The sequence below is a fragment of the Podarcis melisellensis genome (assembly GCF_964234715.1).
Source record: "Podarcis melisellensis genome assembly, chromosome: 5".
Taxonomy (NCBI): Eukaryota; Metazoa; Chordata; class Lepidosauria; order Squamata; family Lacertidae; genus Podarcis; species Podarcis melisellensis.
Window position 1 is genome coordinate 37,837,604 of NC_138537.1, and position 72,089 is coordinate 37,909,692.

The window sequence follows — 72,089 nt, forward strand, 5'->3', positions numbered from 1 at the left end:
CTGTGTATTGGAAAAGTGTTATATCCCAGGTGTTAGAGGGTTCTCAAGAGTGAAGAAGATTTTACGATCTCCAACCATAAAACTTGATGGTGGTCCAGCAACACTACCTTGCGTGTATGCTAGCTCCCTTGCACAGCAGAGTGACAATCGCTCAGCTTCACGTTGAAAGGATCGAATTGTGCACAGCCAATGGCAATTAAACACTCATGGAAGCAGGAAAGTTCAGTAGGAATCATGCATGTCCACAGATAAGTGCTCTGCAACTATTCATAGCTGCTGTAGACAATCTTGTACCTCAATGCTCCAAGAATCTTCAAGAATCTTCTCACAGTTTCTGGAAATGAATGGCTCTTTCTCTGTTACTCTAAAAGACAGTGTTGCCCTCAGTGGGCCCGCCTTTGCTTTGCTGCCATCGCAGCTGCCTATTTACTTACCTTTGGTCTCAAATCAGCAAAGCTACCCAGAAGGAAAGGTGATCAGAGGTGGCTCTTCTCCTTCCTCCTATCACTGCTCACTTCCTTAGAAGGGGGAGATGGACAGGAAGGAGTGGGAGCAGCTAGTGGCACCACCAAGGCAGAACTTTAGGGCAGATGTTCGGAGGACTCCACACAGCCAAATGGGCAGGAGGACTGCCAGATGCATACCCTGCAACATTTCCCCAATGAAAATAGGGACATCCTTTTTCCAAAATACAATTTTTTATTATTATAAAAAAATTGTGGTATAACCCCACCCATCTGACTGGGTTGGCCCAGCCACTCTGGGAGGCTTCCAACATATATAAAAACATAACAAAACATTTAAAAAAAACCTTCCCTCTACAGGGCTGCCTTCAGATGTCCTTTAACGGTTGTACAGAGGTACCTCAGGTTACATACACTTCAGGTTACAGACGCTTCAGGTTACAGACTCCGCTAACCCAGAAATAGTACCTCGGGTTAAGAAATTTGCTTCAGGATGAGAACAGAAATCGTGCAGCGGCAGCAGGAGGCCCCATTAGCTAACATGGTGCTTCAGGTTAAGAACAGTTTCAGGTTAAGAACAGACCTCCGAAACGAATTAAGCACGTAACCAGAGGTACCACTGTATAGTAGGTTATCTCCTTGGCTCATGGGTTGCATAATTCCATACTCATCAACATTTCTTCGATGAAAATAGAGATATCTTACCATACCTGTCAACGTTTCTCTGCTGAAAATAGGGATGTCCTAAAGAAAAGCAGAACATTCTGGAATCAAACCAGAAACTGGGACAACTTCTGTAAATCTGGGACTGTTCCTAGAAAAATAGGGACACTTGGGGCAGCTGGAGATTCAGCAGGGTTGGCTTGCCGCATTTCGGTTAGCGTGGTAATATGCGCTGTTAACTAAAAAGCAAGGGCCCCTCTAAGACGATTTACTGCACCACTGTGAGTAGATAGGCACTAGGGCTCCAGGATAGCCTCCTGCTGAGGGATAGGCCTCAGCAAACACCCAACAAGGCCTATCCTGATGCTGTCCTCACCGCCTTTGAGACGAAGAGCGGGCCAAGGACGGTGCACTAGTCAAGGCACTACAACAGGTTTGGCTGGGCAAGCTCGATTCAGGAAGGAAAAGGTGGTATTTTTTAGGATGCTGATTTAGAGGACTATTAAAAATGCTGCCCACATAGCCTTTTAACCCTCAAAGATATCAGATAAGTTTTTTTTTCCCCTACTGCGAGATGAAGTGGCTGTCATTATCTGAGAAGGTCTGTATCATATTGGAATCTGTCAGTGCAGGTCAGGGAGTCCATGGTGCTCTGGTCCCGGCTCCAGCACTGAATTACATTTCCGAGGCACAATGGCCGCAGAATGGGTGGGTGCTTTGTCATTTAAACTGCATAAAGAGGCAGAAATTGATTTTTATTGTGGATCTTCATATCTAATAAAGCTCTGAGGGGCTCTTTTCTTCTCCGATTGAATGGCCATTGAATGCTTTCAATCTAGTTCTGTGTTTCATGCCTAAACTGAATAGTGGCAGGAGGGAAATAGATGGCGGGAGAAGAGGCCAAGTCACTTTCCAGATTGAAAAGGATACAGCAGAGAAAGAAATAAATAAAAAAAATAAAGTAAAATGAATCAGAAAAGCATTTAAGTGGAAAGGGGAACTTTTTTGATGCCGAGGAAAAATTGCTTTTTCGAGGTTGCTGCGAGTGAGCCTGTTATGTGGCTGCGTCAGAAGGGCACATGTGCATTAGTGCCTCTATGTGCCCGTGTGCTGATGGGGAAAAGATGCATCACATCTTGAAATGTGACCATAGGAACCTCAGATGATCCGGCTACATCCGACTGTGTTTGGATTTTTAAGTTCTCATTTCCAGCACACACAAAAAAGATGAAATAGTAATAGCCGACGTGAAACAGCTGCTGCCTTGTATAGCCACCTCGCAAAGGCTGGATGTTTCCTTAGATTAACTAGCATTAAGTCACCTTTCATTTAAATAAATACCCAACTAATATTAGGCGGCTTTACTTTCCAGTGAGAGGATTGCAGGGATGATATGGCTGGCTCAGATAATTGGGTGAAGAAGGGACACGGGTTTTTTTAGATTCGTTGACACATCCCAAACACTGAAAGAGGAACTGTTTTTGCGTTTGTGTTTCTGTGTGTGTGTGTGTGTGTGTGTGTGTGTGTGTGTTTTCATCACCAGCACTCCACTGGGCAAGATACATACTTCATGGCACAATCCTGTGCATGTTGATTCAGAGGTTAGTCCCCTTGTGCTTTATGTGGTTTATTCCCCAGTAACTGGTTTTAGAACTGCAAGAACTGCACACGTTCAAAAATAGGAACGTATATGTTGTCACTTTCAAAAGAAATGCACACACAGGACCTTTGTTAGTAGTTCCGAAGCAGAACTACTCCATTGCATGGATTTTTTTTTTAGGAATACCAAAATACCATTCCTCTTTCCAGCAATTCTTTATATTTCCTTGTTTGTTAAATGTGCCCTTTGTGGCATCTGATAATGCCATACACTAGTATTGTGACATGGTCGGATTGGGACTAATTTGGGACCAGGTTAACTAAGCAACCACCTCATCCCATATATCTTGCCAAAGGAACTGTGCTCTTCAGATGGGCCACAAGCCACAGGGGCGCACTTAGTTTGTACTAGAAACTGGGCTTTTAGTGTTGCATCTCCAGCCCTCTAGAATCAATTCCTAACTAAATTAGGCAGGTGCCCAGCATTATGATGGATAGGCGCTTATAATAAAAATAATAATGTTTGTTTCAGAAGGCTTTTCCAGAATGTGTGACCCAGTCATTTGAGAAATATTAACTGTCCTCATGTAAAAATGCTATTAAATTGTTTTCTTTTTAGAACTTGTATAAGGTTTTTTGTAGGATTTGTATTATTATTACTATTATTAATAATATTTTATTTTTATCTTGTATCCCACTTTGATGGCCTCAGGCTGTGAAGCAGTTCATACATTTGTAAAAAAATAATTAAAGACACAGTCCAACAAAGAGGAATAAACAGCCAAAAGTGGGATATGGTGCAGAAACAGGAGGCAAGGAAGAAACAATTGAACTGAAAAGAACTGGGGAGAGGAATCCCTATTTATTGCATTTATATCCTACTGTTTCTTCAAGGAGCTCCAGGTGGCATACATAGTTATTGCCCTCCTCCTTTAATCCTCACAAGAATCTTGTGACAGGTCATAACTACCCCAAGGTCACCCAGTAAGCTTCATGGCCCAATGGGGTTTTGAGTCCTTGTCTTCCAGGTCCTAGTCAGACACTCTAACCACTATTTCACACTGCCTCTGAGGCATACATTCTAAGTGGTTTGTGAGTATGTAGATGTACTGAAGTTCATGACACAAGGGCACTTAGGCTATGTTGCTCCATACGCTAATTTTGCTTCAGATGCAGAGGTGCAGGGGAGTCTAATTACAGGCTAATTAGTAGTGTTGTGTTAATTTCTTATCCAAGATCCTGAGGATAAAAATCAAGTATGAAAACAGGGGGCTAAGCCCTACAAGATTTGAAGTATGAGTCATTATTCTGAGCATGTTTCCTGACTGAAAAGAAGCAGGCTCGGAGGAATGGCTTGTGGAGATGCACAACAGGAGGTTTCACAGAAACCCCTTCCATTTAGAGAAAAAGTGGCTGGAGGAAATCAAGAGGCCATGCGGGCTAGCCTTGTCCTAGCCTGCAATCTCTGTGTTTGGTGTCTATCAGAAGTGGTTCAAGGTGGATCAGTAATTGATTAAAGAAGGGGAAACAGATCAGGAATAAGGAAGAGGAAACAGAGCAGGAATAAATGGACAGTTCTCACAATGGAAGGATGCAAAAAAAAAATGGGAGCCCTCAAGGATCAGTAATGGCAATTACCTGAACTACCTGAGTTTTTAAATTTGTTCATAAATGATCCTAAGTAAGGGGTGAGCAGTGAGATGGACATGCTTGCTGATGACACCCAGTTGTTCTGGGTGGGAAGAACATAAAGGGATTAAGGGGGGCTCCAAAAAGTTTTCTCCATACTGGACGAATAGGCATTAAAATGACAAATGCAATTCAGCGCGATGCATACTGGTGCAAAAAGTTGCTAGCTTCACATATACACTAATAGGGTCTGAACTGGAGAGGACTGGCCAGAAAAGAGATCTTGGGCCCCCAGTTGGTGGCAGCTGTGAAAACGGCAAATTACATTTTAGGTATTATTAGGAAAGGGGATTGAAAATAAAACTGCCAATATCATAATGCCTTTATACAAATCTATAGTGTGACCACGCTTGGAATACTTTGTACAGTTCTGGTTGGTGCACCTCAAAGAGGATATTGTAAAACTGGAAAGGTTCAGAAAATGGCAACCATAATTATTATGAGGCCGGAACAACTCCCCTCTGAGGAATTGTTGCAACATATGAGGCTTTTTTGTTTAGGAAAAAAGTGAGCAAGCGGGGACATGATAGAGGTGTATAAAATTATGCTATTTGTGGGGGGAAATGGTTGAATAAAGGTTTTTCTCCCTTTCTCAAAATACTAGGACCTGGGTCTTTCACTGAAGGTGAATATTGAGACAAAAGGCTACCAGTGGCTACTAGCCACAATGTCTGTCCAGGATCGGAGGACACATTAAGATGGTCTTTCCTCTGAGCAGAGGTACTAGTTGATTGAGGGGGTCCAACACAATGTTGCGCAATGTCACAAGGAGCCAGGGGGGTAATGAAGTGGACCAGAAAATGGCTAGAGCATTCTCGTTATGAATGTCTGCCTGTGGGACATCTGTGATCTGATTTCCTCCAGGGTTGTTGTTTTTTAATTGATTAGCAGTTGTGGGAGGAGGTACCAAATGGAGTTAACCCTTGCCTCCAAAATCGTTCTCCCAATGAAAAATTTCCACCCTCCCCCAAAGCTGCTATTTGCCCTACTAGGCCATACAGATACTTATAAATTCTCCTCATCCAGAGCAAACAGCAGCTTCTATGTCTGTGTATTTTAATCAAGAAATTGCTCCGATCCTTCAAAATCATGGTCCTAATGACCCCCTACACCCCAGGGCTGCTAATCATTAAAAAATGAAGGATAACCTTGTATGGACCTCCCACAGGCAAATCTAATTGTTCCCTAAGCCAGACAAGGTGCAACTGACTAATCATTGTAAGAAGAGACTGCTTAAGACAAATGAAATGTAATATTATCTGTTTATACACCTACCAACTATGAGCAACTGGCTTTGCAGGCTGAGGCCTCACAATCTAGCAACCGTCCAGCACTCTGAAGGACATAGAAAACAAAACAGAGTTTTGTACTTTTTTAAAAAATGGCACCTGTCATTTCCGTACAACCCCCATGATTTGGGACATCACTACCCATCACTGACGATCACGGTCAAATTGTGACACTGCAAGATAACCTTATGGTGAGTGTCCGGACTTCAAGTTGCACTAAATCATTTGCTGCCTGTCAACACATTTGCTTGCAAGCAAATCCCACTGAAGTCAAATTGCTGAAGTCACAGAATGTGCATGGATGAATTGCATCAACAGGCAATAGTCACAGAGGATGTGAAAGGACACATTGTAATTGGTTAGCATTTTACCCTCCATGAAGACACACACACATTAAAAAAAAAAATCAGGATGATTGAAGTGTAGCACAAATGCATTGTGAGGTAGGAAGAATGTAAGCAAAAGCTTGCAGTGTAGGTCTAATCAAAGAATTGCATTTATATAAATACCTCAGATATATACTTTGCAAAGGAGGACTTCAATTCTGTATCCATTTAAATGGAAATAAACCTCACTGAATTCAACTGATTCTTCCTTCTTAGTAGATACATATAGGATCCGACAGACTGTCAATGGAAGGGGCTGAAATTCTAGTGTTAAAGGCCAGAAAACACACAGTGACATTAATTACACGGATAGTAAGCTAGGTGGCACTAAAGCATACTTGCAAGTTGATGCTATGTAGCAGGAGTGCCATTCCCCTTGCTTTACATTTCCTAGAATTAGGGCGCTCAGTGACTCTTCAGTGCTCCTTGTGGTATTACATAAAAGCAAGAACAAAAGATTGCCTGCTAAGAAACCAAAAGCAGAAAAGAGATTTTCCAGAGAATCAACTTCCACTTCCATTGTGATTGTTGTTTCACCGATACAGCACCTAGCACAAAACTGGGTGCTAAATAAAGAAATTCTATCCCTGGTGCTATACGATGAGGACTGTCCTTGGCGACTCCTTCTCCAGTGCAACTATATGTCATGCATCCAATTACTGCTTCTTTCAAATCAATACTTCCTTCCAATCTGAAGGAGACAAGAATGTTATCCTTTAGAGAAGGAGAGAGAATTTGGAAGGCAAAACTGAACTCATTTGCTGCCAGAATAAGAGCTGAGTTTGGAAATACACTGCAGCTCACTGTGGATGTTAAGTGAGTCACTTTGATTCTGGTAAGAATGGCAATGAAGTCCCTCTCCATAGCATGTTTACCTAGAGAAGCACCTGCCTGCAAACTCTGAATGGAAACAATATAGTTGGATGTTGTTATCACCTATGGGTTGAAGGAGAGCAATCTCTGCTTTAAACCCACCTAAAGGGTGAAACTGAGTGATCCATTTGGGGTAAGTAATGGTATCAAAGGATGCCAAATTGTGCTCAAGAACATGGAGTAGTTCCAGCAACAGGCATCCAGTGAAAAAGAGAGATGCATAATCAGAGGAGGTTGGCCAGAGATTGAGACCTGCCACAAGCAATTAATTTTGTCAGATTCAGAGCTGCACAGCTTTCCTCTGTGGTACGACTTTGTTTGGGATATTGTTGATGTGCGTCACTCAGGATGGATGGATTTGTCTGACTTTCTGTCAGATTGAGATTTCTCTTCCCGTTCCATAGAAATCTATTTTGCTAAAGAAAAGTGTGCTGTTTTACTCATGGGGGTTTGACTCACTCCTCGTCAGAGGCCCATGCTCTGTCAGCTGTTGTTGGAACAATAACCCCAATAAAGGGCACAATTCCCAGCCTATATTAGTTAGGGGCAATTTATACCATGCATAGGTTACTCAGCACTGTACTGGGTTGTCTCCTTGTCTAACACAACAGCATCCTGGGGCTGCCAGGTAAAATTCAAGGGGCTGCTTTTGATGCTTAAAAGCACCATCCATTTGTGTCTTTTCCCTTACGACCTCGTCTTTTTGGACTGCAAGCCTGTGGGGTGGGGGTTTGTTCAGTCAATGTACAGAAGTACTTAGTCCTTGCAGGGGGTTATACAATTTATTTATTATTTCATTCAAAACAGATTGGACCAAACGTCACTTACGTTGTGAGCAATTATTAGAGTCACCATTGGGGAGGGGGGTTCCATTGAAAAGGCTTACTCCACGGTGAGTGATCATTCCCCAGGCTGATCAATCTCCAAGTTCAGAAATGGTTACGGTAAGGGTGGAGAACCTCTTTTTAGCCCAAGAAGAAGAAGAGTTTGGATTTGATATCCCACTTTATCACTACCCGAAGGAGTCTCCAAGCGGCTAACATTCTCCTTTCCCTTCCTCCCCCACAACAAACACTCTGTGAGGTGAGTGGGGCTGAGAGACTTCAGAGAAGTGTGACTGGCCCAAGGTCACCCAGCAGCTGCATGTGGAGGAGCGGAGACCCAAACCCGGTTCACCAGATTACGAATCTATCGCTCTTAACCATTACACCACACTGGTTCTCCAAGGGTTGTATTGCCTTATGTATTGCCTTCCGGGGCCACTGCCAGGAGCGGGTCAGCAATAAATCGTACAGAGTAAGTGAAGTTAACTCTTTAGTAGAAGAAACAAGGTCTAGCTCAGGAGGGCCAGGCCTAATGAGCACAGCAACTCTCTACAGCAGGTCTTGCCCCTATGAGGCAAATGTGAAGACTAAAGCTCCCTGCCTCTCCACAGCTGCCTCAGTCTCTTTCTCTTCCAGGTCCTTCTCAAGCAATCTGATACATCTGTCTCTGTGCCTCTCCTCTTCTGGAAGACCAGGGGGGACAGGAGCTGAGTGCAGCAAGAGGGGAAGTCTCCTTGGATTCTTCAGCAGCCTGCTTCATCTCTGTCTCCTGGCCCTCCTCTCCACCCTCGGAGTCAGAATTGCTCTCTGTCACAGACTCTCCCTGCTCACTAAACCCTGTTACCTGCTTCTGCTTCTTCTCCTCCTCTTCTTCCTCCCAGCCTTCTCCTTCTGACCACTCAACCTTGTCCCACCATCAATCCTCTGGCTCCGAGCTTTTGTCCCTTGAGGTTCCCCAGCTGGTGCCTCCTACCATTCCTCTGCATTTCATATCCCCTTCACTAGCAGACACAGCATTTATTTACTGTGAGCATGCTCACTTCACACTGGGCTGCTGTGGGATCGCTCCCTCCATAGGTTGTCTCCTCACCCCCACCCCAAAGTTGTTTTGTACTCCCCCCACCATCATACAACAAAATAAATTATACAAATAAGAATTACATAAACACAAAAGCTGCTCTGTTGTTTGGTACTTCTACAAACCTTCAGGTTCCTCCAAGCCTGCTGGTAATTTCCATCTGGTGCCATTTTGGTTGCATAAATACATTCTGCTCCATGTTCACTGTTCATGTATGCGATTATCTACTCCCTCTTAACAGACTAGATCTCAGGATTATCCAATGAAGGTGACTGGCAATAGATAAAGGGCAAAATAAAAGAGCAACATTTTCATGCATTGTCGACTTATGGAATTCATCACTATAGGAAATTAAAATGGCCACTAGCATAGATAGCTTTGAAAATAGATTTGTCAAATTCAAAAAACTGGATAAACCAACCAATGATTGTCAGCCAAGCCAGGCTAAAAATAGAACCTCCAAGTTCAGAAACTGTCTATCTCTGATTCCTATATATTCTAGCAAAAGAGCAATCAATAGCGTAACACTGTTATTCCCCAGTCTATCATGCTGATGAGTTTCTGCAGAACTGGGTGGCCACAACCGGAGTCAGACACCTGGACTAGGCATGTGTGTGGTTGTCGAGAGCCAGTGTGGTGTAGTGGTTAAGAGCGGTAGTCTTGTAATCTGGGAAACTGGGTTCGAGTCTCCGCTCCTCCACATGCAGCTGCTGGGTGACCTTGGGCCAGTCACACTTCTCTGAAGTCTCTCAGCCCCACTTACCTCACAGAGTGTTTGTTGTGGGGGAGGAAGGGAAAGGAGAATGTTAGCCGCTTTGAGACTCCTGAAGGGGAGTGAAAGGCGGGATATCAAATCCAAACTCTTCTTCTTGTTGTTGTTGTTGGTTTCCTGCATGTACCTAACTCCTTAGCGATCTTGTTTGCACAGGATGCCTGGCTACATCGCCTTCCCTTCCCCTCATTTCTGGCAAGAGTTCCATGGGGTTGTGCAAGGATTAGGCAGGATGTCGAGCTGGATGACTCCGCATTGTGCTCTGCATGTCTCTGTGCCTATAAAGACTTCAGATCAGAGGAGTATCTCGTAAGAAATCCCATGTATGCAAAGCATGATCTCTTAATGCCGTTGAGCAGGTAGCAACATTAATGCCATAATTCTAAACCTACTGTAGTGGGTACGATAAGTAGTTTTCATATTGTTCTCATTATATTTGCCTGTGACAATACTTTGCCTGTTGGTACATGCGCTTTGAAATAAACTGCCATATCCATTCGGGATTATGCTCTGCTAATATCAAAGAGCACTTCTCAAAGCCCCTAAAAGGCAGCCTGGTCATTATGCCATTCCTGTATGGAACTGCTCCTGTGCCTGCTGCAGCCTCAGTCGCCAGCTCAGCCAAACAGACATCGATTCCAAAGGTCTCATCTCTGTGCCAGAGATCCCTTCTTGCTGCAGGAGTGTGCAGCATCTAAAGCGATTCCTCCTTTCTATTTAAAAATATTCAAAAAAAGAGAGGGAGAGAATCATGCTAGGAGTGGAAGTTTGAGTTAATTACAATTTATTCTCATTTTCACCAGCATTTTTATTAACAAATCCACATTAATCCAGTATTAAAGCAGAGTGGGATTATAGGATTTCTATCATCTGGAGCTTGGAGCAAGGGAATGTATATAATACAACCGCCCTATTCATGTGACACAAAGCTCTTCTATCAAATCTCCCACCCTATGTAGCACACCCCCATCTTGCCCTTTCTTATGACATGCATATGCCATCAGGTACAATAGAGCTTGCAATCATGATCAAAATGTATGGAAACATGGACACACATTAAATATACAAGGTGACAAGAAGCCTGAGCTTAGCAGCTGTCTGTCATTGCTAAGCAAGCAAGCAAATATACTCCTATGCAAAATACATTAGCCATTCTACATAACATGCTCGTCTTCTCCAACCTGGTGCTCCCCAGATGTTTTGGACTACAAGTCCCATCAGCCAGGTGACTGGAGCTGATGGGAGTTGTAGTTCAAAGCATGAAGACCGCACCTGGGAAAAGCTGGTCTAAAGCCAGTGGGTGGGTGTCAATTTCAGTGAGCTGGAAACCTAGACAGACCACATTTTATCCAATTGGTTTAATAGAATGTTTAAGATGCTATTTATGGTACAACAGCAAAATCTCCATCATCCCCCCACCTCCAAAAAAAGGAATAACAACAAAAGTCAAGGAGAAAAAACTGTTACGCATTTGAGATATACTTGTACGTAGATCATTTTCCTATTGAGTGAATTTAAAAGAAAGGCATTCACTGTTACGTCGCACTCAGTAAAAGAACTGGGTTGCATAACCGTACCACTTGTTTTTAAGAAACAAGGCTTTTTAAAAAGAATATCATTTCCAAATTATGTGTGAATGGCAACTTTATTTCCAGTAAAGGAAAGGGGTACTTTGGTTTTCCGTCCATCCAGGTTCACCACACTTCTAGACCAGCTCCAGGAGGTGGGAATTTGGGGCACTGTATTACCTTTGGGGTCATTTCCGCAAAGCAGTTGTGGGGTGCTATTGTACGGGACCATGGGAATTGTCCCATGGTACTCACATGGTTCCATTTTGTCACCCATGCTACTTACCATCAGGGGCAGACTTTATTATCTTTCATAATATGGCGCCCTATGTGAGGCTAAAATGTGAGTGCCCCCATATGGATCTTCTCAATTATGGCTCTTTTCATTTTTGCATCCCATCAGCTCAACCCCAGGTGCTGAGGAACTGCCAACACCACCCTAAATCCGGTGCTGTTAACATCTACCTGAAGCTACTGGAAGCTGTCATCAGGAGAAGTGGAGTGAGGTGTCATCAGTATGTAGATTTTGTTGCATCAGAAGAGGAGGCAGGATAGATGTGGGCCAGTAAACTACAGATGAACCCTGAGTGTGTCAGAGGTGTTACAAGTTCTTGGTATCTGTCTGAATCATTATTAATTTTCAGGAGAAATCTGAAAGCATTCCTGTTTATACAGTCATTAGATGGTTGAAGAATTTTGTTCTTGACAATCCTGAGATCGCTTGATAGAAGAATGGTGTTTTTTAAAGCTCTAGCTGTTTTTAGCTGTTTTTAGCTGCAGTTGTTTTGGGAATGTCGAAACGGTTTTAGAATGTTTTCACTTCCTTTTTGTTTTTAAATTGTGGATCTGTTTGCTACCCTGGGCTCCTTCATGAGAGAGGATGGGATATAAATGCAATAAATAAATAAATACCAGTGACAGCAGGATAGGAAATAGAAGTTGCATCCAAATAGTAATAATTCTACTCATTCTAATGCTGCCTTTCTTTAAAGAGTGGCTACATGCTTTACTGTCGGGACGCGGGTGGCGCTGTGGGTTAAACCACTGAGCCTAGGACTTGCCGATCAGAAGGTCGGCGGTTCAAATCCCTGCGATGGGGTGAGCTCCCGGTGCTCAGTCCCAGCTCCTGCCAACCTAGCAGTTTGAAAGCACGTCAAAGTGCAAGTAGATAAATAGGTACTGCTCTGGTGGGAAGGTAAACGGCGTTTCCATGCGCTGCTCTGGTTCGCCAGAAACAGCTTAGTCATGCTAGCCACATGACCCGGAAGCTGTACACTGGCTCCCTCAGTCAATAAAGCAAGATGATTGCCGCAACCCCAGAGTCGGCCACAACTCCCAAAGAAGAATACCCACGGCTTATTTATTTTATTCAACCCTTCTGCCAAGGAACCTAGGGTAGATTACAAGGTCTTCCCCACTACCACCACATCACAGCAACCCTATAAGGTAGTTTAGGCTGAGAAAGAAAGCCATTCAGTGAGAGTTTCCTGGATGATCTGTGATTTGAACCTGATTCTTCTTGGTCGTAGTCTGCCATGCCAGCTCAGAGCAGAGATAAAAGAAAAGAAAAACATTGCACAACAATGTGAAAATATAAACAATTGTAAAAAAGAGACCACAATCAAGCATATCTAATTTGGAATTGCTATGATCAGTCTACTAAGATAATAACAATGGGATTAATTGCACAATAAACATAATAGTTTTAGCGGCCTTTATTTATTTTTATTTTGGCCTTGTAGAAAGTGGCATTTTTTAATTCTCCGAATTGTGCATCCAGACCTACATTGGTGGCACAAAATGAGAGACAACAAAAAGCACAGTGTTTTGTTTTAGATCCTGCCCTATTCCAGGAATTGTTCAGAAGTGCTGCTGACAGCTATGACCACCAACAGATCTACTTGGACATGTAAGAATATATTCCTTCTCATTTTATTTCACCACTTCTGCATTTCTCATTCAGTACAACCCATGTGGCACCATTACCCCCAAGACCAGCAGTTGAAGGAATTAGGCTTGCCATTTTCCCCAACAATGGCACGCATTGTTTTGACTTATCTGTTTTGTACCTTACAAGGGGACTGTGTGGCCAGAATGGAACAGGAGATAAAGGCTCCTGTAATTCAAATCTGTTTCTTCTTTTGCCATTTCAATTTTTTAATGACTTGAAATTTGAGGCACTTGGCTATCTCATCTGGACAGGGCCAAGTGAACTATAAATGAATCAATACAGGCTATGTTTTGTTCTCTGAGCACCACGGGTGGTGACCAGCAAACTAAACTGCAGTTGCAAGAATGTATTCCATCTTTATGGTCCATCTTACATTTATTTATTTTATCCTGAACACTGAATGCATGCAGAAAAGTATCTATAAAGTTTTTGATATTTGTAAAACAATAATACATTTTTTTAAAAAAAAATCTTACGTATTTTCTGCCTTTCCCTGTTCCCTTGATCAGTCTACTCAAAAAGTGAGCATGCCTCCTTAACCTGTAGACCTTACATTTGCTTTAAAAAAGAGTTGGGGTGGCATATTTCACAATATGCAACTTCAAAATGAGCTACCAGATTCTTTGACCATGTTTTCAAGCTATCAGAAATGCAACTCAGATTGAAGTAAACCTAATACATGCGAATATTTCAGTGCGCATGAGTTTTAAGTTGATTTCATTATGATGAAGGTAGCTGATACATCATCTTCAGCATCTGGACTTAGAAATGTCAAAAATCCTTGGTGGTCTTAGACAGGTGAGAGAGAACTTGATACAATTTGCCTTCTCCCTTTCTGCTTTAGAAACTTCTTTTTGATACCGATCTCTGACTAGCAACTGTCCCATCTTCAATCTTCTGCTTGGGTGAAGCTTCTTAAGAAAGTTATTGCTCTGTGTTTACAGATGTACATGAATCTCTGCAGTTCAGCTTCTGTCCTGCTTATGGTGCTGACAGTACTCTTGTCTCTCTCATCTGCAGTTTACAATCAACAATAGGCTCTGCCTATTGACAGGCTCAAAGTTCTCCAGAATTCAGGATACAGAATTCAGGATACAGAATTCAGGAGAAATTATTGCTGCTGCTGCTGCTGCTGCTACTACTACTACTACTACTACTACTACTACTACTATTAATATCCCACCTTTCTCCCAGAATGGGGACTAGATTAAAATAAATATGGATAAAACACAGAAAGCTAGAAAGTAATTAAACTATAGTAAAAATTGCAACTATAGAAAAACTAATATATTAAAATACAGAGAGTAAAAACATTGCAGTGCTATTAAAAGCCATTTCAACCCAGATTATGAAATAGTTGGTCCAATCGGAACCCAAAATAGCACTACAGTGGTACCTCGGTTCTCAAACGAAATCTGTTCCAGAAGCCTATTCAAAAATTGAGGCATGGCTTCCCATTGGTTGCAAGAACTTCTTTCACTCAGTGGAAGCTGCATTGCAAGTTTGGGTTCTGAAAAATGTTCGAAAACAGAAGCATTTACTTCTGGGTTTTCGGCGTTTGGGAACCGAAATATACAACAACGGAGGCATTTGGGAACTGATGTTCCACTGTATTATCTTATTTTCCTTTAGCAGTCAAGGGAATGCCTAATAAATAACTTCTTATCCATTTGTTAACTGTTGCCAGATTAATAATTGGCCGTTGTGAGAGGACTCTTCATGTAAATCTCTTTGAAGCTTGGCTGTCTCAGGTATGGTACATTATACTTAAGGACAATGAGAGCACTGTACTGGAAAGAAAAACACAAACTTTTATGCAACATGATATGCTCTTATTGAATACCTATTGGACACAGCTTCCATCCACCAGCAACACTTGTGAAATGGCAGTTTCAACTGACTACTATACATCCAATGAAGCACAGCTGGGATTGCTTCTGTTATAGTTTCCCTTTGTTTGTGATGACTCTGTACTCCAACCTGTTGCCATTATTGGTAATATTATTTTTAATTTTCTCCTTTTTATATCTAATTCATTTATATGAAAATCAATAAAATTCATTTTTAAAAAAGCCATTCACTTCACAACACAACACAACACAACACAATATTATTTAATATCATATAATAATATAATACATAGATTGGTGACTCCTTATTTAATTTGTCCACAAGCCTAACCCTGAGTGAACTTCCTCAGAGAGCAAGTGTGTGTGTGGCAGCATTAAAAAAACACAAAATAACACCAAAACTATGATGATCTGGGAGCCAGACCTGCTGTGTCTGCCCTCTGCCCGCCTTCATTTTGGCCTAACTGGCAGTGCCTCAGGCTGATGGCAAAGAAGGTCTCTACATCTCTCTGAGATGGCTGGCAATTCAAAGTAAACAAGGCTTTTGTGTCGGTTACTTAAGGAGCCCTCTGATAAACAGGGCTGGTGATGAATGCTGACATAAATAGATGAAGCTCCTTATGTCCACAGCCAGTGCCAACACGCTGGGCAAAATGTGCCATCTGCAGCAGGGTGCTATTAAGCAAATTAATGTTGTGGAATTTTTTTTGGTCAATAATTATTGTGGAAAATAAACAAGGAATCCATTTCCCATTCAGTAACAATTGGCAAGAAAAATGGCGGCAATCAAATGGAGTCCTAGCCATACATCACCTAGGCCATTTGTATTAGCAACTTTCCCCTCTCCCCACTTTTGCTCAAAGAGCCGTGTGCACAGAGTGAGATATTCCTCTATGTAAGCAGATGCTTGTGAGTTGATTGAGTTCCTTGTTCTGTGCCTAGAGGAACAAAAGAAGTGCACCCAAGGTGTGGTTGGCATAAGTCGTGCTGCGGTTGTTCCCTGCTTTTCTGGCAATGGTCTCTCTGTCTCTGTAGACTCTCCTATGAGGAGCTCCCCAGTTACCACTTGTGAGGGACACAGTGCTGTGATCTGGAGATGCTTTGGAGTCCACAGGGAGCATTGCTCAAAGATCTTTCCCCCACTACTGGCCTCCCAGTTTCCACCAGCACTCACACCCACCTGCATATTCATGGAAGCTACAAATTACACCTCCAGTGGACCAAAGATATGATCTGATTTGTTGTATATCAATGCCGCTTTCCATTCAAATGAACCCCAAAGTGGCTCACAAACAATAAATAGCAATAAACTAACAGAATATCACAAGTGCAGCAGAAATCATATAATATAATAAACAGACCATCAGTAAAGGGCTTACAAGTTGCAAAACAGTATTAATAAACCAGCAACTTTTTAAAAAGCCAAATATAAGAATTACAGCATAAGTCATATCACAATGAGGCTTTTATAATCTGCAAAACAATATTAACAAAATAGCAACTAAAGAAATAAGAAGTTCTTACACACACACACTCCCCCCCCCCAACAACTCACAATCTTCACCCTACACAGTTCATTAAAGCACACATACACAGCCGTCATAGAGGAGGACCCTGATCTAATACCTCCAACAGGGCTGTGCTTTAACCCAATAGGTGAACAAACAAACTCCTAATAGGATCTGCTTCACAGGGCTCGATTCAGCAGAATCTCCACTCTTGTGACACACACCCCTCTGCCTCTGCACCCCAAGGGTTTATGAGATTCTGGTAATGCCTCTATTTGACTGAATGGAGGCTAGAGAAGGGTGGGTAGAAACAAGCTTGCATCTGCCCAGTTTTGACCCTGGCCCCACCCAGGCTCTGGGAAGGTTGTCCAGAAGTGAATGCAGCCCTTGGGCTGAAGAAGGTTCCTCACTGCTGGATCCACCACCACCAAAAAGACCAACGATGGCTGTTCTAGCAATATGGACTGCCAGAATGAGGGAGAGGTGGCTCCTGTATTCACTCACACCACAACATGTAATAAACACAGATTTAATAGTTGAGCTAGCGGGAGCCAGTACAATGAGTCCTGCTAGTGCAACAGGGCTTTGCCCCTCTCCTCCTGCCCCATGCCCTCATCAAATCAGCTCTGGAGGGTTGGGGGAACCCTTGGAATAGACGTATGGGGCATGCGGCGAAGGACAGGGGGTAAGTCCCATTGCACAAGCATAAATCTTTGCACCGATGGGGCTGTAACTTAATGCTCTTTTGGATATTACCTTGCCCTCCAATCTTTCATTCAGCAATGGAAACCATGCTCACCCTTAGGTGTGGGTCTCCCTCCCTCTGCCTGAGTATTCTTCTCCCTGAGACAACTTTCCACTTGTGCAGAGAGAGAAGCAGCTGGGCAATCTATATCCAGTAATCTGTGTTTGCACATGGGTTGCCTGTGCTGGATCAAGGCAACAGCCTCCCAAATAGCTTGCGCTCGAATGCATGGCACAGGCAAACTCTCAGAGAAGCACAGAAACAGCCACCCTTTATTGCAGACGCTTTATTACAGAATATTCCCTTTTTGAAGTGTGTTGATTTTATTTTTATCATATTTTAGCACAAACCCTTTTCATGTTATAAATTAAGTAACTGCAACAGAAGGGGTATTGGGGGCTTTCTCCTTGATGCATTTCCTTTAAAGAGATTTTTAAAGTTTACAGTGGGAAAAAAATATTGTGAAAAGCTGTGTTGAATTATATGATACACTGAAATTAAAATGAAATCCCAAATTATCATGCAGTCATGGGCTGATGTGGACTGAGTGATAATAAATAAAGGTTAAAAGGACACTGGCAAGTCTTTTTTCATGGTTTTCCTTTTTTTCTCTCCTTGTTTGTAAAAAAAAATCACTTAGAAGATTAAAAATAATATTTCTTTCTCTATTGATTTTTCTTTTCCACATTGGAAAAGAAATATTAATATATTTTTTGTGTTTACAATGGCACTAGAATGAATACGAGTCTGCTTCCTCTTTCCTTTGCTTTTCCATTTTTGCATCAATATTGTTGAGAGTTCTGTAATGAGGTGCCTCTGTAGAAGGATTGGAGCTGCTGCAGGAACCTTTTCATAGATGAGGGATGGGGAACCTGTATCCCTCTAGAAGTTGTTGGACTCCAACTCCCATCATCCCCCAGTCACCATGGCCATGGCCAATGTAAGATTGCTCTATACCATGTGCATCAGTAGAGGTGCTCAATCTTACACGCATTGCACATGAATCAATGCGCACTGAAATGAAATCACAAATGAGTTACTTCTGGACTATGGTCTTTGTGAAGGAAGTCGTGGCTCTCTAAAAGGGGTGCAGATTCAATAAAAGAACCAGCTACGCCCAAATCAAAGGCTCTCTAGCAGTAATTCTACTTACAAGCCTCAGTCTTGAGTTTCAGAGACACAAACAGTGGCATAGCCAAACATTAGAGCCAAATGGTGTGCCTACAGAACAGGCTGTCACTAACTTGGCGCCTTCCGAATGTTGTAGGACTTCAGCTCCCACCATGGCCAAAGGAAAAGGATGACGGGAGATTAGCATCAGGAGGACCACATCTTTTCTGATGTTATTTCTATAATCAAAACAGGCAGAAACTCAAGCAGCTGGTAGTGAGGGGAAAGGTCAGTAACTGGTATTTTTTTCTTTTTTGGCAAGGGAGAGCATTTGGTCCTCTAAGGCAACTCCACTAGTTTTGCACCTATTTGGGATTCTTTTTCTATGGACTTGGATACACTTAGCCATGCTTAAAGGAAAAGGGACCCCTGACCATTAGGTCCAGTCGTCACTCTGGGGTTGCGGCGCTCATCTCGCTTTATTGGCCAAGGGAGCCGGCATACAGTTTCTGGGTCATGTGGCCAGCATGACTAAGCCGCTTCTGGTGAACAAGAGCAGCGCACAGAAATGCCATTTACCTTCCCGCCGGAGCGGTACCTATTTATCTACTTGCACTTTGACATCCTTTCGAACTGCTAGGTTGGCAGGAGCTGGGACTGAGCAACAGGAGCTCACCCCGTTGTGAGGATTCAAACTGCCAACCTTCTGATCGGCAAGTCCTAGGCTCTATGGTTTAACCCACTGTGCCACCCGCGTCCCAGCAATGCTTAAGCTACCTATTTATATCTATAGTCACATGCAGAGGGAATCCAGAGTTCATGAGCTGAGTGTAGAGTCCCAGATTCAAGAGCTGCATGTGTAGAGTCCCAGATTTGATTCAATTCCTGGCATTTCAGTTGGTAGGATGCTTAGGCGCAAGGCAAGGAAAGTCCTATGCCTAAGACTCTGGGGTGTCGTATTCAGTCTGAGAGGACAATAAGGCCTTAAGAACATAGGAAGAGACCTACTAGATCAGATCAAAAGCCTATCTGCTCCAGCAATTTGTTTCCACAGTGGCCAATCAGATGACTATGGGGAGGCTGCAAGCAGGATATGAAGATCACAGCACTTGCCTAGCAAGTGGTATTCAGAGGCATAGTGCCTCTGGGACTGGGCTTAGCATATAGCCATCATGACTAGAAGCCACTGGTAACCTTATCTTCCATAAAATTGACTTATCCCTTTTAATGCAGTCCCAAGTTGGTGATCATCATCATCACTGTACCTTGTGGGAGCAAATTCCCTAGTTTAATTATGCACTATGTGAAGAAGTACATCCCTTCTTTGTGTCCATCCTGAATCTCCCAGCATTCTGCTTCATTGGAAAACTTTGGGTTCTAGTATTGTATGAAAAAGGGAGGAAAATGGCCCTGCTACCTTTCCCAACACCTTTCCTAATTCTTATACACATCTACAATATCCCCATTACTTACTTTGTTTTATCTAATTTGGAAAGCCCAAAGGTTGTTACCTCTCCTCATAGTGGAGTCGCTCTAGCCCATTTTATGCACCTTTTCCAGCTCTACAATATCTGTTTAGTGTTGCAGTAACCAGGACACTACACCCAATTCAAAATGTAGCCAAGCCATCAATTGGTATAAATGCAATACCAATGTTAGATGCACCGACTCGATAAATGTGTGACTCGTTAGATGTGTGACTCGATAAACAGCAGAATCACACCAGAGGAGCGAGCAACTTAACTGTATTATACAAAGGCTTGTGAAACACCACACTATCCTCCAATCCACTCTACAACACCATTGTGAAAAATCAACCATATGACTCCAGGTGCATAATATCTTTCTGTTTTTCACACTCACAACCCAGGGATGGGGGAGAAATCTGATTCGGTTCACATTTAAAGGCAAACGTAACAATATTCTTGCTTTGAGAAACACGACACAAACCAAAATCTAGAGATCCACTGCCACGCCTCCAAATTTTGCAATGCAGTTAGCCAAGCAAGTAAGATGTACCAAAATGCATATACCAGGGCAAAGTGTGCTTATAATTTTACATTTTAGTAAAAATAACATATAAAGATTCATTGCAATAAGAGAAATGGATTTGCAAAAACATGTATATGAAAAATGGATATATAAAGAGAAATTCACACATATTTGCTGGTGAATTTTCAAAAAAAATATCATAACTGACACATTTGCTTGTCATGCTCACAACTTTCTATGGCATCTGTTTTCGATGTAAAATGGGTGTTTTAGAAATGTGAGTTAATTTTTGTTTTTCATTGTGAAAACTTAACTGTGGAAAATTAATTAAAAAATATTTACAAAAAAATTGGTGTTTTAAAAGCACACATACGTAGAGGCTTCAGTGACCAATGGGATTTCCTCTCATTTAAGCCCACTTAAGACTGCCATCAGCATGTATCATCCTTTTATCATGTTTACAGTAATTATCTAATATTAGAAGCATTATTAATGTGACTGTAATGAGTCATGATAAAAAGAGTTTGTTTGTTTGTTGATTTTGGCAAGAAAAGTTTGCAAGTCAGCAATGTTTTAAAATCTTCAGCCTGAGTGTTTCACCTTGAAAAATCAAAGGCACACTCTGGCTAAAGTGAAGTATTTTGAAATGCTACTACCTTCCATGGGGAGAGAATGCAGCTTCCATTCATATTCATGGAGTCATCACAAAAACTCCCCCCTGTATTATACTCTTAAAGGAAAAGGAACCCCTGACCATTAGGTCCAGTCGTGACTGACTCTGGGGTTGCGGCGCTCATCTCGCTTGGTTGGCCGAGGGAGCTGGTGTACAGCTTCCGGGTCATGTAGCCAGCATGACTAAGCCGCTTCTGGCGAACCAGAGCAACACACGGAAACACCGTTTGCCTTCCCACCAGAGCAATACCTATTTATCTACTTGAACTTTGAGGTGCTTTCGAACTGCTAGGTTGGCAGGAGCAGGGACTGAGCAACGGGAGCTCACCCCGTCGTGGGGATTCGAACCGCCAACCTTCTGATCAACAAATCCTAGGCTCTGTGGTTTAACCCATAGCGCCACCTGCGTCCCAATTATCCTATTGAAATCAATAGGTGCTCCAGTTTGGCTGGATTCTTTCCCAAAATGGTAATGCCAGGGACATAGAAAATCCAAATGTGAGCATAAGGAACCGGCGTTCCTTCTGTACTTATATAGCGGTGGTGAAGCATTTTTAAAACATTAAGTTAGCTGGGTGGGGGGGGGGGGGCGTCACCTGATATCAGGTGACTCAACTTCAAAACAACGAATTGGGGGTGCATTCTAAGTGCACTCCCAATTATTTCCTTCCTTTCAAACTATGCCTGAAAAGGATCACTTTTCCTTAGCAACCCTGCTGGAATGTAAGCTAGGTTGCAAAAGAAGATGCTTGCCTGGAAAAGTGGAAAAGCCCAGCAGGACCTGCCAACAGTGTCAACTGATCAGCACTGATGGCAAGCACATCACCTCTATTCTGGAGCTCCATTTAAAAGGTACCAAATGCAAGAAACAACCAGGAGGGCAATTTAAGGGGGGCAATTGTTCTTTAGTCATCTTTATCTGCCCCACATTTGATTTCATTCAATAATCAGGTGAGGGACTGGAAAAGATTTCTGACATGGCTTGGAGAAAACAGCTTCATGGGCCAAATTAAGACCCCCGCTGGGTCTAATCTGGCTCCTGAGCCATAGGTTCTCCATGCCTGGTTTATGCAGACAGGCAGCAGATGTCAAAGGCTGCACTCAGAAATCTTTTCCAGTCTTGCCTAGAGGTGTCAAGGGAGTAAATCATGAGTGTTGCACAACTGAACTACCGCTCTTTCCCTAGGAGAACATAGAAGGTAAGGTAGCGGAGGTTATGGAAAGCTTGTGCATTTTTCATTCAGAGACAGCGGAAGCTGAAAGGAGGTGTGCATTTGTTTTAAAGGAATTAGCTATTTTGCTCATGTCAACATTTTGGACCAAAAATTCTCGAAGTAAATTTAGGCTTTAGTCCTCCATTTGCAGTTGACACTACAGATGGTTTGCAGATTTCAGCCTAAATTTGTTGCAATGTTGATTATAATTTGTACAAATGGGTTCTCAGACTTTGCCTCCATAAAACAGTTATTTTATAAAATAGTTATTTGGCTGAATTTTTGCTGCCTGAAAGTTTTATAAAAGCGGAGTTTGTTAGCTAACACCTGTGCTGCATTAGGAATAGACCACTGAAGACATGAAATGCATTTTTTTCAGCACATGAAAAGCTTTCCATAACCTCCGCTTCACATTTCTGCACCCCTCCACACACACACTTATATACAATTTACTGTCATAAGTAGCATCCTATATTGTGGAACGGAAGGAAAATTTGGGACTGTGAGTGGAGCTGCCCTTTGTAAATGAGGGCCAGGCAAGAGCAATATCCATAGGACTATTTGCGCATGTGATTAGCTTACTTGTGACTCGCATAGCTCCTGATCAGGCAAGTGCATGAAACACTCTGGTGTGGGATTTGGGAAGAAGGGAACACAGAAATAAAACACTGGGATCTTTCAAATTCATAGTGGGAAATGAAGGCGCAACAAGTACATGCCTGGATTGCTGAAAACTTCAAAGTTTGATGCAAAGAGACTTTCTTATCTCTCTGCCTACACAATGTATGCAATACTTTATTAGCATCTTCTACAGTAATCCCAGCAAAACTGAAGTGGGGGGAAGTGTCAGATCAAAAGGGGGAGTTTGAAAGAAGGCGGTTAAGCAGGTTGCTGGGATTCTAATGATTGCTTCCTTCTTTCTCTGGGTGTCACACGCAACATCTCTAAGCCCGGCGGAGAGCATAAGCCACACAAATAGCCATATTTGTTAACATTCATATGACTCTTTCGTCTGAGCTGTATTTCCTTGAGTACATTACAATGAAGAGTTTCTTTTAATGGGGATCAACAGGGGAAAAACAACTGTGAGGGACTTCTCTCTCTCTCTCTTTTTCTCTCTTACTCTCGTTCGCTTACTCCCTCTCCCTCTCTCACTCTAAACCTTTTACACTGCAGTTGAACAAGCCTCTGGATAAAGACTTTATCCAAAAAACCCCTCTTTAAAGTTATTTCAAATTTCTCTGCAAGGCTTTCAGAAATCTGTTTGTTTGAGGGCAGAATTAGATGTGACCGGCGTTTTATTGTGACATAAAACCATATTTCTTCCCCGGAAGATTAAAAAATAAAATCGGTTAATAAGAAAAGCTGTCAGCAACAGAAAATGGCTGACATAATCCGTTTATCCTCCGAGCAATAAAGATATTGGTCCTTGGGAGTCTATCCTCTCTCTCATGTTATTTCGCCCAAAACATTATCTTCCCAGCATTCTGATGGATTAAGAAGTCATATGGGAGATAGCAGGGAAATGACAGATACAAAAAAATAATATCCTTTCATTTCCCCTCCTCCCTGCTCTCTCTCTTTCTCTCTCCAACCCCTCCTTCTCCTCACCTCTCTCTCTCTCTCTCTCTCTCTCTCTCTCTCTCTCTCTCTCTCTCTCTCTCTCTCTCTCTCTTTCTGTGTCCCCTTGGAAAAGTGGTGGATCTGTTTATTCCCAGAATTCCAAAGCTCTGTGATAATCCTTATAGTTTAAACCCAAAGTGGTGGTGTTAAGTACCATAGCAACTGTGTGCTCTTTGTACACAGTCACAGACCTACACAATCCAGGCTGAAATATGTACAACTCTATGACACACACTGCACAAACATCCAAAACAAGGAATAGGAATAATAATGGTCTTTCCCCACCCCCTTCAAAACTTCATTTTCTTCCCAGCCAGAGGAATGGTAGGTAAAGCTTGCTTAGTATTAAATTTATTGGTGCTTGTGGGCAGCATGAAAAGATAAAGGGTAAGTTAACAAAGGAAGTTTTGCCTTTTGTTCTGACAACAGTGGGCTCATTGTGCAGATGTTTATTTGTGGAGATGCATTTCTGAGTCCATGCCTGCTTCATAGAAATTTCTTGAGTTAACAAGCCTCCTCAGCTCCTTTATAATTTGGTTCATGTGGGAGGGTTATGATTTCAGAATCTTTCTTTTTAACTTGTTTTACTTGGTTTAATAAAAAGGAAGTCCATGAAGGGATTGAATGAACAGGATGGAGATCTTGAAACAGGTCTTTTTAGGACCACTCGCAACCACCAAAGAAAAGAAGCAAGTAGACTGGCCATTGTACCACAGTAGGGGTTTGCCATCAATCTTCCTACCTTATTTAGGAAGCACATACAATTACTAAGCTTTAAAATTATTTAAAATAATTCAGAGGCTTTGCAATAATTGTTAGATATGCTACTCTGTAGTAATCATTGTGACCAAAGAATAAAACAATTTTAGCTACTTTTGAGCCTAATGGCTCCCACTTCCAGACATTTCTGCATTGGCTCAGTTAATTGTTCTAAATAGAATAATTACTTTTGGTTCTGTTGATCTTTACATCCCAGGCAAACTATATTGATGTTAAAGAATTTATTCCAGATTATAATTATTGGTATACTATTTAATTAATTCAGGAATTTTACAGGGTTCTCTACTATGCAATCCTATAAAGGTTTCATCAGAAGAAAATACCACCGCACTCAGTGGGACTTACTTCCAGGTAACTGCAAACAAGATTGCAGTCTCAGGTTGTTAGCCCTCCACAATGAAGCCTCCAAGCTGCTATTTTGCCACTGATTCCAGTCAGTGGAGGAACAACAACAACAGAATTACTATCCTACTGTTCAAAGGAACCTTTAGGGTTCTAATACTGTGGTTTATAATAAAAATAGGAGCAGATCAGTAAAAACATAAGACACCATCAGATCAGGAATGGTTCTATCAGAGGCTCAAGAAGACCAAACAATAGGTTTTGAGCAGTTGGAGAAAGCACATTACCGTTGGTGCCTGTAGTACCAGTAATTTAGAGGGGAGATTGCTGGGTGCCACCATGGAGAAGGACCTCTTCTGAGTCACCATTAAATAGATATCCACAGGCCTATTAAAAGGGCTTGTTTCAAATATCTTAGTGAACATGGAGGCCCAAGTTGTCCCAAGTTGTTCAGGGCTTTAAAAGTCAGTAGCAAAATGGCAACCCATTCAACTCCTTTAGCACAGATGTGTTGGGTAGGATGCTCCACTTAGCATCTCAGACTTTGCATTCTTCATCAGCTGCAACTTTGGAACCAGGCCTCAGGGAGTGTACTATAACTGTCCCTTTCTGACATTACCAATACATGAGATCACTGTTCTGTGCCTACTGTTGCTGCAATCCCTAATAACTTCCCAAGGGCAGCTAATTGGCTACTGTGAGCTCAGAGTGCTGGACTAGATGGGTCCTTGGCCTGATCCAGCAGGACACATTTTATGTTCTTATGTTAAGTGACTTGTTCCCTCCATTCCCTGCTGCAATGTTTTGCCTCCACTTTCCAGTTCTTTGCTTAGGGATATGGATAATATAACTGTTCTTGCATCAATAAAAGTTCATTCATACTGATAATGGTGTTGTTTCAGAGGTCAATACATCATTTCTACATATCTTTGAAGTTCTCTTTCTCTTAGGCTTTTTAAAAGAAGCTTGTTTTGATCTTAAACCCATGAAGTTGGGTTGTTTGTAAGCTGTGAAGCCATCTAGTGTATATAATTCCACACTTTAAAATCAAGTTTATTATATATACTCAACTTTATTATATAACACACATAGAAATACATCTACATGTTCTTGCTTTAAAAAATCCACCCTCAAACACTGTCATAATCTGTCAATCATGACATATTATGACAGAACAAGAGTCCACCTTTAGACTTTTCTTTCTAGTTTCTTCAGTGATAGACAGTCTACAAATAAAGTGATTCGGGGCTCACCTTTGGGGCCAGTGGGGCACATTTATTTTTAATTTATTTAACAGGTTTTATATACTGCTTGATCATAAAAACCTGTGGGTTCCAGTCACAAAATGGCTGCCATGGGGGTGTGACCTAATGGCTGCCATATATCAAAGAACACAAAAAAAGACAGGGCCACAAAATGGCATGGAAATGCCTCTCCCGTCTGCCACCCCATCAGTGAGGTGGGGGAGAGAGAAGGCATCTACATCAGCTACCAATGTGCTCACTCATAGAGAGAAGCTCTTTTCCTTCCCCATTCAGAAAAGATGATAAGGTGTCTATCCCAAGAAATATGGGCATGTTTGAGGGGCCCTCTTTAATGTAGAAGACCCTGGGAGTGAGATGGAGGAGCAAACAGTCTGGCAACCCCTGAGTTAGAGTTCTATATTGGAAGGTGTCCCCAAGCAAACCATGCAAAAACTTAAGTTAATATTTTAAAAACACTGAACAAGCTCAGCAAATATATACATCTATTTAAAAAAATCCACCTAAACAACGGTGGGAACAGAAATATGATTTTAAACTTAAAATCTCAAAACTCATGGAATAAAAACAGGGAAGACAAGCTGTTCCTTAAATGGCACTTTTAGCCATAAGACTCTACAGCTCTAGGGAATATATTTCGCACTCCATGTCACCTGCCTGCAATTAGTAATACAGATTACCAACTTCCTAAGAGGTAAATGTGAAGGTGCCTTATCATTTGGTAAGTTGGTTGAGTTTATTGGACCTATAACTGTGGTGACGGTGAGATGCAGTGTGTTTAGTTACCTTCATTTAGTACCTTGTGTTTTGTTTTGTTTTTGCTTTTATGTAGGTAAACAGGTTTGCTCTGAAAGTGATGATTCTTAAGATTTTAGCCTTTAAGTTGGCAGTAATCATGCCTTGAATATGTCAGTTTATACTAATGATTCTATGGTTTTAAGTGAAATTTCAAGGGTGGAAATCAATGTCATGCTAATGTGATCATTCCATCAGAACAAGCATTTCGGCTTGCCAGGCGGAACAATGTCCGCTCCTCTCTTCCCACCTCACAGCTCTTGGTATTCTCCCCAGAGTGGATTTGGCGGATGCTCAGGGGGTGTGCTGAGGAGGAGAGGGGGGAAGCCTCATTTGACAGGAGTCCTTGTGCTGGCTTCCATTAGAACACAGGGTTAGTTGAATCCGGATGCTAGTCATTTTCTGATTATTCTAAGAAATGAAGACTTTACGGATATTCATTCTAAGATTAGCTGTGTAGGGCAAGGGTCTTTGTACGTTGTTGTTTCCCCGTCCCCTCCAGCTGAGCAAATAGCAGCTGAGAGGTGAGATTTAGGTCAGGAAAATGGTGTGGAGGGAGGGTCAACTCTCCCTTGATGATGAGATGGAGGAAACAGGAAATGCTGGGTAAACCAATCACAGATTTCTCCCATCTTAACTCACACAATATTCTGGATTGTGACCTGGATCATAGTCCCTAGGAGACAAATCAGAAGACACAGTGCTGTCTACTCTGAGTAGCAGTGAGTCTCCAGCAGAGACTTTCCCCCATCACCTGGTGATTTTTAACTAGAGATACCAGGGAGTGAACCTGCACTGTCTACATGTATGCTGCCACTAGTCCTTCCTTTGATTGAATCTGACATTTCCAGAGACATTGTCTTAAAATCAGATTTAGATTTCGAGAGCATGTTGTGGTTTTAGAGACCTGCAGCTCTGTCCACACAAGGCTTCTTCATGATCTAAATTAATTCTTTTAACTGATAGATCAGGCATATTGATGTAAACTCAATTTCACTTTCAAGTTAAATTAGCTGATCTAGACTGATTTTGCAGTCCTTTCTCTCCTTCTCCTCCTCCTCCTCGTCCCTACATACATGGTGGATTTTCAGCTCCAGGATATACATACTCTAAACCTATATTCTAATTCATTTATAAAAGCAAATATATTAATTTTAGAAGTTTATTTTTAACCCTTTCCTATATGTTTAGGGCAGATAGTAATATTTTGAAAGAATGGGATTATGTCAATTATTCCAAATTAAAATGTAACATACTGCTTAAAGAGCCAAGCTGCCGATCACAGCCTCTGCAATTTTGTAAAGGTCACTTCAGCATGTGGTGGAAAGGCCAGTTGTAGGGACTCGAGCCTCCAATGAGGTGGTGAAATGTTTGTGGACACCCACCAGTATGCATTCACCGAACTCTTATTTTGACACCCCAGTACAAGCCAGCCTTCTGCAGGCATCCCATGTGGAACTCAGTCACAAAGCCAACCCTGTAGGATCAGCCCATCTATTGATATGCTGTGATTTCAACCCTGCTTTCTGCAGGGATCACTCATGTGGGGAACTTGATCATACAACCAATCCAGCGATGTCTCTACCTGCCCCATACCCGATATCACATATGACATCAGATGTGGGTCATGCTTGGGTGGAAAACCCTAATGGGCCAAATTGGGACCTGTGTCAGGCCATATCTGGCCCAGGGACCAAAGGTTCTCTACTCCTAGTCTAGCAGAAAATGCAGGAAGAGAGCCCTCCTTGACCCAACCCATAAGACTCATTGTTAACAAGCTTTGGACCTTGTTTGGGCATAGCACTATACTGTAGATTAGCATTACATGAACAAGTCTTGGGTTTGTCTAGCATAGCCATGAAGAGGAGATCCCTGTCATCGTCTGAACCCAGGGAAACTATGGCTAGTCTTAACTATGAATCAGGGAAGCAAGTCAAGATTACGATCCTAACTAGCTCCCCTAAACCATGGTAAAGTTTAATAACAATCTGAGTTCTGGATGTAACAACATATTAAGCCTGATAATGGAAGAAAAAGCTTCCGATCTCCTTGTGGCAAGAAAAGGAGAGCGAAGTGGGAATCACACGAGCCAGAGGCCCAGGAACATAACACTAAACCAAGTATCCTTGTGTATGTCTGTGTCATCCACAGACATTTGAGTGTTAATTTTTGTTAGCAGCTGATGGTATCTCCTTCTTCGGGGGCTTTTTTTGGCGGTCAGACCTATGGTTGGAGGGATTGTTTTGTGGTTTAATTACCTTGTAATGGTTTTAGATGTTTTGCATTTTATTGTATACTATTATTTCAAGTCGCTTTGAGACATTTGTGTAAAGCGACTAATAAGTTCAATAAACTGTAGTGGTAGTGGTAGTAAATGAATAATAATAATATGCTTCACAGTGAGTTTGCACTCTAAAGCCTTGATTCTTCTATCCTTCGGATATATTGGCACACTCCACTTTGCTTCAGTGTTCTGAGTCCAGCTGACCCCCACCCATCCAGTAGCCTCCCATACCTGCTGTCTTCCAGCCCTGCGAGTAGACGTAAAGAAGGGGGGGGGTAGAAAGAAAGAGAAACAAGCAAGTGCACAGAGGAAAGACAGAAACAGAGGGATAAAAAGGATAACAGGAGCCATGAAAATACGCCAACTACTGCTGTTGTTGGCCTAAATGCAGATAAGTATTGTACTGAAAACAAAGATTGCTTGTACTTTGTAGATAGAGACGTGTTTTGTTACAAAATGCTTTGTATGGAATTGGGTCACAGCAGAATATGAGCCAACTCCTCCTCCCTCCTTTCCTCCCTCTCTCCCCGCCTGCCTATCCTTTGAATCTGGAGCCAAATCTCAAGAGTAACTGAGAAGAAATTGCTACAGCTTTGCCAGTTTCCCTGGGTGGCGCCTGCTCTTCATTACTGGGGTGACATTTGCATCGTTCTGGGATTCTGCTATTAATTAACGGGATGGGTTATTATTAACCGCTCTCTCAGCATTGTGTTTAATCCAGTCCACGCTGAAGATGGAGAAGTCCCCAAATGGGCACACATTTCAGATGCCTTGTGTGGAGGCCATCTTCTGTCCCCAAAGGCTCAACCCTCCTGTTTTATATTGTGGTTTGGTTTGTTTATTTATTGCTGAATGGCTTTGCATTTCTTTCTGTTGTTGAAAGTAGTACGTGGGGGCAAATGGGCTATTCGGGAACTGAATTGAGGGGTTCTCCATTTTTACTTTGAAGAATATACTGCACGGCGAGCCATCTCCCTTTGGAAGGAAAATACTAACATTATAGGACAGCTGCTCACAACCATTTGCACATGCTAATTTGCTTGTCTGTATTGTATGCCGGAAGCTACCTTATATTTATCACTATACCTACTTTGCCAAAATATGCCTTTGTGGTATTCCAAGATCATGCAACACTCACACAGGTATATGTTCACAGGTATGTGTGTGTGTATATACATATAATTTATGTATTTAAAGCATTTCCATACCACTTAATGGTTAGCATTTCTATGCAGTAACACATGTTAGCGCTACTGTTCCTTGTGCTGCCCTTTCTATACATTGCCTACATTTCTGATGAACTATTGGTCAGGCAGATAGATGCAAAAAATAAAAATAAAAAAATCAGGTGAAATGAACATCTTGCTGAACAATGGCAGAAAATAGTCACTTAGAGAGTGGCTATGGTTGCAATAAAAAGAAAAATGCTTTTCACCAGGTAAACTGGAAAAAATTGCCAGGCTACAATATTGACTTGATATATCTAGTAAAGTGATATTTTTTATATTAAATGGGTTTGACATGGTTTCAAATGAAATCCTGCATATTGTTTTACTTTGATGGTGATGTCGTTTGGCCGAACGGTAATTGCTTTGATTGATTGGTGATTGGCATCTCTTCCTCCCAGCTCCCAAAACAGTATTTAATTATATGTGCGCTGCCCTCTCCTTGGGAAGCGCAAACCTGCTGGAGGAAATATGCTAATGCCAATACCTGTTATACGAGGTGTGACATGCTGATTCTTTTTATTTAAGTTAACCAATTTTCCAAACAGACAACGGATCTGGCAGCTGTTTTCACTATGGCTGTCTGCATTCATTCAAGGGCTGTCCAGTAAGCATGCACACATGTGCTATTTCACACCCACAGGCACACATATGCATGTATACACATGTGTGGGCACCCAGCCTTATTAACAGAATGCCTTCCTGTCTCTGGCGGGATTTCCTGTTTCTGAACAATCAGCAGAAATGTGACAGCTGCAGCTTTCCCCAGTGTGGCTATGCAGTGATGGGGAAAAACAACACCTGTTACATTCCGGCTTCTCATGCAGCATTTAAAGGTACAGTGGCCCTGTCTCAAGATAGGTAGCCATCTTCCCGCTTAAAAAAGGAAAATTGCATCAGTTGCAGTTCATTGATTTAATTAATAATTATATTTGGAGGGAGGGGAACCCACACCATGTACATGCATATAAAAAACCTTTCAAAAACATAGTTCCCTCATGTTTATGTTATGCTTCAGTATGAGGCTGAGAAAAAATAAATTTTGGTTTTTGGAGATGTGCTGGTAGTTAAATGCAGACTTTTGGAATGTTGGAGATCTAAGGGACAAACTAGACGTGCTTTTTTAAAGTTTGCCTTTGTACCATTGATTTTTCTTTAAGAAATAGCCAAGGGGAGGGAGCCATGTTAAGACTTGGGCATGGAGGGTAGGAGAGCAGCTTTAACCCTTTGCCCCTCCATGATCTCCATTAGAATCACCTCACCCCACCTCAGGCCTACTGCTTGCAATGGGAGGAAATCTCTCGTTGACACTTTACTAAATATTTTACTTAGTAAGTGGTGCTCGAGCACCATTAGGTGAAATTTCACAAAGCAAAAAAAATCAGGTGAGCTTCACTTTTGTACTTCCTCCAGAGTAATTGTTTTGTCCTCAGCCCCAAGCAGTGACTTGGATACTGACCCAGAGGAGGCCACACCAGGAAACTCACATTTTGCAAGGAAAATTGTAGCTCCATCAGAAGAGGAGCAGAGCATGGTGGAGGAAAGAAGCCTCCACTTTTGTAACCAGACAGAGGGCCTTCTTGGTAGTGGCGCCCGCCCTGTGGAACGCCCTCCCATCAAATGTCAAGGAAGTAAACAACTATCTGACTTTTAGAAGACATCTGTTTAGGGAAGTTTTTAATGTCTGATGTTTTATTTTATTTTTAATATTTTTTTGGAAGCTGTGAACATCCCATGTCTGAGTAGGCAAGAGCTCGGAAGTACAGACTGGCGAAAGCATTTGAGGAGGGTGTGGAGAAGAGTTGGTGAGAGATGTGCTTCAAGGCGGGGTGCAGCTTGAACAAAGTCCCATGGACCAGAGAAAGAGCCCCCGAGGGCTGCATTTAGGCCCAGGGCCTGAAGTCATAAAAAAAACCTACATAGTGGTCAGGACTAGCCTTACCATTAGGCAGAATGAGGCTGCTACCTCAGGTGGCAGATACTGGAGAGTGCTGGGTTGTTCCTTCTGAGCCCCTTGGCCATTCTGCTCTGTTGGAGGGGACAGCTGTGTGTACCACATGACCTGCCCTGTGCTGCCAAGGTTAGCATGCTGCTCCCAGGTGTGGTAGGGGATGCTGCTGCCAGTGTTGAGGGAAGATTCAAGCTCCTTCAAGTCAGAATTCTGCATGAAGAACTGGAGGAAGGGCATCATCTTGTCCTTTGCCACTGGCATCCATTTGTTGGAAGGCTGGGTTTATCCCTATCATCAATCAAAGCAAGTCTATTTTCCACGGCATCTAGCACCCATTGCTGTCCAGAACAAATTCTGATACCATCTTCCTTTTATTGGAGGGAAGTTCTGTTGAGCCACGCATGATTATACATAACACTTCGTGAGATAGCTTTTTTACCTCAACAAAAGTATTTTGGATACAATCCAAAACAGGCAAGGCTTAAGGATGACCCATCATCCACAATCCAAGGAAGACGGGTCTTGAAGGAATTGGTTTCCATTCTCACCTGCAACCATGGATCATATGAAAATTGCTTTGAGTCCTGGCAGACCGTTTGATGATTTTTCTATTGTAGCAATTGTAATGTGCTGTGATGCTGTATGATTTCTAATTGCATTTTTTATTGGTTCTTTTGTTTCTCATATTGCATTTTTTGGATGACAGTAGAATGCAGTAGAATATTCCGTAAGATACAGTGTGAAGTCCAAGAATAACTAATAAAATACAATATAAGAAATAAAGGAAGCATTAAAATACAATTAAAAATCAATATGACTATTTAATGTGCGTCGACTACCGCTCACAGCTGCTGTGCCCACTGCCCTTCAGAGACACAGTGTGGGCCACCTGAAAGAAGCTAGTAGGCCACTGGTGGTCTATGGACCACAGTTTGGGCACCCCTTGGTTTAGTGAGGATGTCTGCCTAACAATTGAATTGTATGGCTATAGAATTATTTGAAGGTGTTTGTGGGCAGGGGGCAATCAGTTCGGGCAAACTAAAAGCTTAACTGTTGACCTCAGCAAGCATAATTCAATCAAGAGGCACGCCAAAACTGATGTACAGAATGGGCATGTGTCTCTCCCAGAAATCTGGTACTACCCACAAGACAAAGCTGCCGCTACCAGAATTCCCCATTAGGAAAGCACGATAGTGATAAGTCATGTCACAGTACCTATTGCACAGAGACGCATGCGCACGGACAACAGGCATCACATCACACACTGCTTCACTGGTGCTTTATTTCCAAAGCTCAGGGAACCCACTCTATCGATATTCTGTACAAGGTCTTCACTCGGGAAGAGAGGGGGGGAAACACCAGAGTGAGCGGCATAATTTTAAAATCAAAGAAATTCATTTCAGTAGTAAAAGGTTAACAGCCTTTAGGAGGAACACTTTTTAATCACTCTCGTCTAGACTCTATCACTCGAATCACCCACAGCAGGAGTGAAATATGGCTAAACCCCCATCACCAAACAGCACCTAAAGACTGTTGTATTTAATCATGTCTGTGCACTAGTTATGGATTTTCATTATGATTCCCGATGCTGTTGCGCTGCGTAAAATATTAATATCCATAGTAATGATGCATGAAGCTTGGAGTGTAATTTCTTCACTCTTCTTGTCTGATATTAAATTGTTACCACTTTATCATTTGTGTAGAACTGCACGTTTCAATTAATCTTTCTGTATCAGCAGCCCTGATTAATATAGATCATGATTCATAAGCTTATCGTCACTATAGTTTTAACAGATCATTTATAAAGATCTTAAATTTCAGGGCCTGGGAGGCAAAGCCATTCTGTCCGAGGTTTTTCTTCCTTCCTGTTCCAGCAGGTTGCTCTATTCTCTTTCATTCACACAATTAATTTCGGGAAAGAAAATTAGCCAGATAAAAATGGGGCTCTGGCTTTTATGGCTTTATTCAAAGGGCCTGCCTGAAGTTTTATCCCATTTGCACAGAAGGAGTCGGCGTTTTAGTGAAAAGGGCAGAGCTGGGGGAAAAACCTCTGGGCTCAAGTGAGTTCACTTGGCTTGTGGCTATTTTTAGACATTTGAACGTTCTTCTGAATATTGCCCAGTTCGCTCCCTGCTTAAGCGCACATTAGATCATTCACTGCGGTGCTCATCTGTTCTCTGATCTGCAACATATGTTGGTTTGGCTTATGCAGCATAATCTGTTGAGATGCAGATGGCCAAATGGCCTTATATACTCCCATATGAACTTCTCAGACACTCAGATCTTTACCACAGACCCTTCCATGAGCACCTTCACCTGCATAGATGATGCAGGTGGCAAATGAAGAGAGAGCCTTTTCAGTAGTGGTATTGGCACCTCCTTTATGGAATTCCATCTCAGAGAGCTTCTTAAGTTGTAGTCATCAAGTTAGGACTTTTTCATGGAATCCTGGAGCTGGAGGGGGTCTTGTTGGCCCACTATTCCAGATGTGGGGAACCGTTGGCCTTCCAGATGTTGCTGAACTACAACTCCCATCATCCCTGGCAATTGGTCAAGCTTTCTGGGGATGATGGGAATTGTAGTTCAGCAACCTTTGGAACATAGCTGTCAACTTTTCCCTTTTCTTGAGAGGAATCCTATTCAGAATAAGGGAATTTCCCTTTAAAAAAGAGATACGTTGACAGCTATGCTTTGGAAGGCCCAAGTTTCCCTATGCCTGATCTAATAAAACTCTTTACCTGATGCAGAATTTTGAGGGTAGTATAAAGATACGTTTTACTCAAAGTAAACCCATTAAAACCTAGCCTAGTCAGGTTCATTAATTTCAGTGGGTTATACTCTGAGTAACACTTAGTTGATGCCCACCCCCAGAGCTAGCACACCCTGAAAAAGTGGCTGTCCAACCTCTGCTCAAAGACACTCCATGAGTGGGAGTCTACCATCCCTCACGGTAATAGGCTCCATTCTTGAACTGATCTTCCCATTGAGACATTTTTCCTCAAGCTCATTTCATTCACTGTCAATGGCCTGGGGTTTTGATTTAACCTGCTGAGAACTTTAGCTGTTTTCTCGGATGTTCTATTACTTTTCTTGCTCGGTGCTGCTTTTATTTTCCAGTTCTTCTGCTCTTTCCAGTGCCGGATTTACGTATAAGCTAAACAAGCTACAGCCCCCCCCCCAATATACATCTTCTTAATTGTATTTCACTATTAATATACTTCTTCTCAGTTGTATTTCAGTTCAACAATTACTTGGATAAAGTACATATTTGGCCATGTGCAAATAATAATAATAATAATAATAATAATAATTATTATTATTATTATTATTATTTATTTATTTATACCCCACCCATCTGGCTGGGTTTCGCCAGCCACTCTGGGTGCCTTTCAACAGAGCATAAAAAAACAGAATAAAACTTCAAACATTAAAAACTTCCCTAAAGAGGGAATGGCTTTAGATACCCATTAGGTCCATCAATTACCATATAGCATATATTCAACATAAAAAAAGTGACAATTTGTTGTTGACAACGGACAGCTGGACATATAAAGGGCCCCATTACCTTCAGTAGCTCAGGGCCTGGCTATTTCTTACAGTTTTTAAAATCTGTTGTATTTTTACAGGTGTTTTTCTTTTATTCATTTAAACTGTGCACTGCTTTAGAAATCTGATTAAAACTTAGAAGTGGGATACAAGTTTTTGAAGTAAATAAACAAATACATCTCATTTTGAAGTGGGACCTAAATTGCACTAGTGTTTAAGCCCTAACGACTCTCTGACGGTCCATCTTTAAAATTTCTCTGGAGCCGTTTTTTTCCAAGAATCAAAGCAAATGTCACAGAGAGAAAAACCAAGTCATGCCTGGAAGGAAAGCTGAAGAGCTTGTGATGAATGTGTATGGTTCCTCTGCCACCCTCCTACAGGTTGGCTTGGCCCTGCAAATATCACAGGTACTTGTTAGTTGACACCTTTTTTCTGGTAAGCGTAGAACTATGCCTGAAATCTATATAGTAAGGTAAAGCAGCTGTTAGGCTGTATTCCCACACACATTACAGAGCAGCGGTGAAATACAGCCTGGAATTTGTCTTCAAAGATGAGATAACGTAGCTGCCTTAACAGCTGCACCTGTCACTTCCAAATGACGTATGGAGCATTGTGTCGGGTACATTTGCAGGGCAATTTTCCGGTTGGAATAAAAGGCTTTCCGAGGCGAATTTTCCTTGGTTTTTATCCCACTCTCTAAGCTTATTTATACATATATATTCTGCAAATATTGACTGTCGGCATACTCAATAGCAATAAAATATTAGAAAGGAGGAAAAAGAGTTCTCTGGGCACCACAGGTTGCCCTCAGTTATAGGCTGGATGCTACAGGCTAGACACCCGAGACAGAAACTGGTTTTCCTCTTACAGCACAGAAGTTAACTCTTCTAAGTAGGGATGGAAGAGATTTTTGTTTGGTCTACATTTTGAAATGAACCGGCCTAATTTGCAATCCCTGGGCATATAAATGGATTGGGTGCAGTTATCCATCTGATTGCACACTTTTCCAAATTTTGCAATGCAGTTTTGGTTCAGAAACACATATTTTACGAGGTAAAGTCATACCAAAATGCATACAATAGAGAACGATGCATAGAAAAGCATACAAAAAAAATGTTATTTTAGGGGACAATGCATACAAACTATGTATTTTAGTAGGAAGTGTACGTAACACTGCATGTAACAGAGGGAAATGTATACAGTAGTACCTCGGGTTAAGTACTTAATTCATTCCGGAGGTCCATTCTTAACCTGAAACTGTTCTTAACCTGAAGCACCACTTTAGCTAATGAGGCCTCCTGCTGCCCAGAAATAGTACTTCAGGTTAAGAACTTTGCTTCAGGATGAGAACAGAAATCATGCTCCGGCGGTGTGACAGCAGCGGGAGGCCCCATTAGCTAAAGTGGTGCTTCAGGTTAAGAAGAGTTTCAGGTTAAGTAGGGACCTCCAGAACGAATTAAGTACTTAACCTGAGGCACCACTGTATTAAGTAACGTGTGAGCAGAATGCCAGTGAATTATGCTGGGTATGGGACACTCACTGCAAGAATGAAAGGAGTGAAGTCCTCTTTGTGCATTAATCCCATGAAGAGATTTGCAGAAGTGCAAGGGACCCATGGATGTCTGCTGCAGGGAAGCCCTCTATCAAAAGGGTTGTTAGCTCAGAGGTGGAGTCCATGGTTTTGCATGCAAAGGATCCCCGGTTCTGACACCTCTAGGTAGTCCTATCTGAAACCCTGGAGCTCCACTGCCAATCATTATAGCTATGGCCCGGCTCGGTATAAAAAAACTTCTTGTGTTCTTAACACATGGCATTCATTTGCATCTGACAAATGTCCTGGAGAAGAGCTGTGTAATAATGGGGACAAGAATTCCGCCTGTCTTTGATGTTCCCCTGAATTAGACGCAAATACACCAGAACCATGTTGCCACCCTGTTGCGTGCGCAGCCTTTTGGCCAAGATCAAGTGTAAGAACCATGTTACTCTCCTATACATGTTACTCTCGTAAAGAACAGCGGAGAGATCAGGACAGGAAATCACACATCAAACAAATGCTTAACAGGGAAAGGTAAGCCTAATCTTATGGTCTTGCCTGGCAGACTTTCAAATCCCATATCGACAGTCTTGTCACCTGCAAAATTCTCCCTGAAGCCACTGCTTTATTTATTTATCCCAGTGCATACAATCAAATCTGAAAGATGCCTATCCATGGTTCTAGGCACCTTTGACATGCATTATAAAATATAACTACATCCAAGACTACCCATAAATCCATCTGCCAAGCCTTGATGCCCTAGCATGACTGACCTTAAAGATGATAAATGCACAAGCTGCTGCTGTTTGGTGACACTGCTGAGGGTTAGGTGGGGTTTCTTAAAGGAGGGAACTGCAAGTGATGTATGTGCATCAAGGGAGAGCAGCTAGGGTGGTGCTTGCTAATGCACTGTGTGCATTGAGCTGACGCAGAAAAGGAAGTAGGGCAGAGCACAGACATAAGCCTGTTGTGCTGGTCAGGAGAAGCGGAGTGCATTGCCTCTGCACTTCCTCACCTTTGGGCATCAAAATGGTTGTAATTTGCTGCCTTATCTTAACTCATTGCTGCACTGAGTTTCTTACAAGCTCACGCTGCATTGGTAAAGTGAAAGCTCCCGCAAGTACCAGTGTCAATTATTAACAGCCGGTTTTGCCTTCAATAAAAGTAACGTATTTATGACATTTTATAATATTTATTCATCGGTACCTAATCCATCTTGTGGCATCTGACAGCTACCAACGCAGCAAATGCAAAGAAAATCCCACCCTTCTTAACATAATTAGCTCTCTGACCACCAGATATCTGCTTTATCCATATTCTCGCTTCACTTATTGGATTTTATTTATTTTTACTGTCATATTCTTTCTAGTCTTCTTAGATGGTGTTTTATTTACCACCTTTTTACCTTTTTTCCACTCTCTGCTGTTGCATTTGCCCTGACATGAAGACTGCCCAATCCACTAGGCAGTAGTGTGCGACCTTGTGGTGACTTTATAAGGAGATAGTTCAAGTGTGTTTAGAAACCGCTAGTTATTCTCTGGAGCTAAACCTTTCATTGGCTGTCTCCACTCTTGCTCAGTACTGAAGGGGGAGGTCAAGAGAGTGGTGAAAACTCCATTCAGTGCTTTCTAGCTTTAATCTTCTCGTGCATTGGTGTGTCTGACTTATGGCGATAGGTAAATAGTGACAGTAGCAGGATTATACTTTAAGCTGCTAGCTATGGATCCACACATATGCTGTGCCAATAATACGGTCTTTTGTGTGTAAGTTTGGTCTTCCCTTTCTGTCCATCTGGCAAGATTGAGCCTCACTTGCTCACGATAACCTGCTTGCCTCAAGAAGAAGCCTGGAAAAGAGGCCTTAACAAACTTGGTCCCATTTTACATTTATCAGCCTGTTATGATTCGTCAGCCTTCTCTTTCCAGTTGACCTCAGAAGAAATATTTGGCCAGTCATGTTCAAGCTGGATAGAGCAGCTTAAATCTATTTGATGATGCTCCCTGTCAGCTTTGACACTACACTGCCCTTGTACTGGTACGATGTGGCGCTGACATTATGGTACAAAGTGAAATAAGAAAGGTTGTCAAATGCAGATTCATACCAAACATTTGTTTCAGAAGAAATTCAACCTGATGCATTTGGTAAGTATGGCAACATCTTCAATGTCCCATGCAACCAGGAGGCAATAAGCTTCTGTGAAGCCAAGGATCTGGAGAATGCTACTTAATTTGAGTCATAAGACCAAATCCCATATCCACCTTCATCGAAGTGCAGCAGCACATTTCCACATGCAGATATTTTGTACTGGTTGCATAGAACAACACTTCACACAGCAGTGCTGCTGTGTATATGTCAGGGTTTCCCAAACTTGGGTCTCCAGCTGTTTTTAGACTACAACTCCCATCATCCCTCACTAGCAAGACCAGGGACCATGGGAATTGTAATCAAAAAACAGTTGGAGACTCAAATCTGGAAAACTCTGGTATATGTAATGTCATGTTTTGCACTAGGCATTGTCCACCTGCAGCCTTCTGCGGCTTCTTTTGTTCTCTGCGCCAGAGCCAGTGTTTAAAGTCTGGTTGGTTGATACCTTCTGCCCAGATAAATACGTGTTACTGTGTTTACCCACTGCACAAATACCTGGGTGCCCTGATATTGAGAAACAGACTATCACTGGCATCTTTATATTATCTGTGAGCTAGGAGCAATGCCTGCTAGCCTTTGTAGCCCTAGCCCATTAGGCCATCTTATTGCAACTAGAGTGTTGCACTTTTCCTGCAGTAATATTGTTGACAGCTATTCAGACTTAGTGAAGGGTTGGAAGAGACACATTACAGGAGGATCAGCCTCGTTGCTTGAGTAAAGAAGGGAAGTGCTGATTTGAAGAATGGGGAAAACAATGGGAGAAGGAATGGAAAGAATGAAAACTTATATAAAGGGAAATAATTCCTAAATAGTCTTGTAGGGAGGAGGGAGAATTGAAATTCAGTTTGCGTTTAAAGATAAACCTACCTAATTCACACTTTTGAAAACTATACCTGAACTTAAACATAGCCATCCTTGGAAATTCATAGCTCTCTGAATTTTGCAATGAAGTTCTCCAGTGATGTCCATACAAACATTTATATGTTCTGGAAAATAATGTACAAAATTACATTATATTAGGAGAAACCGCTTAGGAAAAATGTGTTTATTGTGTAAAATGTCTCCCAAAATGTGTTGTGTTTGGAGAAATTTACAGCAAAATCTCATGAGGACCTTTGAAAAATAAAAATGATATAATAATTGCAAACTAATGTCGAAATGTGGGGAACTGAACTTAAGATAGGAAAAAAGAGAAACAGAAACTGACAGATTTGCCCATAGTGTTACCTATAATGTTGTCTTGCTGGAGGAGGAGAGGACTATTCAAGTTCTCCAAAGTCCCAAAGTTATTTTTTGGCATTCACTACAACAGATAGGCACTTGCGCTATAAAGTACTGTCAAGTCCCAGCAGAAGTCAAGCTCAGGGTGGCTGGATGCAAAAGACGACTGGGCTCCTGCACCTTTAACAGCTTAATCCCTGCTGAATCAAAGACCCATCTTAGTCCAGCATCCTGTTCTCAGAGTAGCCAGCCAGATGCCACAAGCAGGACCTGAGCTCAACACCACTCTCCCTCCTTGTGACTCCCAGCACCAGGGAAGTAGAAGCATGATGCCTCTGACAGTGGAGTTAGGACCATGGATGCCAACTTATGAGGGTCCAGCTGTTTTGGGGGCCCCAATATCATTTCGGGTGGGCACCCCAATGCCGAGGAGGCAGAGGACGCCATGCATGGAGCCAAGCACAGTACAGCTCCTCCTGCTGCTGCCATGGAAGGAGGCCGAGCGCAAGAGAGGAGAAGCCGGCAGCCAATGAAGCCACTCTGCACTCAACTCTGTGCTTGGCCTCTTCCCAATGATGAGATGTTGCACTCACACAACACTGTGCCTCCTCAGTCTTTGGCACTAGTCTGATAGCTATCCTAGTTAGTAGCCATTGATACAAATGCTCTGTCCCATGAGACCAGGGCCCTGCAGGATTTAACTTCCTTCCACAGGGCCTATAAGCATAGCTGTCAACTTTTCCCTTTTCTTGCAAGGAATCCTATTCAGAATAAGGGAATTTCCCTTTTAAAAAAGGGAAACGTTGACAGCTATGGCTATAAGACAGAGCTATTCCACCTGGCTTTCAATTTGAACTTAGCCTGATCTTTTATTCCCCTTCCTTCCCCCCTCCCCTTTTTATGAAGATTACCTGCTCTGGGATCCCACAGCTAATTCTCCCCTGGTCTCCTCGCTGGCCCAAACAGGACTAATTTAGTCAGCTAGCCCTGATGATCATCTAATGTTTATCGAATGGATTTCCCCCCTAAATTGATTTTTGAATTATGAATTTATTGTTATTCACGTTTTATACTGTATTTTATGTTGTTTTTTGTTGCATCAATTAAGTGCTTTAAATTTGTTATTAGCAACCATGAGCCCAGTTTTCTGAACTGGGAAGGGCGGGGTGTAAATAAAAATTTAGTTAGTTAGTTAGTTAGTAGCCATTGATACAAATTTGATGGTTTGTGTACTCCTCTGTTGTAATCATCTGGATTGGTGGCCATCACTAAACTTTGTGGGAGCAAATTACATGGTTTAGCTACATGATTGTGTGAAGAAATACCGTATTTTTTGCTCTATAAGACTCCCTTTTCCCCTCCTTAAAGAGTAAGGGGAAATGTGTGTGCGTCTTATGGAGCGAATGCAGGCTGCGCAGCTATCCCAGAAGCCAGAACAGCAAGAGGGATTGCTGCTTTCACTGTGCAGCAATCCCTCTTGCTGTTCTGGCTTCTGAGATTCAGAAAAAAAATTTCTTGTTTTCCTCCTTCAAAAACTGGGTGCGTCTTGTGGCCTGCTGCATCTTATAGAGCGAAAAATATGGTACTTCATTTTGTCTGTCCTAAATGCTCCAACATTCAGCTTCATTGGATGGCCCCAAGTTCCAGTATTATGAGAGAAAGAGGCAAACTTTTCCCTATCCACTGTTTCTGTACCATACCTTGCAAACCCCACTCTGCATTTGGACTGCTGCAGGAGACCATAAGAGTCTCAGACTGCCCCCCATGTAACAGCCTGTCCCCAGGGCCAGTGTCTTGCGTAATCAACCCACACACCCACCCCTGTTTCTGAAATGCTACAAGGGGTTCCTTCTTCTTGAATTCACAACACTTTGAGCTCCAAGACCAACCAAGCCCGAACCGTTCCTGCCTCTTATACTCCAGCAATGCTGTTTCCTTACATCTTTATTAAACTCTATAGCCACTTTGATAGGGAAATTGAAAAGCAAAAGATATGAGGGACAACAAAAAGCCATAATTATGAAGATTCAATTTAATTTTAAAGGTTGCAGAAGGAGAAAAAATGAAGCAGGAGAAGAAGAAACCAAATTAATTTAGCAAGGAAGCATTGCATGAAATATTGTTGGCGCTTAATAACCATGCAAAGACAGATGATATGTGTGGAAAAATTAGTTGTAGGACCTCATAATAGTCTATTAATATTTTCTACAGGCACAGAAACCCTTTGCTGAATTATTGTGACAAAGTAATTTTTTAAAAGAGAGTTTGAAAATCTTCAAAAGGAAAGGACAGCAAGGATGTAAGCAAAAAAGAGACAGAGACAGAGAGCCCCAGTCAAGCGTTCGGCTCTGAGCTAGACTTCACACCATTTTATCACTGTCCTCAGTTTCACAAAGAGGCAGCAAACTCTTTGAGGCCCTGTGCTGAGGCTGTGTCGTGCATTATGCTTAAGATTTTGTTGTTGTTGTTGTTAGGCACACACCTACAAATACATTGTGTGAACCAGACACACTTGAGTTTGGAAATGAATGTATCATACACACATGGGTTGCCAATGGGATTTTTCCCCAGCTTGCAACCCACTCACAAAAAGGACACAGGTTTACATTGTGTCATATGCAAATCTTTGTCCGCTTTGTGTCATATGCAAATCTGTGTCCACTTTTGCAGGTGGAGTGAAGGGCCCAAAAGTAAATCACCGACAAATGCAATAAAATGTCTGATGGACAAAATAGGAACAAGTACAGGCGGCGGAGGGAGGTGGAACAACTCCAAGGTGTTTTGCAGCCTCAGGCCTTCCACATACAGACGTTTATAAGACAGGTAGTTGGCTCTTACTTCAAGAATCGTTATGGGACAATGTCCTCCATCACACCCGAGGATAGTAAGTCACGGGTGTGTATCTGTGTGGGATAAGACTAAGTGTGGGACTGTCCTCCACTTGAAGGAACTGACCATGGAGCTCAGGAGGAATGGCCAGGGGGCTGCAACTATTACTCCCCCATCCTCAGCATCCAGCTCCTGCAGCAGATATCTCACTCTGCCTAATGGTAGGGACAGCTCTGGCCATAGTGTTGTTACTGGCTTTCTCTAGAGAGAAAAATGTTGGCTGTCAGATGAAGCACCTCCAAAATCCAAACTTTCACCCCCTTTCTTCCCTCTTCTATATTCTTCTTCTTCTATAGTCTTCTTCTTCTGTTGTTGTTGTTGTTGTTGTTGTTGTTACTTTCTATACCACCCTTTATCCAAGGATCCCAGAACTGTTTAGAATATAAAAACACAAAAATCCATAACATAGTAACAATCAAAACCAATAATGCCCCCCTCACAAACAGTTTAAAAGGCCACAGATAATTTAATTAGTCAAAGGCCTGGGAGAGAGAAAAATTGTCTGGCACCTAAAGGTATGTAATGAAGGCGCCAAGGAGCCACCGCAGAAAAGACCCTCATCTTGCTGCCTTATGGACCACTCATGGAAGAGGCACATGAAGAAGGGCCTCAGATGATGGTCACTGGGTTCATATGGGGAAAGGCGGTCCTTGAGATATTGTGGTCCTGTCCGTCCATCCCCGCCTCCTGCCAAGTACCAAAATGACCCACTTTCAGCAAATGGAGCTGTGAAAGTATGGAGGCATTTTGGCAGAGTTCTAGTTGAAGGCAAAAGAGTAGAAGCATCCTTGGTTAAAAGGAAGCAAGAAAGTCCTGTAGCATCTTAAAAACGAACAAATGTATTTACAACATAAACTTTCATGGGCTATAGTGATGAAGTAGGCTCTACTTCACAACACCATATGCCATAATAAATGTGTTTGTCTTGAACATGCTACAGTCATCTCTGTTTTTCCTTGCAACAGGCTGGCACAATTTCCTCACTTGGTTAAGAGGAGTCAATCATATTAGACTGAATGAACCTCAGTTCCTCATTGGAACACTCTGGCATGAGGGTATGCGGAGCAACTGCGTCAATTTCATCGAAAGGTGCTAGGGTGTCCTCTTTGCCCAAAGATCTGCAAATCTTTAGGGTTAAATATCAACCAAAGGTAAGAAGCTGCATTGATTCATGGAGGTACAAGATGCCAGACCATATTTCAAACCTAGTGAAGCCTAATGACTATTTTTGCCGGCCAGGCTTTACTGTGTTTGTGATGAACAGATCCTGTGAATCTGCTTCTGTTGTTCACCAGAAGTAAAAGCTACCAGCACACCCGTGATGAACTATGCCACACAGTTCATCATGGCAGCAACAGCTTCTGCTGACCATGAGAGGGCAGGTGGCAGATTCACTCCAATTATTTGTCACCTCTTCATATGAGAGAAGGGAAACAGTAAACAGGAAGTACAATTCAGTCACACTTCCTGTCTCTTCTATGCTTTTTCTCACATAAAAAACAGGGGAAAGGGGATAAAGATGGGAATTGAGTCCAAGGAACTGGTTATGTACCATCTTGCCCTGTGTCCTATTTCACATCTATATATAGTTTAATCACAAGAGTGCCTTACTGTAGCCAAGTTACATCAATTTTAAAAGAATTGGGCTGGCTACCAAGTCAAGTTCAAGCTTTTGGTCTCGACCTACAGCACTAAACAGCTTGGGAGCAGCATAATTATGGATTCACTTTCTCCCATGTTACCTGTTTCAGTCGCTACAATTCGAGTTCAGGGCCCTCCTTGTGGTGCTATATGATTGATGTCCACTAGGCGGCATCCCTTTTCTGTTATTGCCTTCCTCCTGAATTTAGGCAGGTGCCATCTTTGGCTTTATTTTAGTTCCTCTGTGAAACCCTGTTATTAGCCCTTTGCAGACATGTGGTTGCATTTTTCATTCTTATTTTTCCATCTTAATAACAATAGTAATAATTGTATTATCTGTACTTCACCCACCTGACTGGGTTGTTCCAGCCACTCTGGGCAGCTTCCAACAAAATATAAAAACACTGTACATCACACATCAAACATTAAAAAATCTCCCTATATAGGGCTGCATTCAGATGTCTTTTAAAAGTCATGCAGTTGTTTATTTCCTTGACATCTGATGGGAGGGTGCTCCGCAGGGTGGGTGCCACTACCAAGAAGGCCCTTTGCCTGGTCCCCTGTGCCAGAAGGCCCTCAGAGCTGGACCTCAGTGTCTAGGCTGCAGGTGCATTTGATTTTGCATTTTGTTGTCTTTATAATATTTTTTAAAAAATAATAATTGTATATTGCTGTATATTTTTAAACGTATACCACCATTAGATGTTGTTGAAGAGGAAGCATAGACATGCACCTGTCAGATAAATCACTGAGGGTACACTTTATATCATTGGCTCATTCTCATCTTCGCCATGGGATGAGAGCATTACAGACCTTCCAAATGTCCTTATTTTCCAGGGACAGTCCTGGATTTACAGAAGCTGTCCTGGTTTCTGATTTGATCCCAGAATGTCCCACTTTTCCTTAGGACGTCCCTATTTTCATCAGAAAAATGTTGGAGGGTATGGAGTTATGCGATCCCCAAGCCAAGGCGATAAGATACAACCTTTAGAAGACATCTGTAGGCAGACCTGTACATGGAAGTTTTTTTAAAAGTTTAATGTTTTATTATGGTTTTATACATGTTGGAAACCACCCAGAGTGGCTGGGGCAACCCAGTCAGATGAGTGGGGTATAAATAATAGCATTATTATTATTATTATTATTATTATTATTATTATTATTATTATTGAGTGGACTTCCCTGTTTTCATTAGAGAAATGTTGGAGGGTATGATGTTAATTAAGTAGCTTAAAGATGCATCTAACAAATGTTATGCCATGGCAAACCAACAGCAGGAAGTGGTAGCAAAAGCAATGGCCTCTTACTGCCCTCTGTGGCAAATTATCAGCTGTTGTTCAGCATAAATACCTGTTTATAAGGAGGAGCTGATTTCACCTCAACTATGGGGCTACATATGACCCTGGTAGTAAATCGGTGGCCTGTCCATCCTCCTGTTATACGGTGCTCCTCACAGCATCCTTTATAAAGAAAGGGCAAGGTGACATTTCTGCTTTTCCAAGCCAGTGACTTTGCTTGAACCTCAGGGGGAAACCTCTATGTAAGCAAAGCTAAGGAAGACAAATCCCAGGGCCAGGCAGGAAAAGACAGAGAAGTCCTAATTCATTGAGATTTTAATTTCATTTGTAAGCGATGAGTTATTCTTACTGATTTATATCTGCCGCCTGACACCCAAACAGAATTTGATTTAGGCTGAGACAAGCAGAAAAAAACACCCACCACATCAATGCCCGGGAAACCTGGTTTTGTCAACTCCTTCAAGGTAAATAAAGTAAGAGACAATAAAATAAGCCTGAGCAAAAACAAGCACGAAACCCTCCATTTTCCTCTTCCGTGCCCTATTTTAATCTTTGTTGCTCCATCCATTCCCAGACTCATCCCTCCCCCACATTTCTGCTTTCTTTTTTCTTTCTTTAAATATAGTCTAATCCCGAGTGTGAACTGATGTAGTTTGTCTATTGGGGTTGGGGGGGGAGGCGAAATCCCTCTCTCTTTCTCTCTCTCTCTCTCTTTCTGCCTTTTTCCTTCTTCTTTCCTTGGCCCAGTTCATTATTTTTCTTTCTTGTCACTCAGTGTGATAGGTTGAACAGAAGTGCAGAGATGAGCACTGAAAACGGTGTCACAAGGCCTTAATCTAGTCTTTAATGCCTGACTTCAGAGATGTCATTTATCTTCTAACTGCAGCAGGCATCCACCAACTTTATCTCTAATAATATATTGATGGATTAAAAGGGTCGGGCAGGAGACCGGGCTGGAAAAATTGCTTATTGACATCAAAATACAGTGCCCTCAACCTGATAAACATGGAGGGGCTCGTGTATCTCCCAGAATAGTTGGTGTTGCTATAATTTTTTTCTCGCTCGCGTGTTTCTCGCAGGTTCATGGGGTGGTCCAGCAAAATAAACAAATGGAACAAATAAAGAGGAAATACAAGGGTTTTTTTCCCTGCCTTGACACAAGCTTGTGGAGGCAAAGATATTTCACTCAAGGTTCCCCCCCTTTCATATTACTGTATCTGTGCACCAGTCATTAGTGGTTATTTATCATATTATCTGTCAGATTTCATAGCAGTGTAAAAAAGGGGGAGAAATAGCTACTCTGTTTTAGTAGGCTAGAAAAACAGGACAGTGGAACGTGCTATGTGATATATGGCATTGTGTCTTAATAGTGACTCATTATGCTTTTACAAACTGTTCTTTCTCAAAGGCTGTAAGCCCGGCACTGTCTAGTAATCTCAAAGGCTGAAATTCATCCCACAGCACACACTACTCAAGGAAAGGCTTTATTTTGATAATTAAAGAAGGGTAGGAAGAGAATTCAACAGAGTCCTTTAGCCGGAAGGGTAGTCCAGCCTCTCTTTTTGTGATAAATTATGACTATTGTGCACCAACAGAAATGTGTAGCCACTGAGCCTCTCCTCTCCCTTGATGTGCCTATTTTCAGATGGTGCAAAGTCATTCAGATATGTATGCAAGAGGAAGGAAGGAAGTCCTCTGGATTATCATCATTTTCTTGGGGGAGAGTAAACTAAAGAGCCTCTACCTTCCTCATTCTTTCTTAATTCTAATCTCATCTGTCCCTTCAAAATAATTCTGCTTCTTCTCCCTCATTCTTTACGGATCACCCAATGCTTAGGGACCAGCCAAGGCCTCTTATCCACCCCTGAGTCCATCTTAAGCATTCTTGCTTGACCAGGAGATGTGGGTAAGAGTAGTCTCAGTAGGGTAAGTAGGACACACTACAAAAGGACACAATATTGCTCCTATTGATAAAATCCACCCTACTTCTCCAGACTCCAGCTCACAGCCAAGTATGCAGGGGTGCCAACTTGAATAAAATATTGCGGGGGCCCAGGTAAGCCCCAGCCCACATAATTAATCACATGACACAGTACACACACACACACCATTTGAATGGGAATGCCCACCAATTTTGTGGGGGCTTGCCCCCCTCAAATATTGTGGGGGGCCAAAGTGCCCATGTCCCCTAGCATGAAAAGCAATAAGCAACATCTGTAATGAGAAAACAATTAATAAATGGCACAGCTGTATGAAACCATCCAGAAATGGAGGGCAAAACCAAGGGAACAAAGGCAGATCAATGATCAGTTAGGTTACCGTCTTTTTCGCTCTATAAGACGCACCAGACCACAAGACGCACCTAGTTTTTGGAGGAGGAAAACAAGAAAAAAAATATTCTGAATCTCAGAAGCCAGAACAGCAAGAGGGATCACTGCACAGTGAAAGCAGCGATCCCTCTTGCTGTTCTGGCTTCTGGGATAGCTGCGCAGCCTGCATTCGCTCCATAAGACGCACACACATTTCCCCTTACTTTTTAAGAGGGGGGAAAGTGAGTCTTATAGAGCAAAAAATACGGTATATGCCAACTGGGCTAAGAGGCTTTGAGGCAGCGTTGAAATAGCACCAGTTTATGAATTGAGTTTATTTCCTGGAGCAGGGAGTTCCATAACCCACACAATCCTACACAGGAGGCCCTCTCTCTCATTGCCACCAGCTGTGAACAAGCACAAAGGAGAGGGGGCCCAAATACACAAGAGCCACTGACAGTCCTTGAGACCTGGGAACAATATAAGAGATAGTGGTTGTTATTAACTGAAATGGCAATGCAGTATGTAGTCAGAGTACATGAATCAGTGCATAAGAACACACGTAAAAAAGATAAAAATAGAGAATTCCCCAATGAAGTTGGATCTTAGAAGAGAATATTATGGATTAGTTGGCAAAAATTCAGAATATATTGCAGTTTACTGCATTGTCAAAACCAACTTTGAAATTAGATACAAAGCCAAAATCGCTTAGAGTCAAAACCAGTGCTTTTTTCTGGGGGTACGCAGGGTTTACGCATGCCCCTAAACATTTTTTGAATCTTTGTATTTTTGTCCATTTACTGTATTGATTTCCCCTGATTTGAACTATAAAATGGTGGTTTTCTTGAGTAAAAATTAGAGTACGATACCTCGGGTTACATACACTTCAGGTTACAGACTCCATCAACCCAGAAATAGTACCTTGGGTTAAGAACTTTGCTTCAGGATGAGAACAGAAATCGTGTTCCGGTGGTGCGGCAGCAGCGGGAGGCCCCATTAGCTAAAGTGGTGCTTCAGGTTAAGAACAGTTTCAGGTTAAGAATGGACCTCCGGAACAAATTAAGTACTTAACCCGAGGTACCACTGTACACCTAAAAAAAAAAAAAAATAGAAAAAAAAATTGTTTAGAAATTCCTAGATGCTCACCCCCTTTCTGTCCCCTTTTAATTTTTTTTAATTTTTAATTTTTTTGCCAAGCATGTAAACCTGAATGCACACAAGTTAAATGCGCACAAGAGGCAGGCTACCTGTATTTTACATGGTTGGCAGCTGAAAATAACACACAGCTCTGCCCTCTCACAACTCAGCACTGTTCCTTGTTCATCAGCATTTGCTGCCTGAGGCAGCCAAATCACTCTGCCTAATGGTAGGACTGGTTCTGCTGCATATATTATTATTGATAATATTTCTCCTGTCATATTAACTGGCAAAGCTTGCTTTGACTCCTCCACTTTCCATTTCGCTCTTCCATCCAGGTGTCTGCCAATTCCTGCTTCTTCTCCCTGTTCACCATCTCCAAAGTGCATCCTTCCCTCTCTGTCATTTTCAAATTTCAGGGACTCCTTTTTGTGTGAGAGACAAAGCATGACAAAAGGCATTAGAATATTTTTCCCAAATGCAACTCCTGCCTTTCCCCTCTCTTTGCTGTGTTGCCTTTGTTCGCAGAATGTAATTTCCAAAACATTTGGTGGCATATATCACCTCCAAACAACCCCTAAGAATCATTGCTTGCTGGTAGGTGACAAAGAACATTTGAATAGCAAGCTTCCAGCTCCAGGAAAGAGAAAAAAAGACTGTGTGAAAATAATCTAATATTGTCTCGTTTCCAGCTCTTGCATATTACAAAGACTAGGAAGCCAGGGATGGTTACGCTGCAGAAGCTATGTTGCTCTAATCTGAAAGTTGCCAAAGAAGAAATTGCACAATGTATATGCTTTTACATTATGCTGTGCTATATCTTGCCTGCTATATATAATGTACCCAGAGCACTGCAAGTTTCCTGGAAAGAACTACACTTCCCATAATACACAGTATCCTGTCATTTAGCTAGGATGAAAGGGAATAGGAGGTAAAAGAGGATGTGGACCTCATCTGCTGCTGCCAGTGGCATAGCGTGGGGGGTGCAGGGGGGGCCGGCCGCACCGGGCGCAACATCTGGGGGTTAGGGTTAGGGGCGCAAATCCACGGGTTAGGGGGCGCAAATCCACGGGTTAGGGGGTGCAAATCCACGGGTTAGGGGGCGCAAATCCACGGGTTAGGGGGCGCAAATTACTTGCCTTGCCCCGGGTGCTGACAACCCATGCTACGCCACTGGCTGCTGCTGCTAATTGTAGAAAAGGAAAGGGGAATTGTTGAGGGGAGGAGTTGAGTTAGCTTGAAGGAGGTGAGAAGATGGTGTTTCATCTAAGCTAGCTAGATGGATGCAATATTTTTCTCATTCGGATTCCTGACTCCACAATTTGTGTATGGAGGGACACCCTGGAAAATACTAAGCCAACCTAAATGGAGTCTCTGAGGAGCCACCTATCTTTTGACCTACAAAGCCACATGCAGCTTGGGACTAGCTGAGGATCACCTTCTCCAATATAAGCCCATCAGGGTATTAAGATCATGAAAAGAGAACCTGCTATATGTTCCAGAGTCATGCTGTACCCAAGCACTGGAAGCCCCTGCCAGAAAGACCCACCTCACCCTTTCCATGGCAACCTTCTGCTACAATGTGAAGATGTTTCTCTTTCGGAATGCCTTCAGTGTGTAGTTCATTAAAACCTGCATGGTTGGTTTTAACTGCTTTTCCTTTTATCTGCCAGCTTTCTTCTGCCCCTTTCTTTTCACCACAATGCTTTTAGCTATTGTTTTAATTTGTTTTGGGATGCGCGTGTGTGTGTGTGTGTGTGTTGAATTTTTGCTCTTTTTGCATTTTTCCTTTTTGTCAGCCACCTTAAGCCTTTTAGGAAAGGTGCAGTTTAAATATTTTACTTATTTGTAAATATTTGGCGATTTGTACTTATTATTGTACTTATTTGGCAATTTGAAAGCCACATGGGTTTCATATGTACTCCATACATTTAAAACACATGGTTTCCCCCAAAGAATCCTGAGAAATGACCGGCTTGCTCCACCACTGCATTTATGAGCACTTTAGATTGAAGGAGGGGAGGGAGTGTGTGTGTGTGCGCGCGCACACACCATTACATGTAGTAATGTTTCTCCCATTCAGTAGTTCAAGTGTGCAACATATTAAGACCATAAGAAGAGCCCTGGTGGATCAGGTCAAAGGCCACCTAAGTGCAGCATCCCATTCTCACAGTGGCCAATCAGATGTTCATGGGAAATCCAAAACTTTTGAAATAAGAACTACATGAAATTAAATAAAACTCCTCAAAGGCAAGGTATTAATAACTGTAATAATTATGGTCCTCTGGATCTTGTTGGTCTACAATCCCCATCATCCCTTAGCATTGGACATGTGGCCTGGGACTAATGGGAACTTGAGTCCCACAGTGTCTGGAGGGCAAAAGCTTCCTCAGCACTGAAGTAAACAAATGGAAGGTGTCTCGCCAGCAGACACCTGCCCAGCCTTCCCTTGAAAACCTGCAAGGAAAGGAATGCTTCAGCCTTCCTTGTCCATTTGCTGTTAGTAACCTGACTCTTGAGAGTCCCATGGACTGCAAGAAGATCAAACCTATCCATTCTTAAGGAAATCGGCCTGAGTGCTCACTGGAAGGACAGATCCTGAAGCTGAGGCTCCAATACTTTGGCCACCTCATGAGAAGAGAAGACATCCTAGAAAAGACCCTGATGCTGGGAAAGATGGAGGGCACAAGAAGAAGGGGATGACAGAGGACAAGATGGTTGGACAGTGTTCTCGAAGCTACCAGCATGAGTTTGACCAAACTGTGGGAGGCAGTAGAAAACAGCAGTGCCTAGTGTGCTCTGGTTCATGGGGTCATGAAGAGTCGGACACGACTAAACAACTAAACAACAACAACAACCTGTTTCTTATTTGATGAGCTTTCTCTCCTCAATTTTACCAGTTATGTTCTTCTTCTGGAGCTAGGGCTCCTATGCTCAGTTGTCTGAGTTGACCAATTTCTTTTCTGCATGTACATTCCCAAGTAAAATAAAACTATAAGCATTCTCCAGCCCCCGGCTCTCAACAAGCACACCTCAAACACAAACTCATTTGGTAAACCATGCAATCTCTTCCTCATAAAACTAGCCAAGTTAGGATGGGGGGGGCTATGGGTAGGTACCACATGATGAATTCAAAACAGCTTGGTTTGCTGTTGTTGAACTGCATTCCTGTCACCCACTGGGCAATGCTAAAGGATGGATATTGTTTTTATTGTTAGTTGGCTACACCAGCATGGTGTCCAGAGTTGCACATGTCCCCACAGAAGCTTTCCCAGATGCCCACAGGATGCCCTGCCCCACCTTTCTGAAAGTAGGATTCAAAAAAGCATTCTTCTGTAATGTGTTGTGGTGCTGATATGGTACCCACAACTGTTTCTCCAGTTTGCAAATATCCCCCCCCCAAAGCTTGGTGGCCCCTGATACACCCATAATCAGTGGACATTTGTACAATTGAGCATCAGCTGCTTCCTGCTGCAGATGAATATCCTTGGATCAGGACCAACAAATACAGCTCCTTAAAAAAACAAAGGAGATGTTGTGGTTGACTTGAGTGGGGGCATGGATTGTCCCTCTGTTGGCTTGTGTCAATTTTGTTCACACATTTGTGTGGCTTCCAACCACCACCACCCCACCGCCCCTTTTCCTTTTCTTTTGGAAAAGGAAGAGCAGGAGATAAAGAGAATTTGGGGGAGAAGAGCAGGAGATAAAGAGAATGAAGGAGAATCTCGGGTTCCATGCCAATCTGCACCCGTGCCAGATACAACCAGCCTCCAAAGGTGCCATCTTCTCCTCTGATCTCTTTATTTTCCCACCCAGACCTTTTTCTCGTTCTGCCTTTGCTTGCATTTCAAGGTTAAAAAAAGTCAGGATACAATAGTAAATATGTAAGATTAGCGCCTAAAATATGTTAGCAAGTGAAAGCTAAAGAAAGCCAAATGATTTTAGAAAGGCTTTCTTGAAGCTTAGAACACAGACAGTCTTTTTGATCCTTTATCTCGCTGCAACAAAAAAGCTCTAAACGCAATATATATATACACACAGACAGACAGACATATATATTAATATACATATGAGATATATGTGTCAGTGTGTGTGTATTTATATAGATTCTGTGTCTGCATGAGTGAGTGTATATGTGTATTTTAATTCACACAAGCTTTCTTTTCTTTAAAATGCTGCAAAAGCTTTTTTTCCTGCAGATTCCTTTTTCTTTCTTTCTTTTCTTTCTTTTCTTTTCTTTCTTTTTCCCTTTTTTGATATTTCAAAGCTGGCAGTTCAGTAAATGGCTGGAACTGCCACATCTCTGTTCTTGCTAAAGAAATCAATGCTAATCCTATTACTGGCAGTTATCACCTATCCCAGAAACCGCAGCTAAAAGAGAGGAAAAAAACACTGAGATGTCAAAGTAGGGAAAAGGGCTGGGGGAAGGGGGGGAGGCGCCCTTCTTTCACTTTCAAACGGTGATTGTTTTCTTATTTTTGATCATTTTTCCCCCTGTTAAGAGAGAAACTAAGCCACCATCACTGCCCAAAGAACTGTGTGCTCCAGTAACATAAAGGATCTCCAAAAACTCAGACCACTTCCAGAAAACCTGTTTATTGAACATTCAACCCGATTTGTTTGCACAAAGTTGGTGGGGAGGCTGTACAACGTTGGCTGATTATGGAACATTCATTCTGATTTCTTTTTGTGAAGAAGATGTACAATGTGGCCTCAAACAATCATCACTTCCAGTGCGTTTTGCAATCCCTTTTCCTACTGCAAAAAAAAAAGAAGAAACGAGTTTATGTGCAAAAGCGCCAGATCCACTTTAATTACACAATCTGCAGATATGCCACGCAATCCCACCAGCAAAATGACAACAGTCGGGATGAGCTCTCAGTTCAAAGGCAAAGCCACTGCTCAGTCCCTCATTGTCCACACTGGGCCTAGGAACAGCTGTCCCGTTGCTTCATATTTTACATGCAAGGCTGGCTTCTAAGAGCTCCTAAGATTCCCCAGTGGTGTCACCATTCTCATTTTGCATGGAGCACTCAGGGAAGTCAGAAGCCACGTGAGTTACATTTCCCACTCCTTCCACATTACGGGATCCTTGCTCTAGAGTTCTTCAGTCCTGGAAGCAAAAGGAGATTCTGCAGAGCAGCAGTCGTTTTGTCTTTCTCCCAACAGGGTAGCCAAGGCCATTTCCGTTCCCAATGCAAGCTTGAAGCCAGATGGAAATGGGTCTAGATAACCTTTTTGTTCCAAGTATACCTGCAGTTGGAGTACCAGCACCCTCTCAAGAAGGCAGGACCAATGAGTGAACAACTACACAATCGCTTACATTAAATACATTCGGAGTAATTCAAGGTTGCACTGACACAAATGTTCCATGGGTACAAGGATTTTTGCTTTTTTGGCATAATGATTTCTCCTCTTTCCCCCCTTCATGCTGCTCTGGAGGTTCTTCTGACCTCCAGAGCTGAGTTGGACGGGTGCAGTGGGCAACCATATTCTGCATGCTGTCACACTAGCCAGACTCACTGTGCTGGCTCCCACTAATGCATCTACTTTGTTGAATCCAGCCCATTGTTTTTCAAAGAAAGAAAAGTTGACTGTCATTCAGACAGTGTCACCATTTCAGATGACGTGGGGAGGGAGGGGGAACAAAATCCAGCAGGGCCCACAGCCAATTCTTGAACATGTTCAAGGTTAAATTTTGAAAAAGCAGTCTGTTTTAGAAACATTTGTTGTGATTATTTGTTATCTTTTATGTACTTCATAGGAATTCAATAAAGAGGGTAGGAATTCAATTTAAGCTGGACCGGTTTGTCATTCAGTCTGGAGTGCCACAAAAATGTCTGTGGTCTAGAGGTTAAACAGATAATGGGCGCCTCCACGGTCTCACACTTTCCTGTCTGCATTTGTTGTGCCTTCCAAGCATGGGCTGCAGGAACTCTTCCTCCATCTGAAGAAAACAAAGGAGGGTTCTGAGGTGAGGGGAAAGCTGTGGGTGGCAGAAAGTTCAATGGGGAAAGAGAAAGAAGCTTGCAGAACTGGCCTTGTCCCTGGATTCAGAAAGGGAGCAGGAAGCCTGAGAGAAGAATGGATACCTGACATTGAAACCAGGAATAGGTGTTGGGAAGAAGCTAGCACTGAGCCAATATATTCTGTGGAATAAACAGACTTGAATAAACTTCAGTGGCTGGCCAAAATCTATAAATATTTGGTGGGGGGGTGGAGTGGGGAGTTACCATCATTTAAGACAGGGATGGATAACCCTTTTTGCATTTCCAATTTTGGGAAATGATTTACAACGAATTTAAGAAAATGTTTAAATGCTCTTTCCCAAAAAAAACCTGAAGCCTTCCTGCTAGGAATTATGGGTAATGAAATGCCAAAAAAGTTAAGGAGAATCTTTATGTATGCTACAATTGATGCCAGAATTTTAATTGCAAATGGTTGGAAGGGAGAAACAATCCCATCCAAATCAGACTGGCAAAACAAATTAAGAGAGTGTGCAGAATTAGCGAGAATATCAGCAAGGCTACAAGATGTTACAGATGAAAAATTTACCAGAGAGTGGGATATATAGAGAGTCTAGGTAAAAGAACATTGCCTAAATATCCATCTGTTGGCAGGTATCGACTGACTTTCTGTGTGTGAATAGGACAATTTTGGAAAAATCTAAAACAAGTTAAATAATAGGGAGAAAATAAGTCAAGTGCGTATCCAAGGAATCTAACTTGGAAACATAATGGGAAGATCGGAGGTCATGTTAAATTGAAGTATAGAATAAGGTACAAAACAAGCAGCAATCAAGGTACGAATTAATGTTTATTTTGTCGTTAACATCTAATGGGTATTTCTATTATGCAGTTTTGAAACCAATAAAGCATTTTTTTTAAAAAAAAAAGGATAACCCTTTTTGGCTGAAGGACCAAGCTCAGCATTCACCTACACAGCACTTTTGGGTGTGGTCATCCCTCTCTCTCTTTTTCATACACACACAATACATGTACACAAACACACAAGCCTCTCCCCTCAGCTAACCAGGGCAGATCTGAGGAGCAGGAGGGTTTATCAACTCCACCCCCCAAATTCATCAGACGAGTGATACGTTTATGACTGGAGAGAGGGGCAATCTACATCCAAACTCCAGACCTCTGTGCCTGTGGAGGTTGAGCATCTTTTCTGGGTGGACCTGAAACAAAATCAGGATCCTGACGTCAAAACTTTGATCCCCGAAATGATTAAATTTAATGATGTCTATTGGTTTGTTGAGTATTGATGTGTTTATATGATATGAACTGCTTTGGTACTTACTTTGTCAGTCCATGAAAAGTGGTATCTTTTAATTAATAAATGATAATGAATGAATTGATAACCAGTTGGCATTATATGGTTAGGTTGACAGTGTTGGCCAAAGTAAGAGCAGGTAAGCAGGTGGATAATTGTTGCATCAAAAAATGGAGAATGTTCGTCATGTGGAGGAACAAAGTGCAAGACAACATGTATCCTTTTATTATGCTGGATAAATGGATCCTGACTGCACTGAGGAACCGGGAATCATGTACTGTTTGAATCAAACATACACACCCGTACCTTGGAAGTCGAACAGAATCCATTCCGGAAGTCCGTTCGACTTCCAAAATGTTCAAAAACCAAAGCACGGCTTCTGACTGGCTGTAGGCAACTCCTGCAGCCAATCAGAAGCCGTGGAAGCCCCACTGGATGTTCGGCTTCCAAAAATCATTCAAAATCTGGAACACTCACTTCCAAGTTTTGATCATCTGCGAGCTGATTTTTGGGGGAGCCAAGGTGTGTGAGATCCAAGGTACGACTGTAATAGCATGGACTGTTTATGGATAAGACTGAAAGTAAGCTGTATTTTTTGAATGATGGTAATAATGTATGTAAACAATGAATTGTCCCCCAAATTTAACTGACTTTGACATTGAAATATGGCGTCAAAGTTCACTTGTTTAATTTGGTGGAATGAATGAAGTTATAGTATTTACTACATTCTACTGCAAAAATGCTTTCAGATATACTGTCAAATTCTAGGAGCTGAGTAGATAAATGTATGCAGATGCTGTCATTTAAAAAGACAAATTGTGTTCTGTGCTCATAAAGAGCAGTTCTCGTGAGTGCAGAGAATTCTCTAATAGAGGCTTGGAGACACCTAGGTCATATTCACCTAATATATTTGAAGCACTATGATACCACTTTAAACTATCATGGCTTCCCCCCAAGAATTCTGAGAGGTGTAGTTTTTGAAGGGTGCTGAGAGTTATAAAGAGAGCCATATTCACCTCACAGAGCCATAATCTCAGAGTGGTTTAACAGTCAATCCCTCTTCCCAGGGAACTAGGAATCGTAGTTCTGAAAAGGGATAGGGGTATCCTAACCACTCTCAGCACCCTTAATAAACCATAGTTCCCATAATTCTTTGGTGGAAGCCATGGCAGTTTAAAGCTGTATCATAGTGCTTTAAATGTATGGTGTGGATGTGACTGTAGAGTCTCACCTAATGGAAAAGTCAGTTGTGCGGCATTCCTAGGTACACTTTTTTGCCCCTGTAGTGGCGACAGTCCCAGGCAGTCTTGAACTGTGTTTTTTGCACTTACCTTAAAAACCAGTTTGTGAAGCTGTCTCCCCATCCCACTTTCTGCCCCATATCCAGTTACCATCTTCAGGGGCACCTAAAGATCACGATAGCACTCTAGGTTTCTCATCTTATACCTCTGATATTCAGACTCCTGTCATGTTGAGCTTTTATTTGTGAAGAACTGAAGTAAATAGCCTTAGTGGACAGCTCAGTGTTCCTTAGAACAAACCAGCAGACCCTGCTGATATTATGAAACATTTATTTTAGAATGCTTATATCCCACTTTATAACCCCGAGAGGCTATCAAAGCGGCTTACAAAAAATTGTCACAATAAAAATGATAATCAAATAAATGCCCCTATTTGCTGGATTACTCAGGCGCCATTCAAGCTTGTTCTTCTTCCTTGGTATTATTCTCTGAGGTAAAAGAGGAAGAGTGAGCAGCTGGATCTCATTCAACCCATGACGAAGGTGGATCTTCTTTTGTGGGCAACGGCCAGTTGCCAGGCAACTGCTCCCACTGAGCAGAGGTGCTCTGGGACAAAGCAGTAGGTCTGATCAGCTGTAAGTCATTCAACCCATAATGGAAGCTATTCTTCCCTTACGGGCAGTTTTATATGCCTTTTGTCTTTGTCCATGGAGTTTTCTTGGCAGGGATACTGGAGTGGCTTGCCGGTTCCTGCTCCAGGTGGATCACGTTTGGTCAAAACTCTCCACTATGACCTGTCCATCTTGGGTGGCCCTGCATGGCATAGCTCATAGCTTCTCTGAGTTATTCAAGCCCCATCGCCACGGCAAGGCAGTGGTCCATGAAGGGGAAATGAAGATCATGGCCACTGGGCCCATCACCTCCTGGCAAATAGAAGGGGAAGAAATGGAGGCAGAGATTTTACTTTCTTGGGCTCCATGATCACTGCAGATGGTGACAGCAGTCACGAAATTAAAAGACGCCTGCTCCTTGGGAGAAAGACAACGGTAATCCTAGACAGCATCTTAAAAAGCAGAGACATCACCTTGCCAACAAAGGTCCGTATAGTTAAAGCCATGGTTTTCCTAGTAGTGATGTATGGAAGTGAGAGCTGGACCATAAAGAAGGCTGATCGCCGAAGAATTGATGCTTTTGGATTATGGTGCTGAAGGAGACTCTTGAGAGTCCCATGGACTGCAAGAAAATCAAACGCATCCATTCTTAAGGAAATTAACCATGAGTGCTCACTGGAAGGACAGATCGTGAAGCTGAAGCTCCAATACTTTGGCCACCTCATGAGAAGAGAAGACTCCCTGGAAAAGCCCCTGATGTTGGAAAAGATTGAGGGCACAAGGAGAAGGGGACGACAGAGGACGAGATGGTTGGACTGTGTCCTCGAAGCTACAAACATGAGTCTGACCAAACTGCGGGAGGCAGTGGAAGACAGAAGTGCCTGGCGTGCTCTGGTCCATGGGGTCACGAAGAGTCGGACACGACTAAACGACTAAACAACAACAACGGGCAGTTGGTGTGGGAATTTGGAGTAACATCTTATGATGGAAGGGTTTTGTTGCCCCAAACATGTCTTGGTCACAGGAGCTAATGCAGAGCCCTCCCTGCTCCAACCATTACATGGGACTCTGCATATGGAAGTGGGCAATGAAACATCACAGGAAGGGTAACAAAATATCATTGATTATGGCATGGCAATGGTAGCACTGTGGAGGCTATGCTTTTCTTTGTTGGCAATTCTCCTGATGGCAGGTGGTTGTGGAATGCTTCACTTGTCTTTTACACAGGGTAACCTCAGAGAAGTTCACCTGACTTCTAGGGCTGCCAACTGATTTAAAAACAAACAAACAAACAAACAAGTACAGTGGTACCTTGGTTTAAGAACAGCTTAGTTTATGAACAACTTGGATTAAGAACGCTGCGAACCCGGAAGTAGGCGTTTTGGTTTGTGAACTTTGCCTTGGAAGCAGAACATGCTTCGCTTCCTGTTGAGTGTGTTCCATTTGTAAACTGAGTCCCCTGCTGCTATGGGAAAGCACGCCTTGGTTTAAGAACGGACTTTTGGAACAGATTAAGTTTGTAAACCAAGGTACCACTGTATAGGACAGAAGCATGTGGGGGTTTGTGGAGAGACCCACCATAATCTTCACGTCAAAGAGCAGGGCACATCCCAAGTTTGGCTTTACCTGACATATTAATATTATCTATGATTAAGTCTTAAGAAGATATAAAGCAGAAAAGAAGCAGTCACTTACTATTCATTTGTAATCAAATTATCTAAAATTAAAGGAAGCAGCTAAAGACCCTCAGCTGGAAAAACTCTGTTTCAGCTCCTACCTTTGCATATATCTTGGTTGCTTTTGATAAGTACCTTTGTAGAGGCAATATCTGCTATGCCAAGGCAGATATTTGAATCTAGGAAAGGCACAACATAAAGTCTGAAGGTCTCTTCAAAAATGACAGCCAAAACAAAGGTAGGTCCACTGTGTTCTTGGTTGTTTATTTGTTTGTTGCTGTTGCGGATTTAAAAAAGAAAACGCACATGAGGACAATAACTTCTGAGGAAATTATTCCAAGGAAATTTTGGATCTTTGCCTGGTACACTAAGCCCCCTTCAGTTGTTTATCCTGAATAAATGAGCGCAAAAATGGTGTAGGGAGCTGGAGATTGTGTGTGTGTGTGTGTGTGTGTGTGTGTGTGTGTGTGTGTGTGTAGGAACCAGCCCTGCCTCCAACACTCCTGTTACAGATAGGTAGCCGTGTTGGTCTGCCATAGTCAAAACAAAAAAAATTCCTTCCAGTAGCACCTTAAAGACCAACTAAGTCAGTTCTTGGTATGAGCTTTCGTGTGAGCTTTCGTTTGGTATCTGAAGAAGTGTGCATGCACACGAAAGCTCATACCAAGAACTGACTTAGTTGGTCTTTAAGGTGCTACTGGAAGGAATTTTTTTTGTTCCAACACTCCTGTGCATGACAGGCATGTGAGCTTCTTGTGTTCAAGGAACACACTAAGAGACCTCCTCATGACTGAAAATCAAGATCAGGAGGCTGGAAGTGGAGGGGTGGAGCAGGACAAGCAGACAGAGGAATAATGGACTGGGGGCAAGTCCATGTATGCAGCCCTTCACAGCTTCCTTCACACTTTTTTGCCTTTGCATGTCCACGCTGAACATTTGAAGTGGGCTCTTGCCAGAGAAATCAGACCTGGCCTTGGTGACTGATACTTTTGTGACATCACATGTAGATTATGTTATTGCTCTGCGGCCTCCGTGGGGCTGCCTCTGAAGGAAGTAGAGAAGCTTCCACTGATTAAAAACGAAGCTGCCAGGTTTTCAACTCAGGACAGCAAGCCAGATTCCATAATTCTGGTATTATAATCATTTGGTATCTTTTTGTTTCCGGGCACAATTCAAAGTACTGGTTTTAAGCTCTAAACCCCTAAGCAGCCAAGGACCAGGATTACTTAAGGAACCATTTCCTTCCATATAAACCTGGCTGAGCACTGAGGTCCGTATCAGAGGTCTGGCTGCCCTGCTTTCTTTTTTCTCTTGCTCTGAGAAACAGGCCTCATCCGCACTATACATTTAAAGCAGTATCATATCACTTAAAACAGGCATGGCTTACCCCAAAAGAATCCTGGGAACTATAGTTTATTAAGGGCACTAAGAGACTTCCCCCCCCCCCAAAAAAAAATACAGCTACAATTTTCAGAGTGGTTTAACAACCAAGCCCTTTTCCTTGTAGTGCTCCAAGGGGAATAGTGGTCTCTTAACAGATCGTGATACCTTTACCTTTAACAGATCGAAAGGGATACAGGTGGCGCTGTGGGTTAAAGCCTCAGCGCCTAGGACTTGCTGATCGAAAGGTTGGCGGTTCGAATCCCTGCTGCGGGGTGCGCTCCCGCTGCTCAGTCCCAGCGCCTGCCAACCTAGCAGTTCGAAAGCACCTCCGGGTGCAAGTAGATAAATAGGGACCGCTTACCAGCGGGAAGGTAAACGGCGTTTCCGTGTGCAGCTCTGGCTCGCCAGAGCAGCGATGTCACACTGGCCATGTGACCCGGAAGTGTCTCCGGACAGCGCTGGCCCCTGGCCTCTTAAGTGAGATGGGCGCACAACCCCAGAGTCTGTCAAGACTGGCCCGTACGGGCAGGGGTACCTTTACCTTTACCTTTAACAGATCGTGAAGCTGAGGCTCCAACACCTTGGCCACCTCATGAGAAGAGAAGACTCCCTGGAAAAGCCCCTGATGTTGGGAAAGATGGAGGGCACAAGGAGAAGGGGACGACAGAGGACGAGATGGTTGGACAGTGTTCTTGAAGCTACCAGCATGAGTTTGATGAAACTGCGGGAGGCAGTGGAAGACAGGAGTACCTGGCATGCTCTGGTCCATGAGGTCATGAAGAGTCGGACACGACTAAATGACTAAACAACAACAACAACAACAACAACTCTCCGCACCTGCAACAAACTATGGTGCCCATGATTTTTTGGGGGGAGGGGTGGGGAAAGGGACAGGGCCTTTTTCATCATGGCATCAAGATTACAGAAAATCCTTCCAAGTTCTGACAAGATCCATCTTTGGCTGCCTTTTAGCATATCTCTTCCAGTAGGTTTATGGATCTCTCTGAAATGGTTAGACATTGGTTTGCATCCAACTTCACTTAGAACAGACTTGCTGAAATCAATGGAGCTGAGTAACCAAAATCCAGGGATTGGAGAACTTTTGACATTTCAGATGCTGTTGGATTCCTAATCCCATCATCCCCAACCAGCATGGCCAATGGTCAGGGATGATGGATGGTGAATGCCAACAACATCTGGAGGACTTAATAATTCCATGATCAGCTGATCTTCTCATCATTATTTTTAATTGGCTGTTGTATTGTTTTGCATTTGTGTTCTGCAATTTAATGACTTTTAATTGATAATTATTTTTAATTGATATTTATTTTTAATCCCTACGTGTTTTGGGAAAGAAAAAAGCAAGATGAAAATCATTAGAAATAGATGCCGTAAGTAGTGTATTCTCTGTGTGCTAATGGCTTCACTGGATTTTCACAGACATTACCTGGATTTCAAAAGCGGAATTGACATCCAGGGGGAATTTTGGTGCTTTGTCCTGGATGTTAGGCAAGTCAAACGGTGTCCCGGTTTTTACTTTTTGAAATATGGCAACCCTATTGTTAGTGGTACAGGTCATGATCCAAGGAGATTATTCCACCACGAAAAAGTAGTTTTGCACTCTCAACTTTATGTTCATTAGTCAAGAGGTCTTCTTTAAAAATCTAGCAATTAGCAGTGGCACCAAGAAGTCCAGGATCAATGGTCTTTTATTCAGCAGTGTGCTTGGCTTCCAACACACCACTTTATTGATCACTTACAGAAATGACAAGTCTAGAGGAAATGTTTCCTCTTAAAGATCCTCATTACTGGCTTGGGCTGACCGGTATATTCCTCTGTGATATGCAGGAGGTCAGATGAGATGTTCTTAATCGCTTTCCTGGTTTTGACATCAATGAGTGCCTCCATCTTGTGTTAGAGTTTATTCTATATTATATTACTCACATGATGGCTGTCTTTATAATTTGAATTTCAAAATTACTTCATAAACCGTGGTGTATTTACACTTCTGATTGTAAAAATGTCAGACTAGATATTATACGATGTGTGTTGTTTACACTAATTGTATGCTCTCTTATTAATGGCTCGTTTAGTTAAGGTGTTTTAGAAACCTCTTGATACATTGTCCCAAACAGACACTTGATTTCAGCATTATAATTTAATGCAGGAGATACACATTAGCACTTACCCAACAATCCTCCAAGAATTCTCTGCATTTTAACTGGATCTTGTCCTTTAGAGCAGTGGGGACCATTTCCCTGTCTCCATTTTCCTGCTATTGGAACATTTGTTTTTTATTCTGAATATTTCAGCACATCTATTTACCTGGCACTATATTTAGTACCACAGTGCCAAGATGGCATATATAAAGATTCAATTGCAATTCCCATCTGATGTCCCTTCCCTCTCCTTTTTACCCCCTTTTTTATGTCCGCACTTTGAATTCAGCACAAAGTTGGTGTGTTTAATTTAAAAAGAAGTAAAACGCTCCTGGAGACGCCTCAGACCACTGCAAATCACCTGCTTTATAGAGGCAGTAAAATTGTGTATCGGATTAGAAGTGATGCTGATCTGAAATTTATGATAACTTTTAATGGCATTATAATTTTTTCCCCTGTGCGCTCCATCACAGAATCGTTTGGATGCACAGTACAGCAAGATGAAATTTGTAAGGGGAGAACATTACGGAGGCAAGCACAGAGGAGGGGTGGGAGAGAAAGACGGTGGAATAATGCAACAGCCCCATTTGGGTTTTACAAATGTGTTTTCTCTCAACCCTGTGCAGGAGCATCTTCAGCTGAAAAAGTGATCCAGTGATGTGTGTTTATTAATAAGAATAGGTAAATGCTGGGATGCTTATAACCCTCTCCATGCTGGAACCAGAGCCACACTTGCTTGAAATATACCTCACTGTTGCACATTTGTTCCACTTGGTCCTCAATCGATTCTGATTTCTACCTGGGTACAAAATATGCACATGCTCCCCTTCAAGTGTGAAGGATGCACATGTGGAAGGTAAAAGCATCAGACTGCCAAATCTGAGTGTTAAAAAGAGATGTTTATGATTAATTCCATGTCCTTCATGCTTGGTGTATACGTGGATTTTGTGCTAAGGAAAACTCATCTGTTAGATTTGGAACCAGTGTGTACCCATTACCTAGCACAATGCGTGTTGTTCTGGATTAGGTTTATACTGTCTGCCCAAAAGGCTAAGATAGGTTGTGTGGTTATGTACCATTAACTCATTTGTAAAAGTATTCCTATACTTTCCTCTCATAAAATATCAGGGGGGTGCAGAACAATGTAAAAGCTTTTTTTTTAAGAACACAATTAAAACTTGCTAGTGAAACACACCAAATGGTCAGCCCAATGCTTTTTGAACAACTGAATTGAAGGACAATATGGCACATTTCACATTCCATGTTTTTAAAAAAAGGAAACCAGATTGGCTGTTGATTTGACGCTAACATTGGAACACCATCCTCCACTGTGTCAGACAGCTAGTTTAGAAGGTTCTAAAGGCTCTTTGCCCCTCAACATTTGCTACCTGAGTTGGTGGCCACACTCTACCAAATGGTAGGGCCAGTCCTGGAGGCAACTGATATGTAACAACACGATCTACCATGAGCAGATGTGTCCCTTTTTCAGAGCAGGGTTGGAACAACCACATGGCAACAGAAAGCCACCAAGCAATGTGAACTCCAGGCCTTGTTTTGTTTTGTTCTGTTTCTGTTGATAACATAGCATTTGTTTATGAAATTTCTACTTCACCCTTCCTCCCAAAGGAGTCCAAGGCAGCAAAAAACAAATTACCGGTACCCAAATAATACAATTGAAAATGAAATGAAAACATACTTAAAAACATCTAAGCACCTTTAAAAGCATCCACATACCCTCACAGCTAATACTTTCAAGTTTTCAGGAGCAGAATCTCTCCGCCAACAAATCTCTGGGTGAAGAAGAGTATTTTTCAACACCTCCTGAATGTTAATAATGACAGGGGGCATCCAAACCTCACCACAGAGGGTCCAGTCACAGGTCAGTGCCAACCAGGTAGCACCACCAACAGAGCCTCCCCTGCCAATTGTAGGGCCCAAGATGGTTGATATTGGGGGCAACCATCCTGCAATCAGAATTCATAGATACTTAGAAAATACTTGTATATTCTACAAGTCAATGTAGTCATCTACTTTCTACTATCAGAACCTCCAGCTCTACTTAAAGAGCTATTTTTCTGAGGCCAACAAATCCACTGTTTTTTGTGTTTGTTAGAAAACTAATGAGGCCATTCTGTTGCAGCCAGCGGTGTTAGCATTCCCTTTAAGTCTCATGTGCAATATAGCATTGTCTTGCACCATCTGTCCACATAAGCCAAGCCAGAATGCTTTAAGGGGACTGCCTTCAACATGATTGCAGAGCTTTGCTGCAGTGCTGCAGGGAGGGGGTGGGGAGCTTTCTAAGGCTCTTGCGATCAACTTTATGGTTGCGATCCAGCATGCAGCTACGTGGGAATAAGCCCTCCTAAATGCAGTGGGAGTAAATTCGAAGTAAACATGCATAGGATTAGACCGTGAAGGGCTTGACTTACAGCGTGATCCTACCTGTGTTTACTTGGAAGTAATTTTAGTTGATTTTTATTTAATTGGTCTTCATGGAACTTGCCCCCATATTCTTCGGCATAGGATTGTAGCTTTAGATGATGATAATAATAATAATAATAATAATAATAATAATAATAATAATAATAATTACACACAGTGTACAGTTACACACTGTATGACAGGAACCCTTTTCAGCCCCAAAGCCATATTCCTTTCTGATCAGCTTTTGTGGGCCACATGCCAGTGGCCAACAGGGCCAAAGATGAAAGTGGATGCAGCAACAATGTATATTTTACACTTAGTTTTTGCCTTTGTGGTCTAGTTTCTACACACACAACTCTGAATCCTACATCCAGAGAAGCAAGAAGAATGCTAAGAGTTTGATGGCATATTCTAGTCAGGCATATTCTATATATGCAGAGTAAAGCTAGGGGTGTTGCCTAGGGAGAATGCCAGGGGGAAAGGGAGGCCTAGAGGGCTACATTCAGCCCCCAGGCCTCCTGCATTAGGGTCTTCCAAAGGATTGCCAGAGTTCCCTCCGCTCCATTCACCAACTCAGTGTTTTTATCATTCTTCATGCACTAAGAAAATTAAAACCCAATTTTATAGTTAGCTAACCTGCAGAATCCCATGGGGTGTTTTTTTTTAAAAAAAACAACAGCCAATGGACTTTCCAACAAAGAGAATTACCTCTATCAACTCTCTCCAGCTTATAAAGAATTAACTCAGTCACTAAGAAGCATCAGATAAACTTCCATCCTATGGATAAAACTGCCAGGAGTTCAGCCTACCCTCGAGTAGGACTCTGGCAGAGACACGTGCCCAACTGGCATGTTCTCTCCCTCCTGGTCGATCATTCGGGAGCTTCAAAAGCTTTCTTCAGCACCGAACATCACAGCGACCGATGCCAACCGGCACCGGCACACTTAAGGATCCGCAGAGTTTGCGCATGACAGACCTCAGCAACTCAGCCTATTGGCTAATCTGCTTTATTTACATATAAACACACACGGAGCACTGCAACATGGCTCCCTCTCTCTAGCATCAGACAGCAAAAAGAAAAATAACAATAGTCCCACTTCAGGGAACACAGTAACACAAACATCCTGTCTCCGCCACTTCCCACTCTGTGGAGTCAAAAGACATACCATCATGTGAAAGACAACAATCCTATGACTGCAATCATAGATCAGGAATTCTAACAAAATCGGTTTTTGCCTTAAGTGTATCACACAGAGCACTACGGGGCAATAGTTTCTGGCATTGGCAGAGGAAGAGGGGGGTGGGGGAGCGCACCGCTCCTGGCAGCGCGATCCCAGTGGGGTGCCATCGCGGCTGACCCTCCTGCCTGTGCTGGGTGCCATGACCCCGCAGGTGGCGCATCTATCCCCCAGGATGCATGCCACACCCCTGTGGGTGGCATGCCACATCCCCGGGACACGCGCCAGCCATGCCCCCGCCTGCTCTCCGCCACTGGTTTCTGGTCAATCCACACCATACATCCAAAGTCCGTCCCATGCATGTTTAAAGCAAATTACTTCTCCAAAGGAATCCTGGGAACCATAGTGTCTTCAAGCTGTTGGGAATAGAGTTACCATAGAAGAAGGTTGGCGGTTCGAATCCCTGGATTGGGGTGAGCTCCCATTGCTCGGTCCCTGCTCCTGCCAACCTAGCAGTTCAAAAGCATTTCAAAGTGCAAGTAGATAAATAGGTTCCACTCTGGCTGAAAGGTAAACGGCGTTTCCTTGAGCTGCTCTGGTTCGCCAGAAGTGGCTTAGTCATGCTGGCCACATGACCTGGAAGCTGTACACCAGCTCCCTCGGCCAGTAAAGTGAGATCTCGGCCACAACTGGACCTAATGGTCAGGGGTCCCTTTACCTTTACCTTTACTGCTGCAAACCTTGGATTTCCCCCAGGAATGCTGACACTTCCTTGTTGTTTCTCAGTGGTCCTGCTTGGGCTCCAATTCATTGGCACTTGCCACCTAACTTTGCTATTATAGAGGAGCATGATTAGGGTAGCTTTCAGATTGCTTGAGTCTATAGTTTTCATCTGCAGAATAAGTACAAAGATCGGAGAATGCAGGAGGAGGATTAAGAAGAGAGCTGGAATACAATATTGTGTTATATGGTATAACACCAGACCTATTCAAACCACCCATTCATGTATTCCTATGTTACTCTGATTCAAGAAAATCTAATCATATCTAAGTGGCATTTACATACCAGGCGCTCCAGAGGGACAAAGAGTTGTTGCAAGTACTCAAACCTCTGTGTATATTAACATCATGACATTTGTTCATATCACCGCATGTGTACAGAGAGGCTAAAGGCCAGTATGTAACAAGTAACGTATCTTGTGCATTAAAGTATTTTCATAGATCACAGAATCAAAGCATGATTGCTATATCCCACATCTGATCATTACTGACACTTAAGTTAAAAATACCTTATTTTCTGATGTTATGCAAGTTGGACAACAGGGTTTCTCAGAGAGGTAATTTTGGCTAACTACCATTAGAAGGGATATGCTGAATTAAATCACCTCTAAAATATAATACATTCCCCACCCCACACCCACCCAGGAGATTTTCAATTATTCTATTTTTGCAAAACAGAAAGGTTACATTTTGAAAGCATTCTTTGCTTTTTCTCACCCCGAGAGCTTGCATTTCATTTGCTGAAAAAAGACAGATACTCATCTAAGGAAGATAGATACCCATCTTTATCAGTCCAGATATTGGATTCTTATCTCATTATACATGATAAAGCTATTTTTAGCCATCTCGCCCCTTGCTTTTTCCTGTAAGGCCAATTGCAGTCATCAACAGTCCTCAACAGGTTTACGACACCTATCAGCCAATCACCCATTCCCACCACCCTTCTGAGTAATACCCCTCCCCACCCTCTCACTATATATAAGGGTCTGGTGACTTCTGTTTCAGTGTACCTGGAGAAGTTTTCATGCACACGAAAGCTCATACCAATAACAAACTTAGCTAGTCTCTAAGGTGCTACTGGAAGGAACTTATTTTATTTAGTCCAGATAAAGTTGGGCATAGCAATATAACCAAGTAACAAGTTAAAAAGGTAAAGGTAGCCCTGACCGTTAGGTCCAGTCGCGGACGACTCTGGGGTTGCATGCTCATCTCGCTCTATAAGCCGAGGAAGCCGGTGTTTGTCCTCAGAAAGCTTCCGGGTCATGTGGCCAGCATGACTAAGCCGCTTCTGGCAAACCAGAGCAGCGCACGGAAATGCCCATTTACTTTCCCGCCGGAGTGGTACCTATTTATCTACTTGCACTTTGACGTGCTTTCGAACTGCAAGATGGGCAAGAGAAGTAACAAGTTAGTCGCACCTAATTTAAATCATTCTTCTTTCAATGGGATTTAGTCATCGCTATATTTAGCTGCATCAGGATTACAGTTAGCTGGATCAGGGTTATCATTTTTTACTTACAGAATTAAAGTTTCACTCCTAAATCAAATGATGCAAGGATCGTCCTTTGCAGTAGCAGTCTCCCAGTTGTGGAACACGCCCCTTGCCCTCCCTGGGAATTTTGCCTGGCAACTACCTACATCTATTTTGGCCTTTTAAAAATGTGTTGAAATGATTAAGCTACCCAAAATAGCTGACATCTTGCTGTGGTTTAAGGATGTGTTTTAGCTTCACATTAATAATAATATTAATAATGCTTTATGATTCCGCATTGGGTAGTTTTAAACCAGGGTGGGGAATCTTTTTGGCCTAGCAGCCAGATTTTTTTCTCTCTCCCACACAGCACAGGCTAACTTTTATAGGGGGCAGGACCATCTAGCTACCAAAATTGGCCCACTGGAGTGGCGGAAAATGGTGACCAAGAAAAACTGAACTGCCTACCCATGATGAGCAGAGAGTTCAATCCTAGTTCCTGCAGAGATCAGCTGTGCAGCAGAACAACACCAGGTTAAACTCCCCAACCATCAGCTAATGGACTCTCTGCAGGGATCCACTATGTGGGGAGCCAATCCAGTGGCATCTCTGCCTGCCCCATGTGACATCTGAGTAGTCTGAAGGACAAACTATCTCATGGTCCAAGTGGAGAGGACTGGCAGGTCAAATCTGGTTCAGGTGGTGCTGAAATTGCATGAGCTCTGCTCTGATGATTTGATGTGACTGTTTTTAGAATGGCTGTGCTGATACATGAGGATGTTTTGTTTGTTTTGTGAATTTAATTTGGTTATATGTGCAGTTGTTGTAACTGTTTTTGCCATTGTTTTCCATGTTTTTATTGTACAGTGGTACCTCGGGTTACATACGCTTCAGGTTACAAATGCTTCAGGTTACAGAATCCGCTAACCCAGAAATAGTACCTCGGGTTAAGAACTTTGCTTCAGGATGAGAACAGAAATCGTGCAGCGGCAGTGCGGCGGCAGCGGGAGGCCCCATTAGCTAAAGTGGTGCTTCAGGTTAAGAACAGTTTCAGGTTAAAAACGGACCTCCGGAATGAATTAAGTACTTAACCCAAGGTACCATTGTATTGTGAAATCACTTCAAGATGCTTACCATGAAATAAATAATAAATAGCACATTGTTAGACTGCAGCAAACCGCTACAAAAGCACAGTTCCAGCAACCAGCTACTGACAGGGACTTGCCATATAGCTGATTTTACCTTCCTACCGACTAGGTGATGTGTCCTTTCTACCAAACAGCTAACTTCACCTTTGGCCATCCATCCATCCATCCATCCATCCATCCATCCATCCAACTAACTTCTTTTGACTTCACCATGATTACTGTGGCTGCTTTTCTGAAGGTGGGAAGTGACTTTCCACAGATCTGCCCCAGGGAATGCTATTGGAGACAATTCCAGATGATAATTATAAAGGTCACTTCAAAAGCACAACAACAACTTAAAATACCACTGTATACATTTGTAAAACGTAGAATTTTGACATTTCCCACAATCTTTCTTTGAAACATTGATCCATTTCGGGGGGGGGGGGAGAGAGATAGTGCATCAGTCATTTTAGTTTATAACAATAATACCATACAAACTTTAATAGGAATCTGTTGTTATCATTATTAG